Below are 72089 nucleotides of genomic sequence, written 5' to 3'. Positions count from 1 at the left end.
AGGGCCGGTTTGGTTTTTTTTTGTTTATTTACGAAGGCGTTCCCCAATTTAGACCAACTGTACCAACAGAAAGCCAACCAAAAGGATTTTTCCTGCTGTCACTTGCTTTTACATCTATTAATCTCTGCAATCATAGCTCCTCCTTCCCCTGCAGATCCCCCTGTGCTGGCTACAGCGCAGTGTCCAAGGTGCAGCACATAGAGTTCTCTTTTTCCCACCAAAGGCCTCAGTGCTGAGCCTGCCATTGGTGTCAGCTGCCCACCTGAGTGAATCATGAGCTACCACAGCTGGGACAAGCAAGGTCCTCAGTAAAGCTCAAATATCTCACTGAAGCTAGTTTTTCTCCCCATACATTAACCAACCTCAGTATCTCAACAATAGCAGCTAAAAAGACTCATCACTAGAAGGTGTCTCAAGTGGCAGCTGAAACATGAACCAGAGGACATGAAGAGAGTGCCTAAAAGTACAAGCACATACTCTGGCAGTGAACAAGGATGCCAGCTGTGATTACTAAGGAGATCATGGAAGTAATAAGAGAAAATACCCAGCTGAAGTAGTAGCTTGTAAAATCCTAGGCTAGAAATAATGACAAAACAGACAGCCTGCCTCAAGGCTCTGAAGAAAGAATAGCATCTGCCATCCTTGTGTGCCACCTCTCTTCATTCTGTTGGTGAAATTCTGTTTCTTGCTCTTCAAGGTTTGCTTTTCACAGCATAGCCTACTGATAAGAAAAATAGCCTTCTGCTGCCCTCTGGCCTTATGCCTTTTACCAGAAAAGACACAGTGCCTATTAAAGGAAAGCATGTAGTCCTATTTATCTTCTGCTCCTGTCAATCATTTTTCATTGGGGTTTCCAACAAGGATTCCAACACAGCTTCTAGGCAGGACAAAATCTGCAGTATAATCTTTCTCCACTTTCATAATTTGTTCAAAGGTCCTGGTGCCAAAAGACTGCTCTGTGGTACAATGGATAACCTACTTCAAAAAATAATGATGCTATATAAATTACAAAGCAGAAATATATTGATTTTTTAGTGCAATCTACATTATATCTGGCAGCAGGCAAAATGTAAGTCACCTCTGAACAGAGCCCTTTGACAATGTGCTGTTCCTTTTACATAGTGATTATGTGCCACAGAGCATATGAAACAAGAAGTGGAATGGGGTCAAATGGGCATCTCTGCAGAGTATTAAGATAAAGGACTTTATAATTAAAACTGGAAGATCTAGTCATCTTAATGCAGACTAAAGATTAGGATCAGTGCTTTCACAGGAAGATGAATTATACTCTGAGAAATAGGGAATCTATCAGAAGGAAAAGCCTGCTTCATGAAAGCAATTTAGCAAATGCAATTTCAGCTATAACTGTAAAAATGATTCTATGACATGCTAGTAAATGTCAGTGACTTGAAGCTTATTATTTATTCTAGGTTCAACAGAATTGTCTTTATGTTCTGCCTAGACCAACTGAAAACAAGAATCCATTAGCTCTGTTATTTTGTAGTAGGTACACAACCCATTACCAATGGCATTTTTCCTACCACTAGTTCGTAACACCCCCTAAAATGATTAGCTAAGAGGATAATGGTACTGAACTTCTACAGCTGTTATCCATTTCTTCAGTAAAATAAAAGGAGGAAAATGGAAAAGAGTTTGTTTTCCTGCCAACAGAAACATGCAAAGTTATTTTTTTATGCTAACACATAAAGTAGGGATAGTCTCATTAAGATTGCTATGGTATTTTGCATATTTTAGCAAAAATTGTTGGGGAAAATATGCACTTTCTCATATAAAGGAGCACTTGGAATAAATTATTTTAATGTTTCCCATAGCAGAAGTTGCTATCATAACAAAATTTAGATCAGGTGTTTGTTAATGAATTTCTAAAGATAAATAAAAAGTACTTTGAGACCTCACGCTACAGATTTGTTTCTAATGCATTGTAACACATTCACAGTCTACCAACCCTTTTCAGACCGCTAACTTTCTATATTTTCCAGTTGTTTAATTGCAAACCCCTGTCATTTGATATAATAATATACATGAAACACATCTCAGCTTAGATTGCAGCTAGTCATGCATGAGATGAGTGAGATTGCTACTTTTCTCCAGCTACCAGAAAAAACCAAATCTATGTCCTTGCATTGCTGATAATGGGCACTAAAGTATCTACAGATTCAGAGGAATAAAGTGGAGGTGAAGGGATGTTTCTGTTTTTCCCGAACACATAACCAATCATGTTTAGCCAGCTTGGATGTGTATAAACTAAAGACAAGCTAAAGGGCTAAGCTCTTTCTGTGAAGTGATATTCTGAGCATGTAGGAGAAAATCAGAGAGATTTAAAACTTTGAGTCTCAGAAAGTACTAGAAAGGTTATCAGATTAAGTAAATTAAATATGTGGGATTTGGGGATGCTTAGTTTTCTTGTGGAGTACATACTGCCTGATTCTTCTTCTTCAGTATGTACCACTCCACTATTTCCTACCTTGGGTGCTATATGTTTCTTGAGCAGCAACCAAGGGATGCAATTCTTGTTGAGCAGGCTGACAGATGTTACTAATTTGGGGAGTTTTGTTAAATTCTTTAAAGCTCCTATTCCAACAGTGTATGAGGTGATTATACTAGATTTTCAGCTTCCAAGGAAGCTGGAGGAATAAGTCTTGCATCTTTCTCAATCTGATTTGACAGGGACATGGTCTGACATGCCATGGCACAGCAGTAGCAGTCAGGGCTCCTCTTCTCACGAGGGCATCACAAAGCCATTTCACCCTTCAGCATGGCAGGCTCTCTAAAACCTGGCTGCTTCTGAGTAACTAAAGAAAGCACAGCCAGCAGCAGCTAGCATGGTTTAAGAGATGTAAAACTGACAGGCATTATACAGCGACTAGCAACAAAGCTTTTAGTGAGGCATTTTACCAGCCTTAGGCTAGATAACAATTCTGCACACAGCTGCTTGCACACACACCTTACAACTACCATTGCAGGCTTCCTCCCTGCCCTGGCAGCCTTCAAGCAAAGTGTGGAAAGTGGAAAGTGTGCAGGCACTACAGGGCATGATTAGTTGGTCACATATTCTGCAGAAAGCATAGCATAACATGGAGCAATCACTTGCCATAGCAACCTTAACGTTTGGAGAATCAACTGCAGAAATAAACTGATTTTAATTACTGGAGCAAATGTAATTAGCAAGTAAGCTATATCTAAACAATGTAAGAGAAAAGGAAGCTTTTTTAAAAAGGTCTTTGTTTCTTCAACTGAGAGCTTAATGGGCATTATAATTACTTAGTATGTCCCCAAGGCCAGTTCTGCAGCAACTGAAGGAAGGGGCAAAGCCTTGCTAGCTACAGTTTTCTGATCCCAAATGTTGCCCATGTTACATAGTCACCAGAAATAAAACGTGTCTGGTCTAATGCAAGCTTGAACCTGTGAAATGTCCCTATGTGAGTTACTCAGAGTAGGCTCTCTATGTAAGCACCGGAGAAACACAGGCATCTTTAGTGGGAAACGCACCTCATTCTCGGGCAGAGCAGGATTTTTCTGTGTGGAGGAGGCGGAGGGGCCTTGCCGAGGCTGAGGCCGGCGGATCCGCGGCGCGGGGCCGCCCGCTGCCCTCCCTCCCCTCAGCGCACGGGCTGCGCGCGGGGCGGCCCCTGCTGGGCACGCGGCCGAACCACAGCCTCGGGCCTTCCCTCATGGATCCGCGTGCTCTCCGCACCGGGCTCAACTTCCACAAAATTACGCAACTTGTGCCCCCAAGTTGTAATTTAGCCTGCCAAACCTTGCTCCTGAAGGGCAGAGGCAGGATATTTTTTCCCTCCCCAAAAGATACAGGTTTAAATTAGAGTTCTTCATTCCCTCTCTGTGGGGGTGTTTTGTAAGAAGAGAATAAGAGCAGCAGTGGCTTCAAAGGAAGGACAGAACCTCAGTTAGGGCTGTGGGAAGAAGGGCTGAGCCGCCTGCCTTCAGGGAGAGCCTAAGAGTAGACGAAGCCAGGAATTCTCTTTTCAGAGTTCCTTTATACTGAGGGTGCTAACTGCTTTTAAGCACCTGGTTTGGCAAAGCCTGGGCACCAGACTTCAGGTGTCTGGCCTTACTCTTTGGATTTTAATATTCCTTTGTAAAATAAAAACAGTTTTTTAAAAAGCCCTTCTCTGGTTTTCAGGGACACTTGTAATATAAACAGGTGGATCAGAGATCCTTGACATCAGGTCTTGTGGCAATGTTCTGCAAGTATTTTAAAATTTCATCCTACATCCTTGTATCTCAATGATCTCATGCTCTTGGCCTTTGAGAATGTCTCTTGACAGAGAGAAAGAAGAGTATGAAAAGGAAAATGTCAATCCCCCAAAAAAACCCTTTAGCCTCTTACATGAAATACAGAATAATTATTGCAGTCTGGTCTAACCATTAGTGGAAATTGTTAAGCTTCTTATAATAAAAGCTTAAGAGGATGAGAATTATGTAATGCCCAATTCCAAAAGTATTTTGTTCTCTGACATCTCTTGTCATGTTTCTGATAAACGCTGAGCCATTGGACAAATTCTTCAGGGACTACTTTGGTGTAGGCACCATCAAGGTGCCAAAGAACACCTTTTTTTTTTTCTGGCTAATTTACCTTAAAAAAAAATTAATTTTGCTTTCCCTGTGGTTCAGATGGCTATAGAATGCAAGAAAAAAAAAAAAAAGGCATGTTAGAAGAATAAACAAAAGGAAGTTGGACTACTGACAGGGACAATCTAAACTGCGAGGTTGGGAGGAGACACAGCTGGGACAGGTGACCCAAACTGACCAAAGGTATATTCTGTACCAGGACATCAAGCTCTGTACATAAAGTGGGGAGGAGGAGAAAGGGGGGATGTTTGGAGTGATGGCATTTGACATCCCAAGTCACCATTACGTGTGATGGGGCTCTACTCTCCTGGAGATGGTGGAACACCTGCCTGCCCATAGGAAGCAGTGACTTAATTCCTTCTTTTGCTTTGCTTGTGTGCATGTTTTTTGCTTACACTATTAAACTGTCTTTATCTTAACCCAAGAGTTTTCCAGCTTTTGTCCTTACAATTCCTTCCCCCATCCCACTGACTGGGAAATGAGCAAGCAGCTGTGTGGGACTTGGTGGCTGTGTGGAAGGGCAGCAGTCAGGCCTCCTTCCTGCTCACCTCACACCAACAGCCCACAGGAAACCAAGGGAGGATAACATGGCTCTCACACTAGCAAGACTCATATGAATTTACAGGTTACATTTAATGATCATCTAATCCCAACCTCTCCTGCAATGGGCGGGGACACCCTCCACTAGACCAGGCTGCTCAAGGCCTCACCCAGCCTGACCTTGAACACTGCCAGGACTGGGGTATCCACAGCCTCCCTGGGCAACCTGTTCCAGTATCTCACCACCCTCACAGTAAAGACTTTCTTCCTAATACCTAACTTAAATTTCTCCTCTTTCAGTTTGTCCTGTCACTAAAGTTCCTGAAAGCGAGTCCCTCTCTGGCTTCCCTGTAGAACCCCTTTGGATACTGGAAGGTTGCCATGAGGCCTCTATGCAACCTTCTCTTCTCGAGGCTGAACATTCCCAACTGTTACCCTGTCTTCATAAGGAAGGTGCTCCAGTCCTCTTATCAACTTCATGGCCCTCCTCTGGACTTGCTCCAACAGTTCCATGTCTTCCTTTTGCTGGTAGAGCCTGTGACACGGGTAGGGTCTCACAAGAAGAGAGGGGAACAATCAATTCTCTACCCACATTGCTTTTGATGCAGCCCAGGGTATGGCTGGCTTTCTGGGCTGCAGACGCACTCTGCTAGCTCATGTTGAGTTTTTCATCAATCATCACCCCCCAAGTCTTTCTCTGCAGGGCTGTTCTCAATCCAGTCTCCACTCAGCCTGTAAGTGTGTCTGGGATTGCCCTGAATAGGTGCAGGACCTTGCACTTGGCCTTGTTAAACTTCATGAGATTCACATGGGACTTCTCTCAAGCCTATCCAGATCCCTCTGGATGGCATCACTTCGATGGCACCACACAGCTTGGTATCATCAGCAATTTTGATGAGAGCAAACTCCGTCCCACTATCCATGTCACCTATAAAGATGAACAGAGTTGCCCTCAGCGCCAGCCCCTGGAAGGACACCACTAGTCACTGATCTTCACGTGGAGAATGACCCCCTGTCCTCAGCTCTTTGCCTGCGGCCACTGAGAGGCCAATCGCTGCACAAGGCGCTGAAGCCAGGCTCGACTGCAGGGATGAACCTTCCCGCCCCACGCCACACCAAGTCCCACCCCGGCCGCTCGGCTGCAGGGATAAACCTTCCCACCCCACGCCACACCAAGCCCCCGCCCCGGCCGCGCCTCCCGGCGTCCCTGCGGGCGGTGCCATGTGCCGCGGAGGGGGCGCCAGAGCCCCCCCGCGCGGCTCGTTCTTTGGTACGGCCCTCTCCCACCTTCTGGCCGCCTCCTGCCCCCAGCGCGTGCGCGCTCCCCGCCCTCGCGGCCGGCCCCTCCCCGCGCTGTGCGCCTGCGCGGCGGCCCGTACGTCAGCGGCGCGCGCCGGCCGTGGCGGCGCCCCGCGGAGAGAGTCGGCCGCCATGACCTCCGCGCTGGAGAACTACATCAACCGTATCCTCCGCTGCGGGCCCGCCGTGCGCCCGCTCTGCTGCTCGGGCCCGACACTGTTGGCGGTGTTGGTTTCTCTCACGGGAGGTTGGCCTTGCAGGCCGGAGGTTCCGCGGAAAATGGGGTCCCCTATAGCACCCAGTGCTGCCGGGCTGAGCTTTGCCCGTGCGGAGCGGGAGTCGCGGTGGGCCTGCGCCCTTAAAGGGCTGTTAACGTGCGGTTAAATAACAGCTTCGCATCATTTGCTCAGAACCTGCCAGCTGGGGTTCTTGCAACGCTTTTGGTGTTAGTTTTTCTGTGCTTCTTGTAACCCGTGGACGTTTTCAGTTTTATTCACAAACAGTAAGCTAGTAACCCAGAATTAGTCAAGATGATGAATATGTGATCATCGAATGGGGATAGTCAGATCTTCAGGAAGAAGGGATGCAGAATACTAGCCTCGAGATCACCACTGCAGAGCTTTTTAAGGACTTTTAAAGTTTTTTCAAGGCCTTAAAGTGTTTATGAATAGGTTGTTTCCATTTTGAGGCAGTGCAGTTAGTAATGGGAAGAGAGGTGAGCTTAAATCTGTATTCTGTTTTTAAGGCTCTTTTTCACGTTTGTGTATGACTGTCCATGGTTGGGTGAAGAGAGACTTTCAAGGAGATGTTAATGAAAAATACTGCATTGTCACATGTTATTGTCAACCATGCTGCTTTAAAAAAAGTGCTGATAGGCTTTTGGGGCTCTAAATGGCTCATAAAACCTGTATTCCATATGAATGCTTCAAAAAATGTTAATGCTTCTATTCCAGATATGACTAAATGTTTCCTTAATGAAATATCAGGTACTGTTGCAGTAATTACTTCTGATGGAAGAATGATTGTGGTAAGACTTATTTTTTTTTTAATGTTTTATTTTCTTCCATAAAGATTTTCCATCGTGGCAATAAAGAAGCTCTGTTAGGATAGTCTCACATATTCACACAACCAAATTATATAGTATAGAATAATTTCCATAAAGCTTAAAAAGATAATTTTATGAACACTCACTGTTTCTTGCATGTCATGTCAGCTTTTTTCCATTGATAAATTTGTTTCTGCAGATGCTCTGGCCTTTTTGTCAAATGGCTTTTCCTGTGGGAATGCACCAAAAAATGCATTCCTCTTCTGTTCAGTAATTTAGTTTCTATCTAAAATATCCACTTTGTTCTGTATGCTCTTCAGTTTTCCTGCTAAAACCATTTCTTCCCTATGGCTGTAGAAAAACATCAGCTGGAGAAGTGTTGTGGGCTTCTGTTTGTACCTGAAAACCTGAGGATAGGCCAACTTAATACATTAGACTGTATAATATTTTTGGGTTTATTGCTTCTGTGTTCTGGGGCTTTTTTTTTCTTGCATTGCTTCCCCCCATCTTTTATTCTTTTGTGTTTTGAGTGTAACTTAATAGTATGATTGTTGCAGCAGGATTGTATCTTTCTGTCTGTACTTAGCTTTGTGCAGCCTCTGGAAAGAGAGAGCAGAAATCTGTTGGCTTCACCAAATCTGCTTGGCTGAAGTCAGTCTGGTAAACTTTCTGTGTGCTACAAGATACTTCTTATCAATAAAGATTTGAATGGAGTTGGTATATAGGACTCATTGTTAGATGATACAAATGCATATTATGGCTGTTTAAAGGGCTGTTTTTTGTGAGTTTGAGTTTCTTAATTAGTGATGGCAAATTTATGTTAAGAATTTTCCAAACATGTACTTAAGTGCCACAAAATACTGTATTTTTAATTTATTTTTTATATAATTTAGTAAACACAAGGTAATCTCCTTCAAAGAGATACCACTTTAAATTGCTTGTTAGGAATGGCTTCAATATTGTTGACCACAAGAATCCAACTTTTCTGTTCTTTGTTTATTTAATATTTTTTTTTAATTTCTGGAAACGTCCATACAAAAAACCAGTGTAGAAACAGTAAAATTGGTTGTCTAGAGGAACATCATTGATAAAATGAAAATTTATTTTTTTTATAATAAAGCTTAAGCTTATTGTCTTTTAGCATGAACACACAGTAACACATGGGTGCTTTTCTTAATTTGGTTATTGCTTTTAAAATTTCATTCTTTAGCTTTTGTGTTTAAGCAAAAGAGTAAAACCTGAATAGTACATCTTTTCTCCAGTACCTTTATTTTGCCACTCTGGTTACGATATCCTTGACAGCACAGAGGCATTTTTTAAGGGCAATGGCAGTGTGCTTTTTTGTGTTTTTTTTTCAGGGAACACTCAAAGGTTTTGACCAGACCATAAACTTGATTTTGGATGAAAGCCATGAACGAGTATTCAGTTCTTCACAAGGAGTTGAGCAAGTGGTGCTGGGCTTATACATTGTGAGAGGTGATAACGTGTAAGTATGGCATGCTCTTGTTTAAATCCTTCCATACAGACTTTGTGTGTGGATGCACATGTGTCTGTGTATATTTATATATCCATAATCTGTATAAATCATGATAGCTGCACACACCTTGCATCTTTGTGGGTGGCACTGAAAGTATTGTCAAAGCTGAAGGTATTAAAAGGATGTGTGGAAGTGACACTTAGGGACATGGCTTAGTGGTGGACTTGGCAGTGTTAGGTCAATGGTTGGACCTGATCTTTCCTAACACACAGCTGTGATTCTGTATTAAATAGCAAACATCTATACTTCTTTTACAGAAGTGAATGACTTGTAATGTTGAGATTGAAGATGATCTCAGGGCTGAAGCATCTCTCCTGCAAGGACAGGCTGGGAGATGATGAAGGAAAAGACAGAATAATCACTAAAAAATGAGCTAGAACTTGTGTCTGCAAAAAGTCAGCAATCTGGTATACTAAGTTGACTTGCAACAGTTTTGTTTTTTTTTTTTTTTTTACTTTAGAGCAGATGTTCACAGAGAGCACTTTATAATCTGGAAAATCCTTGAAGGTTCTGACTTGACAGTGTAGCAAGTGTTGAAGCCAATGTAGTGATGTGTCAAGTGTATGAGTTGGTATTTGATGTAAAATTCCTTTACAAAATGAGGGTGAAAGCTCAATGAGTGCAGAGGGAAGTAGCTGGTGTGCCAGACCCATGGGAGGGTTACAGGAGAAGTGGAAGAAGGCCTGGTAAGTGGGCCAGCTAGGAAGATTACTTTTGCAGTAGCATTGTGAAACCAATGGGAAAAGTAAGATTATTTTTTTATCACAGCTGGAAAGAGAGTATGCTGCAGTTACCAACACATGAGCCTGGATAGGAATTTTCATCTTCTAATTCTAATGGATACTTCTGTACAGCAAAATGCAAAGGCTTAAATTGATATCTAGGTGCATTTATCTAATATCATTGAGAAAGTGGATCATTCTGAATGCTTTCATCACTTTGGACTTGAAATTTTAAGAAAAACTAATTTGACACATTGTATGCCATTCTACCAGTAGCTTTTCATTCAGATACTGAAAATGTGTATAAATCAGCAGATAATGGTTTACTACTTCACTGCTTGATCATACAATTGAAATGTATGATGAAAGACATCATCATACAGCCACATTACTGAAATATATTGAGAATATGCTTCTGTGATATGGAATTGTTTTTGCAGTCTTAACAAATTCAAACATATTTAATACAAGTAATAATTATGTATTCATGCAACTCTTCAACATGCTGAAATTCAGTGTCCTTATAGGAAGAAGTAAAAAGAATAAACAGTTAAGTAAAGGTAACTTCAAAATAGGGGACTCTCATGAAATAGGGAAGCTGTTGAAAAATAAAAGGAAAGAAAGAGTACATGGTACTAAGTACTTTGAGCATTCCAGTGTGCATCACTAGAGGCTTTCATGGAATAAACAGCATCAATCAGAAGTTGGTATAGTTCAACAGGATGTAAGGCTTGTTAGAAGATAAAATACAGCTTCTGTTTTAGAACTGTGTGATTTGATTTCAACAAATAATAACCTGATTTTTTTTTTTTTAATTGCAGTGCTGTCATTGGTGAAATTGATGAAGAGACAGATTCTGCTCTTGACTTGGGGAATATTCGAGCAGAACCTTTAAACTCAGTTGTGCACTGAAAAGATAAAAATGCACTGGGACTTTGTAAATCTTTGGTTGTACAGACCTATTTAGCAATGTGGACAGTTTTTACAAATTGTGTTTAATTTGTTTAGTCACCAGTTTTTTATTATGAACATGTTGTAGTTTTGCATGTAAATTAAAGTTTCTACATTTTGCTAAAGATACTTTCATTGAATTTCTTTTGAATTTCAGGCTGCATAATTTCACTGGGAAATGCAATCAGTATCAGTGATGGTCCTGGTACTGAGTATATATACCTTGTTCTTAAAATAAGATCTCATTCCTAAAGGTAAACCAAGGTTTTTTTCAAGTTAACCCAGGATTATTTGAAGGTAGATGTGTGCCAGTCAGTTTAACCGTCTCTAAATGTAGTTGTGGCTGTATGTAGAAAACTGTTCTTTGTAATTTTTTTTTGTTTATGTGTGTAGTGCAGAAAGGAAGAACGTTAAAAGCTTTCACAGTCTAATTAATGGCATATGCACATAGTACTTTTTTTTTTGTGGTGTCAGACCTTGAGTCCACTGGAGGTGCAGGAGTTCGTAATGCCTTAATCCTTGCAGACAAATTGGAGAAACAGACTTTTGAGCAGGAACAAAAAACCCAAATGCATGCATTTATTTGAAGCCCATTAAATTCCAGACCAGCTAATGCTCTCTCTTTACCTTTCAGCAGCTGTTGTGTTGCTCAAAATTTGGGTAAGACCTACAGAAAGAGAATTGTGTGTTTGCTAATGTGTAACCATTGCCTCTAGAATGTAGTTTAGAAGACACAGAAGTACTTTTGGTAGGTAAATTACTTATTTTGAAAGAAATTTGGCTTAATAATATTGGATATAAGGATCCCAAGTAACAATGGTCACATACAGACCTCTTATACCAAGCTAAGTGGGACAAGCTCTGTGCAGCATAGTGTGTTTGATGCCATATCAGCATGAAGTCTGTACTCTTGAACAAAGCTCTTGTTATTCCCCAGTGTCCCACAGGTCCAGTATTTTTCCCCTGTATATAAATGTGCTGTCAAAACAAACAAAAAGGAATTTTAATGTGCATATTAGGGGATTTTGTACTAATTTTACTATTAAGTGGGATTTTTTCATTGCAAGTAGGTTATTAAATTAGGTATTTTAGAGCTCAGCAAAAAGTGCAGAGGCAAAGAGTGGAGTCAGGATGCACTAATGCACTACTTATTGTTGGATGTATTAGGAGAGTTATAGTTGAAACACATGGATTGAATACTTGTAGTACTGGAAAAACTATGGAAATATGTTGTCTTATAGCTGAGAAGTTATGTTTGAAGATGAATCATGGAATGCTAATGAATTATGGAGACCATTTACCTCAAACACATTTGCAATGGTGAAGGGATCAAAGCCAGGAGACCTAGTCAGAAGGTATTTATTAAAATCAAATGTAGGACTTGATAATGCTTTAAAAAATGTTAAGATGCAATTAAAGCTTTGTGAACTTTCAGGGACTCTTAAGCTATAGTGGCTTACTAGGTACCTGTAAGTATAGAGAAATCACTCAGTAAAATAGTATTTAATGCATGAAGTTGAATTACATAACCAGTCTGAAAGAGTATTTTCATTGAATCAAGACTGTAGCACAGTAGGCTAAAAAACAGATCACCAATGAGAGTAATTTATGTCATTGTTTTCATAAATGAAAAAAGATGGGAAAAATCAATGCAATTGAAACCACCAAGTGGCCATAGACTGATGGCCTAGTAGTAGTGATTCTGAAGAAGTCACTAGTACTAGTGATTCTGAAGAGAGTGTTGGTCCCCAGAGGAAGAGTGGGGTGGAAGCTCAGCACATGTAAAGCCTGTGTATTGTGTCTTCACACTAGGGGAACTCTGCAGTCAGTGTTGCAAGCACATTGAGGGTAGTAAAAAGGTACAACAGAGCAAATAAAGCAGAGCTGAATTTTTAAGAGCAAAACTCAGATGCTGAAGAGGTATGAAAGAGGACTGGATGGAATGAGAAAAGAGCACCACAGGTTCTCGTTCTGTGTTGAGAAGGGGTATGTTTGCTGTGTGCCAGCTGGCTGGGTTGAAGGTTCTCCTCTTTAACACTATTGGAGAGATGCAGCAAAGCAAATTTCTCCTGGGAGATAAGTAGTATTGTCTGCAAAAAGCCTTTGCTTTATTCTTCCTGGAGAGAAAAGTACTCTCAACAAAGAAAGAGTAACTCTCTTTCTGGAACTGAAGGTGCTCCCTAAGAGTTCTGACTGCTGGTGCCTTATGGCTGTCACCTGGTTCCATGGGGTACATGAAGAGTCCTGCTCAGATCAGGAATACTTTCTTCCTGAAACTGTCTTCCTGCAGTGAGCCTAGATTAAATATTCAGTAAATAACAGGGATATTCAATAAAATCTAGTGAGTCCTTGCAGAGGACTAATAAACATACTATACAAAAATGAGAAGTGCAGAAAAAGGTGATACTAAGGCCAAAAGGAAGTAATGCTGAATTGGAGGTAATTGTCATATGCCATTAAATTTCCTGCATTGTCATAGGTTGGTCACTTCCTCCTTTTGTTTGGTTAATTGAGATCTTGGAGTGAAAGGACAACTCTTGACTAGTGGAAGAATCCTCCAGTGAAATGGATGAGCTGGTTTATGAAGAGATTAGGTAAATTAATTTGGTGTGCATGAAGAAACAGAGAAACCACCTTCTGTGGTCCAAGGGCAATTTCTCTAACTGCAATCCACATCAAAGTGCTTCAAATACTGCATGGCCTACAAGTGGATTATTGGATGTACTGGATTGAACACGGATACTGTTTTGAGGATGTAATCCCACAGTGGACAATTTCTGTACAACTTGACCTTTCCTATCAACTATATAGCCTGTTGTCCTTAGCCCTGGAGGTAGTGTTTATTCTCCAATCCATTTTATAAGTAAACAGCTGAGATACACATCAAACACTCAGTGCTAGAACTGAAGATAAAGTGCAGGTTGATGGTATTTATCTCACGGCCACTACTACTTTGGTAGCAGATGTACCAAATCTGTGTGCCTGAGTAGGTGTTTTGTACCCATGGCACCATAATTCCACCAATTAGTCTCTGCTGCACTCTGCTAAGAATTTTATTCTGCAGATTAATATAGAAATTATCCTTAAATACCAGAGTTGTATTCTCCATGCATTGGTATGAAAGGATTTAATTTATTCCATTGTTAACATGACAAATAGTAAGTCATCTGCTGTTGCTCCTTTAGGAATTAAATTACCATGACCACAACAGCACTTCTCAAGGAGAAGCCTCAGTTGAAGAGACTTGGAAACCGTGAATGTGAGTTATGCCAGTTAGAACACCAAGGTGTGTTTGCTAGTTATATTTGGTCTATGATACATTTGTGGCACCAGTGTACGCTACTCTACTAATTTTTACCAATGGATTCTTATTTCTACTTTACAATTGAGAGAACTGCAGCTTATTGATAAGAATAATGAAAATAATTCAGTGGGCTAAGTGGCACTTGAAGTAGCCAGAAAAACTGTGTCATATCAATCAGTTTGAACTTCTGTGTTGCTTAAATAATAAGGCATTATAACTTCAAGTATCAGGTATTCATGGACAAATAACTATGAAACCCAGATGTGCCAGAAGTTCAAGATTGTTGAGGTGAGGGAGGGAAAGCTTGTACAACACCTAGGTTAAAACTACATGACAGAAGATATGAAAGACCCAGGTATTTGTTCTGAAAATCCTGTTCCTGATGGCCTCTCTCAGAGTGCTATATTTTGTCTTAGGGTCCTTTTCAGGGGCCTTTTTTTTCTGTAATTTTTACAGTAATGGCAGAAATGCTGATATTTCTTACATCAGTAACATTTTCCCTGAAGGAAATAAAAGCTCCACTGACGCAGGTGAAAACCAAAGCTGAAAACGCAACAGCATTCAGACTTTTGCCAAAACCTGCTTACTAGCCATAAAAACAGGACTTATCTACTTGTTAATGCTCCTTCCTGGAGCATTGCAGCACATTCTAGGAGCTCTGGAACTTGCTTGGAACAATGTGCTGCTGCCAGTCAGCCTTACATCAGTAACAGTGCCACCGGATGCCAAAAAATTTCACTCAGTGCTCAACTTCTTTCCAGCTCCTTGCATTTTTAGATGAAAGGCTTTCATTGCTTTAGACAGGACAAGCACATGTGCATGTGCTGCTTTTGTCTGCTAAAACCTCTTTAATGGCTTTCCTGCCATATTGTTTTATACTCTATGTTTATTTTATCTTTAGTGTCAAATCCAGTGATGATTACAGTGCATAGAAATGTGAGTGGAAATTATTCAGTGGAGAAATTGAAGAAGTTGGACCTGAAGTACTCTAATGCATAAAAAATAGAAATAACTAGGATGGAAACCTGTTGAATGTGAACAACATTGGGCTTTACAGCAGTGGTCATTGTAGTGAAATTCTCTTAAACACAGGTACAGTTATTATATCTGTATAAATCATTCATCTTATAAGAAATACTGAGAAATTGTGAGAAAACACTTTCTACTCAGAAGTATTTTAAGGCACTGGAATTTTATATGGAAGCTTCCTATCCTAAAATGGTACTTTTTAATTATGGTTATTGCTTTTTATTTTTGTGCTTAAATTTTTGGTAATTCTCACTTGTGTAATTTTCAGACTTCAACTCTGTTGATGATGCAGATGGAAACCTGTATGCATGTAAATGCTGTCATGTTTCTGCAAATTGGCCAGAGCTGCCAGTGGTGTATGGCTGGGATCTGCAGCATTCACACTGATGAACACATGTGTGATGTAGAGACCTTGGATACAGGGGACAGGCTGTCAAGCTTGTATTCAAAGCAGCATGCATGCAAAAGACCAAGAATAAACATGCAGCGTTAACCCCCCAAGCTATCTCTAAAAGTTTCAAATTCGGTTTGTAGCATTTCCAATTAATAAAACCATTTCTTGCCAAGTGCCACGTAAATACCACCTTATCTGCACCATTTAATGCATACAGACCTAATGTAGTTCTGTTTTGCACTGAGTTACAAGACTGAACAGAAGCCAAGGCAGGAAGTGATTATGGCTAAGGAGCTGATGCTGATTGAAAATGTGTGATGCTGTGGAGGAAACATCAGACAATAGAACCTCAGTCAGTTTGGAAACAGATTTAAAAACCAGCACCTTAGGATGTAAACAGTCAATAGGACTGGGGCCAGCCTTTCTCCTAACAATCAGATCATTAGCAGTAGGAGCGTGCAGAATGATTTCCATGATAAAAGTGCAAAATCCATGAAGGCGTGTGCTCATCAATGCTGAACGGAAGCAGCCTTCTTGCTTTTTGCTGTGTTTCTTCTACAGGTTGTCCTAACTCATCCTGGATACAAGAGTCAGGTGTACGTGAGGTTTAAATCTAGGAAGGGCAAATGGTCAAGGACTTTGAAAAGAAAGGTTTAAGATTATTTTGTGTAACTCTAATAAGGTAGGATCCCTCTGGAATTGTGCTTCTTATTTTCAAGACAGCTTCTGTGAAAAATCATCAGCTTACATTCAATTAAAATTGTCAGGATCCAAGTGGAAACAGTCTCTGATAAGAATGGAGCAGAGCAATTGTTATAATTTAAGTGATGATCATTATGTGGCTGAATGGGACAGCATCCTGATTTGTCTAGAGACTAGTTTAACTTCTTGCATCATTTGTAATAGCCATGAAGTAATTTTGAGTTTTATGCTGCAACTTCTGATTTCACCATTTTACAAAAGTCCAGCCAATGCAGAAAGGAGTAAGAAAAGCAAACATTAATATGTTTGTATGTATCCATTTCATTGATGGATAAGACATGTACAGTGTTTTATAACCACACTGTACCTGTCAATAGTTTTGAGTTTGGTTCTAATTATGCTATTTCTGAGTTTCAATGGCAAAGTGCAGATGGCAGCAAAATGGGCCTTAGCTAAAAGGGAATTACCAGGCTACCCTACTGTTAATGCCACTCTTCAACACACAGGAATGCCTGAGCAATGCCCTCCCTTGTCTTGGGTCTTTAAGCAGCACAGCATTAGTTATGAAAGTACTGAAAGGACTGAAGTTCTCATGCTCTCTGCCATGGGCCACCTGAGCCTCAGTATTAATAAAGTGAGAAACTTCTAAGATGACAAAGCATCTACCACAGGACACGTGTGCCTGGCCTCTGACTGTTAAGATCTGACCAGTTATTAAAATTATTAGAGACAAGCCTCTGTCTGACTAAAGGTGCAAGTGAGACCATATGCCAAAGGCATTAGTTCAGATTTTCATTTATCAGTAAATGTGAGGTAGAGAGAGATAGGAAAAAGACGAGGAGAGGGAGAGAAGAGAGACTGAAAAACAGAATAAACATCAGAAGTATCACCACCCCACAGGTTCCAATGACAGCCTCTTGGTTCTCTTCCCTTGTTGGCAGTTCCAGTCCTGATGATGTGGTGGTTGCAGACTGTACCCATCAAGTGGGGAGGAAAGAGCCCACAAAACACCAGGTCCATGGGGTTTATATTAGCTGAGGCTAAGTGGAAAGGCCCCTGTAATTCCCCTGGATGATGCAGTACTGGATCATGGGACATTCCCTGAGTCATTGACATCTTCTAAGGTATTGCAGCAGTCTTACCCATTATAGCTCAATAAATCATGGCCCACCAGCTGAGATAAATACCTTCATCCTATAGTACTTCAGAGGGGAGTTCTCACAGCCGAGCCATTATGTAAGGGAAGATCTGGCATGGTAAGAAGGACTATCCCACTTTGCAGGATTTGCCTGTTATCAGCCTCTTCCGTTATCTGGAATCCCAGTTTGCAGCCTAGGTGTGCACACCCACCTGCACTGGGGAGGCCACTCTGTGCACCAGTGGCCAAGCACCCAGCTGATTGTTTGAGCCAGTCCAGTCTCCTGCAGCACCTGGGCAGTTACTGCAAATGGTCCAGTGTTTGAGTCACTCATCTGTAGCAGGCCAGTCTCTTACAGGGGACAGGCAAGGTGCATCTGTGAGCACAGGAGAGTTCTATGAGCAGGGAAGGGGTGGAAAGCAGTGTCAAGAAAAAGGAACAATAAAACGAAGCCATGTTCAAGACTGCAAAGTTTATTAAATATCAAGTTCAATTAAATACAGTGTAATAGCTTCACAAAAATGTATTAATATAAAAAGGAAGAGTGTTACAGCAGCATTTAATGCTTTTCTCACTATCTGTTAACTCAAGTCCTTAAAATAGTGGGTAAAATCCTAAAATTCTTTCAGTCTTGATTTATCTCAGTACAATTATTCTTACTTTTCCAGAACTGAGACTTTTGCAGATGGGAAATGACAACACACATCTTAATTAAAAACCAGTAACTCTCTGAAATAAGTAAAACTGCGTATATGGTTGCTATCAATTTTCCACCACATCTGTGCTACAGACACCATATCATTAGCTGCTAGCAGCAACAAAAAGATTGGGTATGCTATCACACAAGTTCTGGAGAGTACTGAGGAGTGTTGATAATATTAATGTTCCTTTTTTACCCCTCCCACTGAAAGTGTTTTCAGGTGTACCGTGTTTAAGCAAGAGCTGCAAAAGTCTGAAGCTGCAGCAATTTTTCATACAGAAATCAACACCAATACCATGAGAGGTACTGAGTTTGAATACCCCTCATGATATTCAAACGTATTGTGACAGTGACTCATCATGAGGCCAGGTTGCCTATGGAGGCTTTGGAGTCTCCATTTTTAAATTAAAAACCCAACACAGATCTGGGAAACTAGCTAAAGGTGATCCTCCTGGAGCAGGAGGGCTAGAAAAAATAGCCTCCAGAGGTCCCTTCCAACCTCACTCATTCTGTGATACAAAATAAAAATACCAAAAAGACCATAAAACAAGTCTTGGCACTACTACACACTCACAGTCATTTTAAACGTACGTTGCATAAAGTGACAACAATGTAAAGTGCCCTTTTCTCCAGCTTGAACACCACTATAAGTTAATTAGCAGAACTTAGTACTGCATCAGGATTGAAGCACTGGGCTCAAAGAACATCAAATGATGTCCTAAGCATTGAAATAACACTGGAGAACTTACAAACATATTGAGTGAAAGAAATAAACAGAACAAAGGGAATGCTTTTGTTAAAACATAGAACACAAATAATGCAACACAATGAAACTACTGTAAGAGGAAACATTTCTGACAGTTTTGTCAAGCTCAAGAATCCAGATCAGTCAATCTCCTGGTCAGAAAAAAACAGATGTGGTTCTTATTGTAAGTGCAAAAGAAACCAGCTATGCAGGAAAAAACCCAACAGATGGGTGCACTGTGCTTGACATCCATTTAATAGAGTTGATATTCAGTCTGCAATGAACAAGTTTTCACATCTGAACTGGGGAGAAAGGAAACCATAGATGTGCTTTCTATAAAAGCAAAGTGTTTAGAGCCTTTCCTCAGCACTTCATTCAAATCATGTAATTTTTGGTTAAAACATCACGGTACTCCTCTATTGCTCTGGAAAGGGGATCCTGGTCCACATGAAGGTTTTTGGAAGATCCAGCACTTTCAGTTTCAAGTTCAGCAGTGGCTGAGGGGAAAAGAGACAAAATTCCTTATGTTACTTCTACAGCAGACATGGAGAAATAAGGCCCTGTAAGTGTTGAGGGCCTGCATAACTCGAGAGTCTGCAAATCTGAACAAGACTTTAAAATTTCCAAGGACACCTAACAAGGGACAAGCTGGGCACAAAGGAAGAAACACATTTTGTGCACATGTGCTTATCAGTCAACAGCATTTCTAAAGCTACTGATGGACATTCCAGAGGCTACACACTGAACATCTTGTGGGACTCCACATGACTCCAGTGGCCCTTAACAGGGCATCTGAATGTAGCCCCTGCAGAGCTCTTCAACCTGAAGTCTTTGCTTTCCTTAAACGTTCAAAGCTGTGCTTGACTGCAACACTACAACTACACAGCTGCAGTCCCTGCAAAGCAAGGACTCTGGAGGACCAGCTATCATGAAGCAAGTGGATTTCCTCTTTGGATGCCTGGCCTCAAGTTACAGGGTGTGTTTTAGGCTCCATGTTGCAAGCATTGAACTCATGTTTGCCTAAACACTACTGAACCATCTCTTCCTAAAGAAATGTTGTCTTTTATCCCTGATCATGTTCTTCTTAATTATTCAAAACAAGACTGCAACACCTAAGCTACAAAGACAAGCCATAAATCATAGCAAAAAAAAAAATCAAGATCTAAGAGCAGAGAATATGTAGGGTATGGTTTAGTACTGAATGCAATCCATGTACAGGGAAGAAAGGGATGGCTGAAGTCTATAAAGATCTATAAAAATCTGGGGGCTTCTTTGATGTTTTTGCTGGAGATTAACTCTAGTGAATAGCACCTACATCCTAAGCTCAGTGTTTCTGAGTGGAGCAGTGGATGAATTTTCTTTTTGCTTGTTTTTTCCTGGGCAAGTGCATAACATTCTATGCAATGTTTTGGAAAGCAGGAATTTTTTGCATTCAAGTCTAAACTGGAGAGCTTGCAGAAAAAAAATCTCTGTGCTTAGCAGGGGAAGTTGAAAATAATGGCTTGAAAGCTGTTAGAAATAGACACCTTTTTCCTTAATAACCCTCTAAATGGAATGACACGTTACCTTCTTTCAGTTCCTTAGTGATTTTTTCATCCAGTTCCTGTCGTACCTAGAATTATACATCAAATGTACAGTTAAGACATAATATGACCCAAATGTAACTGCTAAAACTTCTAAAACATTCTTACACCCTATAGACAACATGATTAAACCTAAAAATATAATCCCAAATAGAGATGATGGCCTGTGATGGCCAAGAAGATGCTGAAGTCCCTGGACCACATGAGCTATGTGGAAAGGCTGAGAGAGCTGTGACTGTTTCTTTCATGGAATAGACAAAGCTGAGGTGACCCTGTCTCTGTGTATTAACTACCAGGGTGTGGAGTAACAGAGATGGAGCCAAACTCTTCTCAGTGGTACCAAAAGTCCAACTGCCTCCAAGCCTCAAGTTTTTTTTCAAGTGTGGAAATAAAGCAAACACATGGATTTCTCTGAAAAGGAAGGAAAAGGCCTTTGAATGAAAATACACCTTTGAGGACTGACAATGTCTCCACTGTCCTCCTGCCCCCTCTGGAAAAGTCATGATGTACCAAGGACTGAACAACAGGCCCTAATGAGACCTCAACAATAGGCCTGGAGGCAAAGTTGACTTTAGATGAACCTTCCAACCAAATGTTATCTATATTTATATCTGCTCATTAACAAAGTATTGTTATATGTGTACATTTACTGGCAGAACATGTATTTACCTTTCCGCTTCTAGAAACTAATCTGGCCTAACCCCCTAAGGGGGTATAGGATCTAAGACTTGATTCCTCCTTGAGCCCTGGCCAGGCTTTGGGAGAAAGCCAACAGGTGAATGAAATTACACACCATGTTAGCTTGTTTGTTTAACCGTTTAAAGGCTGGGCTATTTTCACAGCAAAGATGGGGGAGCCTGGTGGCCTGCAAGGTGGATGCACCACAGGAGTTCCCAGTTACCTTCGTTCTCCAGTCCTTCACTGTGACACCTTTCCCTGACAGCTGAGGTGTCTCAGACTCGGTTTATAGCAAAGTACTGCAGTAACTGGTGATGTATCCTTCTTTATCACTATAGGCATTCTTTTGTAGTAATCATTAGGAGCATTACTTAGCTTGTCCTTTATAATTATTTGCTAATGATTACATGCTTTGCTTAGCTTAGCATATCCTTCCAGAATTCACTGCAGTTTTACATTATAGTAAATTCCACTATTCCTCAAGTCGGTGTCTGTGTCCTGAGCAGGTACTCTCACTGCTTAGCTCTTCAGGCAGTAGCATACTGGGTCACTTGCAGCAGTCACTACCTCAGAATTCTGTTTCAGGAGGTGATGTTGACTTACTACTTACCTATGGGGCTTCTTGAGTACAGAGTAAGTTGGATCCTCCAAGACTCCATGAGATGATACTCAGGGTCTAGGAACTCAACTTCACAGCAGCACTGCTACTGCACACACAACTGCTATTGCTACCCAGAACTTCTTGACTGTCAGAACAGACAAGGGCAGTAAAGAGCCTTCTCCTCTAGTTTAACCAAGTTCCATCAGAAGAGGTGAAATCCATACATACGGTGCCATCTTACAGATGCTGAGCTACCACAGAAGCCATAACTTCACAAAGACATAAAGCACAGAACTACTGGGCAGGAAGTTACTCTTTTACTCAAGAGAAACCAGCAAGTTCAAAGTGTCTCCAGCTTTAGGCCAATGTGAATGCATCAGTAAGTTTCAATCAAACCTAGCAGCATAAATAGACAAAATATTTGCAATAGCACCCAAGGTTAAACAGTACAGGCTACAAACCTTGTCATAAATCTGGCTGCAAAGAAGAGAGAGAAGATTTTTGATTAAGGATCTGAAGAAAGAAAAACAGCCTGAAGTTCAAAGGTCTTCAGTAAGACACAAGAACAAGGCCTACATATACATGAGGCAAGGAAAAATCTCACAACAGAAAGACCACTAAAAATACAAGGAGGCATTTGGAAAATGAAGCCAGAAAAGGAACAAAAGTTGAGAGAGAGCGTGGGGAGCTGACATTCCCTTTCTCACATTTTGTAGGGAAACTGGTTTCATAAATTCACCAATTCACACTGGTTGCAGCTAGCAGAGTTCACTATTCTTTTCTAGACACCCACATTCATTTGCAGCAGCCTTTGGCACAGCTGTTAGGATGGAAGCTTGACAGTTTGTAAGTATAACAAGTGGCCTTGTGTCCCAAAATCTTCTTGCAATACTTGCAGCAAGTAGTCAGACATTCTCTGCCTTGGGCTATGCACTACATTTCCAAATTCTGGTACACAGACCACTAACAGTGGTCATCCTATTTATGACTCAGAGAGGGAAGACCAAGTTTTAAGACTTCCCTGAACACACTGAACATTGAGGTACTTGAGGCTACAGGTGGTGCCATGACAGTCTCAGTTGTTCCCTAATTGATGATTTCAGGAAGACTTATCACAATAGAATGTGCAGCTCAATTTAGTATCAAGGCAGATAAATTCACAGCAGGAAATCTGAGTCCCAGACACCACCCATTGAGATAAATCTGGCATGCTGAGATTTCCATCTTTCTCTTAAAAGAACCTGCTTGAAATGGTAAGAAATAGGTATGTTTTCTGTGGGTATAGCAGTTGCTTGTCTCACCCTTATTCCAGGGAGAAAAACTTCAGAATTTGATACAATATTAGAGCTCAAAGGGAATCCTAAGAAGACAAACTGTGTATAGTGAGAGTAAATTATCCTCAGCTCCTCTGGTGACAACAACCATAGGTTGTGATCAAGAGCAAAAAGAACTTCAGGGGACTAAGTCCTATCAACAAAACTGCACTAGGAAGGAAAAATGTTAGTATAAAAGAAAGCCCCCAAATTAAGAAGAAAATACTGGACATCAGTAATTGAAGACTGGGAAAATGTCATACATAATTGTTCAACAACTTCCTTGAGAGTATTCTCAAAGCTGTGAGACACACATGCTCTGGAAAGAAACTCTATGGGTGCTCTTGAAGTCAGGACACTGAGAGAGAACAGTATCACCATTCTCAGATCTAATGCACACTTGTCTTGGAATCAGCTCAAATATTTTTCACAAGTGGATTTGGAAGCATTTTTCAAAAAACATTGAAAAGGCCTATACAGCAGTTTGAACTATACATGTGTATTTATTAACAGCTGTATAAAACAATGAGCCACAAAATAGCCTGAAGAAATATTTAATTTCTGTAATTAAATTTCCCTACTTAGGGGAAGGCAGAAACCCATGAAGGTGCCTATCTTGATATTGACAAAACTTTTGAGAGAGTTCCAATGTGTTCTGGAAAATGAAAATGGAAAGCACTACCTGAACACTGTTGCTGTAATTGAGTTTGAAGAAGCACTGAGTACTTCCACTTTCTTTCCCTTCACTATCTGTTTTTCTCATTCTTCTCCAAAAAAAGCCACAACTGTTAAGCTTTTCCTTATAACCTAGGGCAGCTTTTTTTGCCTAGAAGAGGAATGATTTCCTCTTTTGCCTTTTTTTAATGTCTTGTTTCCATCTCTCTGTCCTTTCTTTCCCTCTTTTGTTCTGTGCTCCCTACCCCTCCTGGTCTCCTCTTTACTTCCCTTTCACAGTGAGTCCCTGTATTTTCCTTCCTTTCTAGTGCTTGTATGCAGAATAGCCCCTGCAGATGATACAGTATGAACGACTTCATGAGTTCTTCCAGTAATGTCTGCACACCTCTGCCCTCAAAAGAGTGTTCACAGCTACACAGACAAGTTCATCTCTGTAACTGCTACAGCTACACATTTCCAATGCTGCTTTGGTCCCATCTGTTGTCTTGGCTTGTTTTTGTAGAACAAGTACTTTGTGTAGACACATGGTTTAAATGGGTTCTTTCCAATGAGGGGGGGACCATCAAACTGAAATGGACTTAAAAGTGAAGAAATACTTGTCACATTTCCTTGACAGCAGAATACAACAGCTCAACAGAGAAACTCGGCCATGTAAAGTGAGTCTCTCACTGATTACAACTATTGGTGTGGGGTTTTCATGGCATAATGTTCAGCCTTCTGTGAGGGATGTGCTATCACAGGGACTGGTAATTACATGGCATACTTAGACCAGAGGCATTGCAGAGGTTGCAGCATTGCTGTAAAATAAGAAAGCTGTGAAGACTTGCCAAAGAGTAGGTAATTTTACCATTTAATGAAATAGCACATGGCAGAACTACAAGAACAAATGTCTCCTATGCATAGTATGTATTCTGCAATGAAGTGTGAGAGCAAAGTTATGCCATCCCATTCATATCATCTTATTTTTGAAGCATCCTTTTGTTGGTAGTAACATACTAATGCAAGTTCTGTGAAGAAACTGCTGGAGTGAAGATCAAGGAAGAAGAAAAAAGTGTCTCAGAGATGTCTGATTGGATTTGTCACTCAACGTGATGTTAGCCACTTTAAACAGGTTGGCCAAACCATACACTGGAATTTCATTATGAGCTTAGCTGGGAGCTCCCTATGCCACAGTACTCCTTGTCACAGTTTCTCTTGTAAAAGAATGTCAGGGCACAGTTCACTGCTTTGACTTAAATATTTTATGGCCTTTACCCTCTTGAAAATTTTTACAACCCTGATGGCCAGAAGTCTTCAGCCTTACAACATACAGCTGTGCACTGTTCTGAGGATTAGCAGTTGCTTTGGCCTATTAGACAATATGGCATGGAACAATAAATGGATTCTAACTTCAGGCTAAAAGGGAGAACCTTGCATATGGCTACTCTTCAGCACGAGTTGAGTATTTCAAAATGCTTACCTTGGCCACAAAGGCTGCAACCCTGTTTCTCGAGGATAATGTGTTCTCAGCTGGGGTGAGGAAGCTTCCTCCTAGACTGAGACTTCTGCTCAGTCCCAAATTGTTGCCAAGATGTCCCAGTGCAGTTGAATACAGAACTGGAGTTGCAGCCAGACCTCCGCTGACAATGCTGCTTGTGATTAACGATTTGCTTTTATGGCGCTCCCGGAGGAGCTTAGCATTGGCTTCCTCAAGTCTCTCATTAGCTCTGAAACATTTGCAAGCACACAAACAGTTACCTTCAGTAGCAACACTGTCCCAGAGTTACTCTCCAGGTCCTCAACTATTGTTTGACTTCTGAGATGAAGAGCCTCCAAAAGTAGTACATCATTTGACCTGAGCTTGTTTGGAGGGCCTGTTTCTAGGACGTCACACTCGGTGCAAGGAGCAGCGTCACCAACACTTAGGAGTGCTCAGCATGAGGGCTTCAAAGCCTTCTGTGAAAGCCATGTGTTTACAGAGCTTCTTCTGTAACATCACCTCTGTAACAACTCTGGGCTGATCCCCTTCCCAAAAAAGCTCAAAGCTCAGAACCACTGCTTAAACAGAAGCCAAAAAAGGTAATTCCTATATTTCCTTCACAGAACAGAAATCTGTTCTCTGATAGGCCTACTCTTATTCAAACAATAAAGGACATGAAATTCATTTTTTCTGTTGTACAGAGGATGAGATTATAGAGACTGGCAAACAAAGCTGCTAGTTAAAAAATCATCAACTTGAAAAGTCTCCTGTTAATGCCATGATCAGTTGTATTCCTGTTGAAACACTAAGGAGAAATGAAGGCCTGCTAAATGGGAAGGGTCTTAAGGTACTTCTTCCACAAACATGTCATCATAGGCTTTCACCTGCTCTTCTGCACCTCACCTGCTGGCCAGGTGCAGAAGAGAAATTAACAAGAAATATATATGCATGAGGAAAAAGGAGTCTCTTATTACCAGTCCAAAGAAAGCACAGACTTACCTTTCCAGTTTCTTTGCTAAGGATCGTCTAGTTTTCACTTCCTCCAGATACAGCTCCTTGTACTTTTCCACTTCTGCCTGTACACATTCTTTTGGAAAAGTATTTTCTTGTTGAGTATTTTTTATCTTGTCCAATTCACATTCGAGATCTCTAATTCTGTCTTTTAGCTGGTTTCTCAGAGAAGCATGATGACTTGCTCTGATGTGTTCTAGTCTGTCCTGGGAGGCTGCCTGTGCCTGAAAGAGACAGTGCACCTTCAACCACCACAAAGACCAAGAGAACTCTCCCCACCTCTCAATTGCATGTACCCAAGATCATGGGCCCAGCTTGGCTTAGAGAGGCAGCTGTGCCTCTTCATTACCATCAGCAGGAAAGGCAGAACCCTGGAGCTACCACCAGGGTAAATAATTCTTTTCACTCAGGATGAAGCCCAAATCAGCACCACTGTTCAAAGCTACTAATGAAAGGGCATTATCTCTGTAGGACAGGGCATGGAGAATAGGATTCCTCAAAGACCTCAGCAGGATACTTCACCTTCTCCCCATCTCCACATCTGCAACTTCAGTCACTTGTTTTCTGAGCACTCTCCCTTGTACAAGGACAAAACTGGACCTGTAGGTCTGGCTGTGACAGCTGGAAGGTGCAACACCTCTTTAAGCATGAACAGAAAGAAGGAGCAGACCAGTGGACAGAGACAGCCTGCAAAAAGGAGACACTGCAAAAAGGAAACCTACCTTGGGCAAGCTTTTGATTCAGGGACCTGCCTTCAGGGACATTACACACCATAAGAGCACTCCTGCCCAGCCATATGCCCTTCTCCCACTGCCCTTTGGCACCGACACAAGTACAGCACTAACACACAGAATCAGGCACTCAAAACAAAACACTAAAAAATGGTGACCACAACCAAAGTCTACAGAGTGCCTACAGACACATGTCAGAAAGTCACTCACTTGCAAAAATAGGTTGACTTCTTGTAGTTTTTGTCTTATTTCTTGGCTTGCTCGTTCATCAACCTCTCTTTTATACTGCTCTATTTGGCTGTGCTCTACCATGTTAGTCTCTAAGTGATGTTGGAGTTTTGCCACTTCTTCTTTCAGCTGGCATTTGCTCTTCTCCAGTTTTTCACAGTTCCTGTGCAGGGTAGATAGCTCTTCTCGCAAATCCCGATTTTGGGCTTCTAGCTGCATGCTTTTTTTAGACTCCATGTCCAGCTGCTGGGAAAGTTCAGCGACCTATATGTGGGGAAAAAAAAAAAGAAACTCAGAGGCAACTAAAGGCAGTGAATTCAGTTAAAATCACTGAAGGGATTGTCCATGGAGACTATTTATTATCTGCATACTCAGCCCTGACCCTCACCCATGGACATGACAACCTGGTGGGACAGCAAAACTGCCCATCCCTAAGGATCTGCACTCTTGGCTGACCCTGCCTGCTGTCACCAGACCTGTCCTGTTCTTCTTGGTGAGTGGCTGTGGGATGGCTCCTTGGCCAATGAGGTCATGGACCCTGCCAGCCTTGCTGCCACTCTTGGCTTGCCCTTCCTCTGCATGACAGTCTGCCCTTCTGGTGCCATTGCAGATGCTGCTTTGCACTTTAGGATTGCATCTTTACCCATATGGATGACTACATCAGTATTAGTTAATAGTCACCTGCTTCTCTAACAGTAGAAAAACCATTGAAAGAGACCAATCAAATCAAAAATACAGCCAAGGAAAGCAAATCATCAACATGACAAGAAAAACTGGCAAAGCTTCACACAGGGTTGAAAAGTAGTAACACCACAACCAAACAAACCTCAAATTAAGCAGAGCTCACCTTTGTTCTCAATCTATCAACTTCATTGACCATTTCAGAGTATCTACTCTTCATTTCTCCCTTCAAATTAAGCTGTGACTCCATTTCTCTCTCCTCATACACCTTTATTTTCTTCGTAGCTCTACTGAGAAGTCTCTTTAACCTAAATAGCAAATCAGTTCAGGAAACAATGAAACACAGGAATAAGCAACCTTTTCTATATGCTCTCCAGTAAGGCATGCAGAAATAGCTTTCTTCATCTTTAACATACTTGAAAGTACCAGGAATTGATGATAAAAAACCTGGTCTTCCTGTGCCACAAATCACCTGACACATCCAAATTTCAGCTGAAAAGATGAATTGAAGACTTTCTTCCCCACCCCTGGAGAACTGCAGGGCCACCTGGATTGGAAATTCCTCTTGCAGCCGTAAGTATAGGCTCATGCACAGAGGTACCTTGCAGGAATTAACACAAGACTTCAGTTTGCTTGCAGAGTATGTGTACCTATTATGTTTCATTGTGATTTCAGGATTTACCTCATAACCTCGGGTTCCTCCCATGACAATTCCCTGCCAGGTGTGTCAGTCACCTCTCTTTCCCCCCACCCTTGCCCCCTGCCGAGTACTGTCTGGAAATCCTGGCATTCCAGAAGGGCAGGGCGTGGAGTGATTGGCAGAATTCAAAAGATGCCATCTACCCCTGGGGGGACATTGGGCCATCCAGGTGTCCTTTGTCCCTTGAGACCTCCTATCATGTACCTGGTTGGTGGGATCCCTACCCCTTCCCTCCCCCTCTCCCCGGGGTTAAAAGAGCCAGCAACCACACGGTTTGGGAGTTCTGTTGGAGCTGTTGCTGGATTCAGAGGCCTGTGGGCCAGAACAAAGCTCTGGATCGAAACCCTCCATCAGAACCGACTCCTTTCCTTCACCATCGCCTTAAAGCTTCTCTGTCAGAGGTAAACCTGAGCTCCTGCATGCCTGGACTTGTCTCCAGGTGCCCAGCTGCAGCATCCACCCAGCCAAAGGTGTCTCTGGGGTGAAACCACCACAGTTGCCCATATTTGGTCAAGCAGCAAGGGCCAGAGAAGCTCAGGCATGTCCCATCCAGCTATATTGGTAATTATTCCAATATTCTTACATTACAGTTCAATAAAACTGCACTTCTATTCAGGGATATCTCTTCACCATATTGAAAAGCCATACCTCTTAAAGTCTTTCTGCAGTTCCAAGTTTCGTCTCATTTCTTGGTCCAGACGGAGTTCAACTGGGCGTTTTAACTCTATCAGTTTCTTCACTTTCTTTCTTTCACTCTCACACTTTCAAAACAGAAAAGACACACGACATACACAAAATGTAAAAACAACACCTATGTGCAATATGTGTCTCTAGCATTCTCCATGGAGAAGCTGCAGTCCATCTCTGTTAGCCAAGTTACACGTTAGGTTTCACAGCAAACTGGGCCAATATCGAAGAACAAAAATAGAAGCCTCCACTGAAACAAAGGGGGAGAAGATGCTGGACTACTTATAAGAGTTCTCAACTCATAGTAAGGATTATTTAAGTATTCTTATCATGGGAGAATACAAACTAATCTAAAGCTTTTACAGGATCTTTATTGATAAGCAGGCAGAGGAATTTATCTTTGGGAATTTTTTCAATAAACTGTTCCCTTCCACCCCTTCTTTGTGGCTACTTATGTGCTAGCTGCTTTTTACTTCCTTTATTCCTCTACAGGCAAAGAGGGAAAGACTGCCCCATTGCAACTGTCAGTCATTTCTGGTTTCCCAAGCACTAGTTCATCTCCCCAGAATTCCTTCACTATGTTTTTCTGCAAGGATTTTAAGTGTCCACTACCCTGAAAACACGCTGCTGCTACTCCCTGCACTGCACTGGAAAAATGAAATACTTCAATCCTGCCCGGAAAACAAGGGGTCAGAAGATAGCCAGAAGGAATCCAAGAAAGACCTGGGGAACTGAAGCCCTGCTTGATGTGTTCAACTGAGGCAAACCATACTGGGAACTCTCTCAAAGAGAATCACTCCAAAACTTACACAAGATACCCAGATAACTTTCATTTGCTTCCTGGATGATCCACAAATCATGACATATCCAGAGCCTGAATGGCAGGGGTAATAAAAAAATGCTCTTTATCTAAGAACTTGACGAAAAGGTTAATGTGGTACTCTCAGGTACTGGCTTAGGTCTCTGGAGAATTTTCTGGATTTACCTGTTCAAAGAGGTCTGCCTTTTCCCTGTCAAGTTGAGCAACACGCTCTTCGAGGTTAGATCTTGACTTAAACTGCTCTTCCCACATGCTCTGCAAGTCCTTTGATGTCAGAGCCAGCACATTCTGCTTTTGCACCTGTAAAAGCAACAATAGCAGAAGAAGAAACTAAGGTGACTGTAAAGAATACACTGGAACAGAAAGCTGTAACTTAAATGGAAACTCTCTCCATCCCATGTCTATGGTTAATGTTAATATGGGATGTAGAACACAGCTTGTGAAACATTAAACAAGAAGAGAAACTGAAGATAGTAAAAAGAATGAATGCTATAGGGATAGTTAGATGAGGTGAACTTTGGGGAATAACAAACACACACACACACAAAATCACCCTGTAGCTTTCTTCCAAAGGTTCTCCAGGGTTCATTACATATTTTCTAATGCAGTCTTTTCTAGTGCTCAGCACAGAATATACCCTACCCTCATGGCTTCTGTGACAGCTGTATATCTCCTCACAGCAAGAAAACGTTTTGAAATTGACAATGGTATTGATGGTTTTAGCTAAAGGGACAAAGACTTGCCCAACAGATGCATTTGAGTTGAACACAACTTCCTGATTCAGTTCAAGTATAAAGACTGGAAGTTGACTAGAGGCTTTTAGTGGCATTTTTTAAGGAAAAAAAAAGACAATTACAAAAGCAAAAAAGGAAAAAACAAGAGATGCTTACTGGCTACAGAAAGTGACAAAACACTTAACACAAAGTCTCAGGTAAAAAAAAAAATCCTTCGGGTGTATGCCTTTCACAAGTCCTCACAGAGGAGGTAAAACACTGGGGTCTCACGACAAAAACTAACATGGCCTCAAGATAAGCTCTGACAAACTTACAAAGAAAATATGGATCTGTAAAGTCTGCTCTCCTCTCTCAGCTTTCAACCACAGATCCCCATGCTGTCCACAACACCCACTCTATCAGTCATCTGCTATGGCTTAACCCTGGTAGGCAGCTAAGCATTTCACAGCAACTGGCTCACTCCCTGCAGGTGGCATGGGGAAGAGAATTCATCAGATGAATCACACTGATGAACACAACTATCTTGCACACCACAACACATATAAAACACAGCAGTAGGAAAATGAGGAAATTTACAGTCATTTGCCTTGAGGGTGCCTTGCCCTAAAACCAGGATATTTAACAGCTGTGTGCTTACAGAACCCACATGATCTTTTCATCAATTACCTATACACAAAAAATTCAAAGACTAAAATAGTCATTCACAGAAGCCTGTCATGTACCTGCTTGTGGTGGTCCTCTGCAGCTGCCTGTGCTGTCTGCAAGCTCATTATCAAGTCTTCCAGGCGGTTATGAACCTAGAGAAGCATTACAAGAAGCAAGAAGGCACACTATCACTTTCTAGATTGAAGTTACACCTCACTGACAAAAGTATTACACACAACCTCTTAACCTACACTATTCCTACACTATTTACACCCACAACAATGATCAGAATGGCCTTAGTTTGATGCCACTGTAAAATTGTTAGCAATCATCACCTCTGGCATTTGACACAGAGAGTGAGAGAGAAAAGACCATGTGGGATATAAAGAATCTTCATTGAAAACAGGCAGGAGTAGCTTTTCTCATCCCCAGCACACTTGAAAATCATGCCCTATTAGTCAAAGTGGATTTGTCACTGCCCTCCCACTGGCAGTCACAGTATCAGTACATCACAAAGTTTGACTATCACATGTAATGATTTTCAAAATACCTTCAGCTATAATTGATAACTACAGTCGTAACAAGAACCCTAGTTCAGTGGCTACAATACAAAACGACAACAATAATAAAAAAAAATCTCTTAATTCAGGCCACAGATATTAGCACCTTATCAAAGCCAAAATTAACCACTGTGTAGAAGCTGTGGTAAATTCCAAGGCTCAAACTGAGTTTTGCAGATACCACAAGCAGTCCTCTTCACTGTTTCATGAGAACAGACACACAGCAAGTAGCCAAAGAAAAAGCAATTCTGCACAGCAAAAGCTCTGGGACATGTAATTTTTGTTTCAGTCTGATGATGTCAGCCAGATCTCTGGCATAAAGGGCTTGGCATCAATATACCCTGTGGAATTTCTACCAGTAAACTTGATGAATAACTTAAATGGAACACATTGCAATCCCCAAAGCAGCATCTGATGTTACGAAGGGTCTAAAGCAGACAATAGTTACACCAGTGTACTGCTGTCAAATCCTTACCTTTTTGAGTGATATTTTTGACTTGCTATAGCATGGGAAAATTTTCAAAGCTGGATGGCTGGAAAGTACAGCAGGCTACTTTCTGAGCAGCCTCTATTCAGAAAAAGCAGGCACTGAGCTCCCCTTGGCTCTCTGGGAAAACCTCACCATAAAGTTTCCCCACAGAAATAGGTAACTAGGCTCAGGAGACACCAAAAGAGAAATTTATGAGCAGCTTACTGAGGCAGAGGCTTGCAGGTCTCTCTGCAGGGCTTCAATCCTATTGCTTTGTTGCTGGACAGTGGCTTCCAATTTGGTGTTTTCAATTTCAAGGCTTAAAAAAAAATACAGGTCTTATTATAAAAATCTGCTAGAGCACCAATTCCAAAAGAACAGTGCAAAATAATAAAAAACAAGAACATTCTTCATAATTTTCATAAATTGCTGTGACACAACAAGGCTACCTATCTATGCTGTGGTTTCCAGCCAATCCCTGCAAGTGACAGATACCTCGCCCCACTGTGTTCTCTTACTGTTGCACGTGTTCTTCCAGTTGTTTTATAGTAGTGTTAGTTTCAGAAGATGCCAACAGCTGGTCCTGCAGTTTCTGGGCAGAAGCTGTTGCTTCTCTTTCCTTACCATCCAAGGCAGTCTTCAAGTCACGAACACAATGCTCAGACTGAAGATACTTTTCTTCCACCTCCCGCAACTGTAAAATCACATAAAGGGTCCACAGTCATCAGGTGAGCTTTTATACAGGGCAGTCAGCTGCTGCCCAAGGACTCACCTGCTGCAGATATCTGCTCATAACCACTGCCCAAAGAACTGTAATCATCTCAACTTTCAAAGCTTCTACTAGCAAATGAACACAAGCTGTGTTACTTCCTAGTCTTCTACAGCGGCCTCTCCCATCCCTCCACAGATTTCCTAGAGCACAGCTCTAAGCACTGACACTGCTGCCCCGACCCTTTTGGGGACTTAGGATGCTTTTTGTAGTCACTTATTTTCTCCTCTGTGAAAACATGAATTAAGAAGTTCATCTGTCTGTAGTGACTTCACAAGTCCCTCATAAGGATCAGATTTTAAATTATTTTCCTTTCAGAACTCCAAGGCCTCTCTATGCCCACACCTTGGAAAAGGTAGTCCCTAACTCAGAAAGAGCTTACACTTCCCTTGCAGGAAAACCACTTAAGATGGCAAATTATAGCAGGGCCAAAGGGGAAAAATGCGGAATAAGTACAACAGCATTCAAAATTTGACATGTTACCGGGTGACAGGGCAGGGTAGGGGAGTGGGGGCAAGGGGAAAGCAAGAGCATAAAAATGTTGAAACACAGCAGTCCAATATTTCTGAATATTGTAGAAATTCAGAAATCAGACAATCTGCTTGGCTAAACCAAAGGTAACAAGGCATAAATATAGACACAAATTTATTGGGAAAAGCACCTTTGCAAATAAAAAATTTTGTCCAAGTTAGGGCATAATGTCCGCATGTCAATGACTTGGACACCAAGTTTATAAAACAATGCTATTGATTCCCACATCATTAATTTTTTCCTTGGGTTTAAGGATGACATCCAATCCTACTTTTAACAGCCACCATAAGATTTATTCATATAATTACAGACATCGTGTACCTTGGTTTTAGCCTTTTCCAATTCCTTTTGCAAGCGCAGCTTGTCTTCCTCCAGATCACTACGGTAGCGCGCAGTAACTTCGAGTGAAGCTTCTGACATAGATTGCTTTTTAAGGGCATCAGCAAGCTCCTGCTGCAGCTGTCGGATCATGCCCTAATGAAACAATTAAATGAGCATGAACAAAGTTGTAAGAAAATGAAAAATGCCTTTACTTTGAATTATTTCCTTATACAGTTAGACTTGTCTTTGGATTGAACTCAAGTGAAATTGTCTGTCACCAGCAGGCATGTGCACAATCACCTCTCCATCTTTCTCAGCTGAGCACCCCAAATTGTCAGCAGCTGTTCATGAGGATTTTTGTTTCCTAATACATAAAAGATCCAGATATTGTTCTTCTCAAACCATGCATAAGCACACACTGCAATCACGGGAATTTTACTAAGAGAATACAAAGAAATCTGTTGTGATGCAAGAGCCATAATCTGACTGCAGATACTATTTTGTTGACCAAAGGCAGGACTTGACATCACATCATTCTTTGTTCTATTCCTACACTTTACAAATATAATTAAATGAATACCTATATCTACAAGTTCTTTTTACATATACTCTAAGAATATGTTGAATCACATCCTCTTACAGCCGTCTTAATAAGTATGGTTTATAATAACAACTGCCTTTATACTGACATATTAGGTTTGCTAAAACCTGGACAGGTCATACAGTTAGACAGATCTAGTATTGTCAGAGGGAACCTATTGTTTTGGTATGAAGAATACACAGCAATTCACAGCTTAAAATGACTGATAGTATTGCTGGAGTTCTCTCCCCACACACACCTTACAGTCACTGATAAATGAAGAATAAAGCAGTTATCTCACACATGCCTATATTTATCTCACTCAAAGATTCTGGACATGTTAGGAAGAAGGAAGTGTAATTTTAAATCACTTTTCAAATCACTAAAGGCAACAAACCATACACCAGTGTGTCTAAATACTGACTTTTATTAGCTCCTATTTTCTAGAAAGTAAGGGAGATTAAACAAAATGGGTAAAGCAATTTTTAAGTCATTACTCTACCTGAAATTGGCCAGAACACCATCATTACAGAATACCCTACTTACTCCTAGGAACATAGATATTGATGCAGTCTCTAGGCAGACCCCTTAAAGGCCCCAGAATATTCATAAATTAATACCTGGACACTAAAATACTCTTCAATTTTGATAGCAACTTAGGGAGAAGCAATGTTTTTCCTCTGTAGGAACTCAATATAAGTCCATCTCACACAATTCACTCATCTGCATTTTCATTTCTCAATTGTCATATATTAGATCATTCTTCCTTTTACATCACTTACCTCTGCCACCAATGCAATACTAAAAAAAAAAAAATCAAATACCTAAACCAATTCTATAGGGCAAAAAATGGATTAAGGAAAAGAGATGAAAGAAGTTCTAGAGAAGAATCACCTTTCTTGATTAAAGCAGACTTGGATACCTTTTTTCTGCTCTCTGCTCATATCTGAGCAGTAACACCCCATTTAGCAAACCCTCCCAGTTTCAAGAGAAACACAACAAACCAGAACAAATCATCATTATCTGGTCCCATGCATATGGCTTATATCTGATACACTTTAAAAACACAAAATAATTTCAAGAACTGGAAAACTTTAAATTGCTGTAACTCTGTATTTTACCTCTCTCTCTATTTTGTCACTCTCATATTTGAAGACTTGTTCTCTTAAATCAATACATTTGGCATTTAATTCCTTGTTTCTCTCTTCCACTAGGTAAACTTGCTTCTCAGTATCAGCTCTGAGTTTGTTGAAAATATCATTAAACCGATCTTGCACGTCATTAACTACTTTTTCTTTGATGATCCCCTTGTTCTGCAGATCTTCCAGCTGCTGACGGAGCAAAAGGTTTTCACTCTGGAGCTGGGCCAATCGCTCCTGCATGGATTCCTGCTTTATTACAAGTTTGTTTACTTGGTCTTTTTCAAGCTGTCGAGCATGATCATATTCCTTTGCCTGACACTGGCTTTGACTTAATTCTTTTTGTGTCATTTCTAAAAGCAATGTTTTCTCTCTGAGCATTTGTCTTAACTGGTGAAGCTCATTTTCTAGACTATTAGCTTTGCTTTCAGCTTTACTCAGCTGCTGGGACAAGCTCTTGTTGGCTTCTTGCACATCTGAGAGGTCATGATGGAGCTTGTTTTGCAGGCGAAGCCATTCATCACGGTCTCTCTGAAACATTCGCTCAACATCGCTTCTTGATGACTGCTGACGTTCAAGTTCTTGAACAGTAGTGTTCAAGCGGGAACGAAATGATTCAATTTCTGTCTCTAGCCTGTCTTTGCTTTCTTTTGTCTGCTCAAGTTTGGAAGTTAGCATTGCAGATTCTGTCTTTAGTAAGTTCAGCTGTCCGTTGTACTGAAAAACTGTTTGCGTTAAGGCTTCCTCATTCAGCTTAAGTTCTTTTTGGAGATCTTCATTTTTTTCTTTCAAGGTCTCATTTTCCTCTAAATATTTTCCTTTTTCCTCCTGGTGCCTAAGTCTTATTTGATCAAGTTCTAGTCTTAGCACGGCAGTCTCATCTTGCAGTAACTGATTTTTGTACAACAGATCCTTTTCTCTCTCAGTGTCGGATTCCTGAAAGACAGAGAACATGAATAAATATCCAGGTGGGAAATAAATCTACAAAACCAATTCAGCATTAAACTGCATTTTAATGTTTCTAACACTGCAACATGACTGCAAAGATGAGAATGAAATTTCACATAAGACATAAGCTACTCTATGAACCAGTGCATGTGTCCAAAGCAGGCATAGAATGAAGGCGTAACACATCCATAAATAAACAAGCCAAATACGTAATGCCTTTTTTTCTGTAAACCAGCAACTAAATAATAAAATTATTTGAAATATTTCAGGTATAAAGGTTACAAAATAACAGTGCTTTCTTATGTATGCATGCCTTTAAAATATTCCCTTTTAGATTAATTTAGCTGTGTTACTGATCTGGTAAAATCTCTGCTTACCAGGCTAAAATGGGTATTTTCCTTTTTAAATGTCTTCTTGACACTTTTTTTGGCCTTACTGAAAGTTTGCTATACAGCTGAACCATCCCTAGAAAGCAAGAGTCTTGTATAGTGCCTGTTTATTATACAAATTATTTTCCATGTAAACATATTCACCCTATATTTATTGGGCAGTACAGCCAAGAACAAATAATTCTTCCATGAATTTCACATTCTTAGTAAATTCATTAAACTTTTCAAGACTTTTTTTTTTTTTTAGTGTCCATGATTGCTTATTCTCCTTCAATTATTTTAACTAGTATTGAGAGTTTTATTGCTGATCTTCTTTCATAAAACTTTAATATGTGGAGGCGGAACAGAACTTCATACTTCAAGCTTGATCAGGGAATAAATAATTTAAAAAACCCCAAGTAATGGGAACACAGAGTGTCAACTTCCTTCCTGGCCAATCTGGATGTAGGTAGCTAGGTGTTTCAATGCTAGAAACCTCAAAAAGTGGTGATAAAATGTCAAGGAAATAAAAACAAGACAGTGTAAAAAATGGTGTAAATAATGTTTTCTTTTAGCTTTCTACTTGTACATACAGCGCTGATACTGCTTCTCAAAACTTTTAAAGACATAAGGGAAAACAGAAGAGGTGTTTGCACAATAAAATCACACTGTAAATAATCCATCAAGAAGCAGAAAAAAAATTATAAATTTTATTATAACTTTAGAACAAACATAGTGAAATTGAATTAATTAGAAAAAAAATCTCCTTACATCTGAATTTTTTCCTATAGTTCTTCTTGTCTCTTCTTCTAGTTCCTTTTGTCTCCAAAGGTGGTTGTTCAAAATGCCTTCTTGCAGGGCTCTGGCACTCTTTTCCTGAGAGAGCTGTCTCTGTGTTTCATCACGCTCATCTTCAACCTACAATAATACAATTAAATTACTTGCACCTTCAGAAAAATCAAAGCTAGCAATATTGTTCCACTCTCCCTTTTATTCTTTTAAATAGTTTTGCTTTCCAGAGTTACAATAATCCATCTATAATTTTAATTTTCTTCTGAAAATTAAGAAGAAATACAGAATAATTTAGTTATTTTAATTATTATTTTGAAAAATAACTCAAAGTTAGGCTTTGAAATACAAACAAAAGGGAACACACTACTTGGAAATCAGCTGTTTGCAAAATCTGGCAATAGTTACCCAATGCCTCTTCCATGAACACAGTACGACTTCTCTAGGCATACTGGAATACAACACCAATTAAAAGAAGCAGAAAATAAAAAGACAAGTGTTTAAGTCATTGTCTAACATACCTGTTTGAGGAGCTTTCTCAGTGTTACTAACTCAATTTCTAAATTCCTTGATTGTAACTCAAGTTGCTGTTTCTCCTCCATCTCTTTACAATATTGCTCTTCTTTCCTTCTGAGTTTTTCTTTTGTTTTCTCATATAGTGTTTCTAGTCTGAGCCTCTTTTCTTCTTCTTGTTTCAAAGTAAACCTGGGAATTAGCAATATAGTTGAGAAACTAAAGCACTAATACAAAAACTAGATATTCTACACTATGAACTCGCAGAAACAACTCAAAACATAAAAAATGTTAAAAATTTTCAGATTTTGTATTTTTACTCGAATTTTTAATTTTTTAAAAAATTCTATCATCATTCCATTATCTATGGTATCACGTTTACAGTATATGGAAATAAACTATTGACTGTTTTATCATTTGTAAGTTTATCTAGGTAAATATACTGTTACAAGATAACACATTATCAGAACACAAGATTACATACTTAAGGCTTTGGATATCACTTTTCCATTCCACTTCTTGATGAGCCAATATGGATTTCAAATCTTGAGTCTCTTCTGCTATTAATTTTGATTCCTCCTTTTCACTTTCCAGTTTTTTTACTTCTCTCCAGACCGCTGCATACCGATTTTTTTCATGCTCTATTATTTGTTCATATTTAAGAAGTATGTTTTGAATTTTCAGTAAAATAGCAGAACCTATTTTGAGATAGAGAAGACAAAGTTGCACATATGCATAAATACCTTCTAATGTGTAAATTATTTGATTTGGTGCAGGTGATAAAAGTTTTGGCAGTGGGAAGACTGAAGGAAGGCAGTGGGAGTTCTCTATGAGAAAAGGCCAGGGCTGGCCCCATTCCAGACAAGACAATGGACCAAATGCAAGGGCACAACTGAGCCTTTCAGCCATGCTGGTGGCACCTCATAAAAATATATTTAGGAGAAGACAAAACCACCACTCAGGCAAAGGCAAAAAATAGGAACAGCTGCTCTGTACACACATGTCAGCGATGAAGGGGGTGGTGGGGAGGTGTTATCCTAAATATAAATGAACCAAGATACCTAGGAGTGCGCACAAAGAAACCATGTTTCAAAAGAAAAACTTGTAACATCTGAGGAAAAAGTGACTTTAGAACATACCTGTATGATCCACAGTAAGCTGTTCTAAGAGCAACACAGCCTCTTTGTAGGTGGATGTTGGTAACTTGACGTCCTCTGATGTTGTGTCAGATGAGTGAGTTAAATCGAGGTCATCAGTTACATCCATGTGTATGCTGACCTACAAAAAATACAGTATTTTCTGTATACAACTATGTAATATTACAGATGCATGAATGACTGATTCTTTCATTCACAGTCCATATCTGATTGGTCCCATCTGAGTGATTAAAAGCTGATAAAACTATTTATCAAGAAACTAATTTTTCAGTACCTTGTTCTTTTCATTCGCTGTCTTTGCTGCAGGTCTGGAAAACAGAAATGTATTTCAGTTCTAGAATGTTTATCTTGCATTAAGAACAATATCTAAAGTTGTTTTGAAAATGTAATTTCAGTAGGGAATGAAAGTAAAATTTAATACAAGAGTATTTTTAGACGTAGGTGAATACTGGAAAAAATTATCATCCTTATTGGAAGATTATTTTTTTTACTGGATATTAAGCAAAGAGTTGAAATAACTGTTCATTTAAAGTGACAGGAATCATATAGCTACAGACATGGAGATATATAGATACATAGTTATGTGCATTCCCTGTTTAATACTAGAGGTTTCGTTCCCTTCAGTATTTAGACTCTTTCCCTTAAGGTCAAAGAACTGTAATTTTAGATTCTCTAATATACTTAGGCTGACTGGAGTGGAGTTAATTTTCTTCAGAGCAGCCCACACAATACTGTGTGTTACATTTCTGACCAAAACAGCGTTAACAACACACCAGTGTTTTAGCTATTGCTGAACAGTGCTTGTATCCTGTTGACAATTTCTGTTTCTCATTTTGCCCCTCACAGTTAAGTCTAAGTAGGCAAGAAGTCAAGAGGATATACAGATGAAGGAAAAAAAAAAAAAAAGAAAAAAACTCAAACCCTAAGATGCATGTGATGAAATAGCAACTGTGTTCTTGTATAAGTCTCTCTCCTCCCTTTTAAAAAATACATGTTCACATATACACTGACCTTCAGGTAATTTTCCAGCACTTGTGCACATTTGTCTTTATAATGAACTTGGGTAAGATGTTCAAAGCACATAAAGCAAAAAGGTAGTGCTTTGGAACACAATCAAGTCATATTGTCACATGAAGGAAGAAAAACCACTGTGCACATCAGGTTCACAAAAAAACTTACCTTTAGCCTTAGGTCAATTTTTATCATTAATTAAGTTTTAGTCATAATGGTTTTTATATTCAGTACCTTTCTTCCTCTTGAGATGTTTCACTTGAAGTGCTATCATCTGGTACTCGAAAATTATTCCCACTGGAAGAGCTCATCTGCTGATTAGCCTTCTGCTTTGAAGTCTGTCCTTTATTATTCTTTGCAACATCATGATTCAGGGAAAGTTCACTACATTAAACAGGAAAAAAAATACCACTTGAGTAACTTTACAGAAAATATTTCTTTGAAACAGACATAAGATGATGTCAGAAACTCAGATCTGTCAGATCTCAGAAACAACTGAGATTAAAAATATCTCTGATAAAATACAGACTTAACTCCAAGGATTGTGGAGTATTTAAAAGTATTTAAAAAACTTGCCCTAGGAATGAGGGGGGAATGTGGAACCTGAACGAGATCCAGGCAGTATCTTATATTCACATTACATGAAGTATTAAGAGCAGAGATTCCTTTGAAGGACAGACAGGCAGAGATTCCTTTGAAGGACAGACAGAAAAACCCTCCTGCTTATGATTTCATAAAAATATCAATGCCTCCTTCAAACTTTTAATATTCATTTGGTAATATCTTTTCCCTCTTCCTAAAAAAAAGTGTTTTTCTTAAATGTTTGTGAAGCAGTGGTCTGCTCAGTATTGCTTTCAGTATCAAAGAAACTGCTTCAACTAGTACAATATTAGAAAACCTGAAAGATACTTAAGAATTCCTACAGATATGAATTAGAGATCATGTCTTTAGTTTCTACTTTCATTGGCATTTTAATAATTTCTGACCTTTCCTCAGGTGAAAAATTCTTGTGGACTTTTTCTTCTGTAGTGTTTTCATCCTCCATTTTCAAAGAGTCATTCTTCTTTAGTGAAAGCTTTTCTTTCATTTGCTGATTAGTAATGTTGGCTGGTGGTGTATTTAATTTATCAACATTTTCCTCTTTTGCCACTGTCTGTGTATTGAAACTTCTTTCTGTGTTTTTTTCCTTCTCAACCTACAAAAATTAAGTTAAGTTTCAAGTATTAATCAGTCTTTCCATAAAAGAGAAACACAATATCCAAGACTGAGTAACTCAGCATTTACCTCTGAAGAAGTGCAAAATGAAAAAAAATATAGACAAGTATTTTCACAAAAATTACATTACAAAATGTATTGTTATTGAAAGTCCTTCAAATTCACTCATGATCCTATGATGTAACAGAAGCATGGTCCTTAGAAAGAAAACAACAATGTATCTTAAACCATGAACAACAAAAATGCAAAAGCATTACTGACGGATTAAAGAGTTAGAAGGACTGCACAATGTTTGTTATAAAAACAGAAATAAAAAAATCAAATGGAAGTGTGCTTGGTTACTGCTTCCTCCATGGAGGGTAGGCAGGGTAGCAGGGCAAAAGATGCCAAACCCACAAGTAGAAACATCTCCACTCACAGCAAACAGGAATTTAAGTGAAGGGCAATGAAGACACACCATGCAGAAATCACAGCAAATGAGAAGTTCAGTCAAGACCCTGTTCAGAAGCTATTTTCATTCTTTGTTTCAGAAACAAAACTGATTTAATTGTGTGCAATTCTTTTAATGTCAATGAAGTGATAACTTCTTACACTGGAACTGAGTGCCACATAGTGTTAAAGTGCAACAATAGCACATTCTGCGTTTTCTGAAAAAGGGGAAAAGGCAACTCTCCACTGCTGTCTTGATTCTTAAGTATTTTATTTTCATTCAAACAACTAATTTGCACAAAGCTTCTTCATTTAATGATGAATAGCTGAAGTGAACAGGACCATTGATATGGAGAAAGACTAAAGAATAAGGAGTAGCAGGTGAACTACCTCTTTTTGCAGCTGTACCTTCTCCTTCTCCAAAGCCAGGAATACTGCTTGCAGCATTCCTACCTTACTCTTAAATCTTTCCATATCTCTTTTTAGCTCTTCATCAAGATTCCTTTCCAGCACGTCACAGGATTCCTGAGCACTAATGAAAAGACTTTCAGTTTCCCCTATATTACTGTTGATACAGCAGTTCTTGGGAACATCATCATTAAATCCAGAGTACTTTTTAAGTTTCATTTCTGTTACAGAATGTACACTTTCATCCCTTGCACAAACAGGTCTTATTTGAGGAAGTGCATTAGAAATGTCACCCAAAATACTTGATTCTAAGCTATGTCTCAGGCAGTAAGCAGGACCTTCCTCTGCACTTTTACTATTTCCATTATCATTCTCTTCTGTTTCCATAGTAGGCATTTTCTTTTTCTCTCCTTTAGCTAGAGACACCTTTCTGTTATCTACATTGTTAATGCCAACTGCTTCATCTGTATTCCAGGTATCTTCTACATATGTCTTTAAGCTATTTTGATCAGGAAGAACACCATGACTTGGAAATACAATTTCCATTTTGGGTATTTTTCCACCTAGTGTAGGTTTAATATCCCCAAATTCACCTTGGCTTTCTAAATTATTACTTGATTCTGTCACAGGAGATGAAAAAATGTGAGAACTCCTCAATTCTTCACCAATGCCATCTTCTGGTATTTCTTCCACAAGTGAAGCAGTTTCCCCAGCTTCATTTTCACCAAACAACTGCTTCAGCTCTGCTGTAATGTTTTTGAAATTTGTTTTCAATTCCCTTTTCTCATTTTCAACCCACATTCTTTCATATCTTTCTTCCCAAGGTTTTAGATTTAAGTCCTTGTCAGCACTGTGCGATTCCTCATTTTTTGTTAGGGCTTCCTGATGTGAAACTTCTGCTTTGTCAGTCTGATTTTCATGTGCTGTGTTTTCTATAAAGTTGGTAGTTTCTAAAACATATTTATCCTTAAGTTAACAGGTACAGACAAAAAGATTACCAAGAAAAAGGAAGTTAATCTAGGTAATTTCCATTGCAAACTTATCCTATCGTGTAACAGAAATAACAGCATCAAGATATTCTGAAAACAAATTTTGTAACATAAATCAAGGGATACTAAATTAAAGGTTCATTGACTCACCTTTTTCTTAAAAATAAAGGACTTACTAGCTACTAGGACTTATTAGAGACCACAACTTTTCTAGGAATGGAGTTGTCTAGACGAGGGTTACTTTCACCTTCAGACCTGCTTGCTTTTTGTAACCAGTGGCCTTTGTTAGAAAGCAATTTATTTTTTCATGTTTTATTGCTTTAATACCATTTTTCTTTGGAACTGCCCATATTTCTCACCTTCCTTCCTCCATACTGTCTGGCATTTTACAATCCCCTGCCAGCTAAGCTATGCAGTCTTAATGAACATGACAACCTTTTTATTGTCCACAACATGGACAACTGGGCCTATTTCTTCACCCAAGGTACAGGAATGTTAAATTTCATTCCAAGATCCAAAGAAAAGCATTTATGAGGGAAACCTGTCCATTCCTTCCCTCATCCCAAAAGTCAGGAACCCAAACTTAGGTGAAAACCATACCATGGCTCACTCAATGCCCCTCAGTCTCCCCCTGTCCCTGACCCCACACCCTGCTCCTCACAGGCTCCTTCCCCATTGCTTCCTAGTGCCTTCCATACAGGCCTGCAGCCTCAGTCCCAAGGGGCTAAAACCATTCACCTCCTCTCTCTCATTAGCCAAGCCCTTCTCTCTGCCAAATTCCTGCTTTCAGGACAGGGAAGGAGCACCTCAGCCAGCTCCCATCTGTCTCAGCCTCACCCTCCCCCAAGTTCACTGCCCACCCACTGCCACTTCCAGTGGGCCGAAGTTCCATGCTCTGCGTGTCAATATTAAGCATGGTCCTTTGTCACCATACCTGGGTGTGGGGTAGAAGTGATTTGCTCCACTGTAGCTTCAGGTGCTACAGAAGACTCCAGACCCCTCTATCCAGCCCTGTCCCTCTCCTGTTGTAGGCCCAACACAAACAGGATGTCTGCCTTAATCCTGTCTAAAACACTCTCTGAAAAAAACCTTTTTGAACACTTACTAACATGGTCAAAAAAGCACATATTTTGCAGAGACAGGGAAAGCACTGAGGTCACAAAATTTAACTTTTTTTTGTTTCTTCTTCTGTTACTAAGTGGAAAGCCAGGCATACTTAATCAAATAGATCAGCATACTTATAGACAAATTTCCTTCTTTACTTGAATGTGCATGTTGCATAGGGAAACAAAAGAATTTGACTGCACTGTTTCTCAGCACTGTGCAAAAGGAAGAACACTGAACAAAGTCTAAGCAAACCAGCGGGAAACAAATTAGTATAACAGCAAGTATCCAATATAACACTAAGGATTGTTCCCCATCGTAAGAAGACTGTATTCCATTTTACTTCAGGCTGTTATACAACCTTTATCTACAGAATTCTCCAGAATTACTCATTGACTGGTAAGTTTCCTTCACTTTACACATATATAACATATAATTCTTTGCTTTACAGTGTATAATACAATTTACTGTTTCAGGCTCCTAATTCAAAACCTTTGGTGTTACATACCCACACTCCATAGTTTTCAATGGCATCCTTATCTTCTTTTTCAGCTGCTGATGACATATGAAAAATAGGTCCTGAGTACTCACCTACAATGAGAAAACTATATTTTGATAACCAGCATGACCTAATACTACTTACATTTAGAGTGCATCTTGAATCATATTTGTGAGAAAAATCTTAACACAAAATAATGCATTGCCTCTAATTTGTGACCTCTTAGAGACAAAAATTACCCTAAAACAGATTGAAGATGTATCTGTGTACATTGCTTTCTTACAGGGCATTTAAAGGAAATTTGCTGAAAATTGCTGCAAGTGGTGACAAATTAACCAATCCTGTTTCTTAAAGGTGCATTAACTTGATCTTTCTCTTTGAAACACTGTAAGCTATACAGTAAATAGTTACATGGTTCCAGCAGCTGTAATTTCCCTATATGTATATGTGCAGTACACAAAAAATCATGAAAAAAAAATCACAGCTTTGAAATATTTTAAGGCCTCAGCTTTACTTTGTCCATGAATGAAATGTGTTTCTAGACATGGATCTGGACTGAGTATTTCAAACTGCTACCTTATCTGTTGCAGAATGGAAAACTGAGACAGACTTGTGTAATGCTGAGAAACAATCCATGATCTCAACACTTTGCTTATACTGTTGAAAACGGATTCCACTCTTCCCCCTCTCAGAATTTCTATATAATATGGGCAGGTCACAAACTTCTCAGAGGTATTCACCCAGTCTGGCAGCCTACCCTGAATCTCTGTTACACCAGAGAACTGCACTCCAGATAATCCCAGACACAATCTAGAAGCAGCACCTCACTGTCATTGTTCTTGTGGAAGATACATTGTACACTTTCAAGTGACAAGCTTCCAGAAAGAAATTAATCTTAGCAACTCAAGTGGGGAATCTAAAAACAAGAGATAGAGGCTTTTCACCCTTATCACTCTGCACCTCCTCTCTTGCTCCATAATGCCATGGATTCTACACAATAGCATTTCTATATACAAAGTTTCACTGCTAAAGAGGGACACAATATCCTTCCTACAAAAAAATGAGCCAGACTGAGAAAAAACATAGGTATCCTCATAAAAATACAAAAGGGCACAACCTCACTTCTTGGCATTTTCTGCCTTAGGTGAATACTTTTGCAAGCCTTCATTCCTTGAAGGGTTCTTAACATTTGATACAAGAGTCACAACTTAATGTCTGAACTCCTCAGTCAATCAAAGGTCTCCAGAGGTCCATTCTGACCCAAGTTACAGTGTGAAGTAACAACCTTTTCCTCCCACCTCACTGCTGGGTAAAATTTGAGATTTTTTTGTAGATTTCATTGTTGGGTATTTCAGTACAAGGCATTACACAACAGTCATTAGTGGATTAACAGCACTTATTTCACAGGGTTGCTATGATGATCTCTTGATAACTGATGCATTTCAGATAGTCTGATAAATACTAAAGACAATAATAACAGCAATAATTAGGGATTATCTAATGATAACATTCTACAAGGAACACAGGCATTTTTCCCTTTTCCTTGTTTTTCAGCAAGAGGTGCTTTAGACTTCACTCATGCTTATTAGATATCCCAATACCAAGCTGTTTGCTGGTATAGATGAAGGCTCCAGCCAGCAGTACAACCAGACAGATGTGCTGGTGGTCAAGGAACATCTGTAGGTAGCACAACAGAATTACTGCAGAGGGTATCCTAAGTTATCATTATCAAGACTGCTGTAATCAAAAGCAACTCTAACTCGCATTTAGTCTTGCCCATCAGAGAAGTTTTCAACAGCAGCTATGTTGAGTTTGAAGTCTCAGTCTTCAAGTAAGATTTTAGGATCTTTGGAGCCCATAAGATCTGTTTCACATAGTGTTTAACCAATCTTGAAATTTCTGTGTAACTGGCAGAGAACAAGGGAAAAGGCAGGAAAGACACAAGGCATCAATGCTCCTCCACCTTCAGGACTGCCTGAAAAGGGGAGATGACAACATGTATGCTGGAGGAAGCCTACATCATGGAAGGGTAGACTGTAGGAGGGAGCAAACATGTACAGGTGCATATTTCAGTAGTCCTTCTGCTTCCAGAACACCTTGTTAGAACGATTAATTTAAAATTAAGAGAAGATTTGCGATTACAATGTGTCTGTCCATGAAAGAACATGACAAAGGGACGGTCATGAATACCTTCAATATCCTCAACATCTTCTAAATCAAATTCCTGCAATAGATCTGCAAAAGATGAAACAGATGCCTTATTAAATACTCCTAAAAGATTAAGAAGCCAAATCCAGAACTACTTAAGGCAAATATTACCTGATTTCTGCTGCCTGTTTTCAGGAGAAGTTTTGTTCATTTCCAAAGAAGAAGTGGGAGTCTTCAGCTATGAAAGAGAATTCAATGTTAAAACATCAAATTCAAAGCAACTACTAACTATTTAATGAGCAGAATAAGTAGTCAGTCTAACATGAACAAATACTTACCTTTGAATTGTTGGGTTTCTCCAAAAAGCCTGGAAGTGAAAAATATTTTGGGAAATGTTATTTTTTTAAATTGTGGGTACATTTTACTCCATTCAACATCAGTAGTTTCTACAACTAAGTATTAGTCACAAGCATTATTTCATCAAGAGTACAATACTGAACATTCCATTTACCTCATCATGCAGCATGTGTCTTAGTATACAAGAAAAGAACAATGCATACTTCCCATCATACACCTTGGATTTAAAAAATGATTATCACATAACTAGGACAATATAGGTGAAGCAGTAAGGTCATGCTTGTTAACAGAACAAGATTAAAATATTTAGTTCTTTTGAGGAGCTGAATCCTGCTTTCTAAAAGGATTATTTCAAAAGCCAAAGCTGCTCTGTTGCAATAAATGATCATCAAACAGTACTACGACTGTGATTATTCTACAAGTGCTTAATACTGAGGAGCATTTTCTTTTCCATTGATGGGACTAAGAAAGCATGGGTGCAGACAGAGAAACCTCATACATATCTAACAAGGTAAAATCAAGGCAGTTTTCATCAGATTGTTGTGGTTTAGCTTGCAGATGAACAACAGAAACAAATGTTGTCTGGTTTTAATCTACATTTATAGTATAGTTCCAAATATTTATTAAAATTTTGTTCAATATTAAATAATTTCCACACCCACACAATCCCACCTATACTTCTCAAATCCTCCGCTTAAGTCATGTTATGGTTTGAGTCCTCTCACTAAAGAAGTATATGAAAGGATACTTAGAATTATTAAGAATGGCTCCATGGCAAGAATTTTTTATTTAAATAAAATTGTTTATACTTTATATTTTAAAAAATCCAAACCAGCATTAAAAAACAAACAGTATTCAATTTCAGTAAACCTGGTGGTTCAGCAGTGTGGAAAGACCTTAGAAAGATTACCGTAACCACCTTTCACCATCTTTTCACACTGATCCTAAACCTGTCTTAGTAGAATTCTTGTCTAAGCAGAATTCCGTGACAAATAGTTAACAACTACATTTGAAACTCCTGAAAACTTGTAAAGTTTTGCTCAAGACACTCAAGAGACAGTGTCATGAACTCCAGGCAGAAATCCTCAGCAAAAATCCCTGTACTTGTAGTCCTACTTTAGCTCCTAGGCAAAGCAAAACATAAAGTTATCAAAATGCTATCAAAGGTTAAGCCAGGGGCAACAAAAATGCTAAGCCAGATCACAGCTGTCTTCTGCTGCATTATCATCTAAGAATGGTCAGTCCTAGTAGACATACACTGTCATCACTATGAAACAAGAACCTAAATCAAAAAAACTAGATACTCACTGGAAGAACACAAATAATGCAAAGAATTTCCTTTACAAACTGGCCAGCAAGTGCTGTGATTAGTTAACAAACAATTGAAACTTCATAGGTATGGTTTGCACTCACACCGTGACAGCATTTCTAGGACAGACACTGATAAAAGTTTACTTTAAGCTTATAAATGCTTACAGACAAACATTAGCCCACCAGGAAGTTACCATTGTCACTTTCCTCTGAAACAAACTGGGAGCATGTTCCATGTCTCTCTGCAGCTGGGAGCAGCACACCACATGGTATCTTATTTGGCATTTCAGAATCCGCCTGTGTAACCTAAAACACATGAATGAAAATTAGTACAAATGCATTTTCAACTCATTTCTATATAAAAAGTTCCCGCTAAACCAATTAATGTAGCACGGTATCTAAGTGTATTCTAGATACAAAAATGGTTTTTAAGGCCCTTGGCAACAATCCATCAAAACACAGTATATTGGAAAATCACAGCAATTGTGTTAGTTTTCAGATCTTAAGCAAAAACTTCATGCCACTATTCTGCCACCCTGACAAACCTTGACAGACTGGATAACCACAAACAAGAATTTACATGGTAACTCAAGATATAGGTTGTGAACCAACAGCTACATGTCTGCAGTGGTCCAGCATTAGTACTGAAATTGTATATGACATTCAAGCTGGTACTGACATTCCCTGCAGTAGAGAATGAACACAGTGCTGCTCCCAATTGCAAGAGCCATTTGGACTGAACAAATATTAGCAAGGCAGAGCTTAAAATTACCTTGAAACTAACAATGTTTGAGCCTTGTATTTTTAAGAAGGGGATGGGAAGAGTTCTTTTTTCTCAAAAGAAGAGCCAGAGGGACTTAGCTACAGACCTTGCTGATTGCCATGGACAGAAAAAATGAAAAAGGCAAACAGGGCCAGCATGTGCAGTGCACCTCTGTTGAACATGATTGTCAAGAGGGCCAGAGTAACCTACAAAAGGTGGAGAGGATCTGTTCAGAAGCAGCAAGCCATCTAGCTTGTAGAGCCCAAGGGCAACAGCTAACCAGGTCAGCAGACTGGGGCTGTATGGTGAAAATGCAACAACCCTGACAGCCTCTGTGAAAAGGTCAGAGTATTTTAAGCAGCAAGGAATTTCACTGTTTCAGGACTATACCAGAAACCAAACTCAGCCACTTGCTGTGACCCAAGCCATTAGCTCACCCTAACTTCATCCCAATCCTAACTGAGCAGCTGGGCTAGAGCAGAATTATACAGCAAAAGGAAGGAAAGAGGAAATAAGCCTTATCAACAGTAGTGTCCAAATGAAAAGGAAGCTCTCAAGTGATTCTGGATCTTTCTTCTACTTCCTGCAGTGGAAACCCTTGTGTCCTTCACAAAGAGTACCTCGGAATCCCAGGGAGATTCAGCATCTTCCTCTTGCTCTGCTCCCACTGTTGGAAGGCCACCTACAAATAAGGTAAGAAGTGAGGCGCTTGAGTGTTTGTACAGCCAAAGGTGCAGGTTCCATTGACGAGGACAAACTAAGAAGCAAGTTTTATTCAAGTGCTTCTTCCCACCCAGACACATCATGTTATCTCCTTTACACTTCCAGTTTCTTTTCCTTCCTTTCTATCAGAAGATAGCTATGCCCAACAGCTAACAAAGCTACAGGCAATATCCAACATACTTGGGTAACATTCAGGAAGATACTTCAGTATCCTGCAGTTCTGCTGTATACAGAGTTAAGGTCTCCAGCCTACAGCTCCAAAATTTGGCATTTGCTATCACTTTCCATTGTACAGGGGGTACCACAGAAACACTATCCAAAACCTCCTCACACTAACATGCACAAAGTCACCAAGAAACAATCCTCCCTTTGTTGTGCTACTAGGAAAGATCTTCCCTGACAAAGTTGATACCCGGCCCCTTCCCAGAAGCTAGACACCTAAGCATTGTCATTTAAAAATAGAGGCTCACACCTCAAACACTTAAACCAAACACACAAAAGCCATTTCTGTCTTGGGGAGGGTGGAATTAAAATTCAAACCTCTTCCCTACAATTTTAAGAGTCAGTCTCAGGGGGTTACTAGCCAGATTTTACTACCGTATTTCTATTTTAAGCTACTCCATTAGGAAAAATTGATTCCGGATTCAATTGTGTGGACACATACACATAAAGAAGGGGCAAGGACCTGGATGCCTGTGAGGGCACCCACTCCAGAAGAGGCAACTGCTGGTTCCAATCTGAACTCTGACTACTTACACTATGCCAGATACATACTTACAGTAAAACACATATAGGTGGATGAGCAGGTATAGGCACAACACTACAGCAGGTTCTGCCAGTGCCCCCTGTGCAGCATCTGAGCAGCAGCTACACATGCTCTAGTAACATCTCTGGAGACAGACAATGGAAATGGTGCTTTGTCTTCCTACTGTCAGACCTCAGGTAAGTACCAAAGTGCTCTACTCTGACTAGGCTGGTAATGTTTTCAAGCACACACATGTGGTGCTGGAGAGACCTGCTACATTTTAAAACTGGACAAGGTGAGGCACTGAACAGTTTTCTCTCAGCTTGACTCAAATCCTTCCCTGGCTTCAGCCAAGAGCAATTACAGCCATTCAATGTGACAGTACTCGTGATAAAAGGGAATACTGCTGTCACTCAAGACCCTCTAGTCCTCCTTCTCTTTGTTATCTGTGCATTTTGTTCACATCACTTCAGGAAGAACATAGCAACAAATCAAGAATGGCATCTGCTTTGTATTGCATTGCTTCATACCCAGTGCTACAATTTCAGTTCTTTAAGAATGAATGAAAAGCAACACAATCTGCTTTCCTTCTCTGCCAATGCCCACTGGGACTCACAGGAAAGAGAAAATTTTGCTATCATAGGAGACAATCACCATTTTAGCTCATTTCAATGCATTAATATTTGTAGAGGAAGAACTTGGGTCAGGATTTACAAAGTCATTTCTCTCACCAGAGTTGTCCTTTGAAGCTTTGTGGACTTTGTGCCTATCATTACAAACAGAATTTTTCACATCCTCAGCAACTGTAATTTGTAGCTTTTTGCCAGCACCCTCCTTCTCTTCATGTTCAGATGATTCTTCCTAAAAGAGACCAATGAAAACAGCTGAAAAGAACAGTAACACACATTATCTTTGCTGTTCCTCCATAAGCAATTCCTCATGTTAGTCTAACTCCAGCTTCATTTAAGTTCCAACATTCCAGAGCATATTTCTTTTTTTCCTCTACTTTGCCTCATGGAAAATCATTTGTTTCCTGCTCTTGATCTTATACAAAATTCTTTGTTTCCTCACTTTCAGCTATCAAAACATGAATTTCCCTAAATGGTAGTAAAACTTCACAGATAAAAGCTGTAACATAGAACTTAGAAAAATCTAACTGATTCCAGAGTCTGCTGCCTATTCTTTTTCCATACTATAATATATTACCATACCATAGCAAAGAAACTGTTTTGACTCCAAGTAAGACACTAACATCAAAAATGGATGATCAAAAGATGGATATATGTGAAAAATAAGCATTAAGAGAAATCTGGTTTAGTATGTGTTTCTTACTTATCTGACCCTTAGAAAATACCCTTGTGATTGAATCATCCTTATATACTTACTTCACTGCTTGAATGAAATGCTGCTCTCAAATTTTCTTCTTGCTTATTTAAGTGCAAAATTTCACCTTCTTTTTTCAGTGGTTTATAGACTTGATCATCTACTCCTTCATATTCCTCTTCTTCAGTATCTTCACCATCCACATGTTCAAGTATGACAGACGTTGGTCTTTCCCTTTCAGGTCCCAGGGGTTTTTCTGCTAACCAAGAATTATTGTCACTTTCAAAGCCATCACTGAAGTTTGGCCTTTTCTCCCTAACAGCACAACTATCTAAGAGAGGCTGAGGTATCTCTTTTTTCCAGTCTGTCCCTTCAGAGTTTGGAAAGCAGGAGTCAGCACTTCTGTGAAATTTCTCCTCAATCATGCTTTTTCTGTTCCAGCTTTCTTGCATATCTTGCAGATTATTTAGATTTTGAAAGACAGCTTGTTTTGGTACTGACTTGCAAGATATTTCATTATTCATGATCTTTGGAGACACTGATGTTGTATTTTCCTGAAACCTTTCACAAGACCCAGCTATGAAAGACACAGGAGTAACAACAGATTCCTCCAACTTTTCATCACGTTCTTTACTTATTTCATCATCATCACAGACATTTCCTGTTCCACATCGAGCATCCCCTTCATACTTGGCTTTACTGAAATACTCTAATTTCTGATTAATTTCCCCTTTAGGTTCTGTTTTCTCCTCTTCCAGTATTTCATTAGACTGAGTTCCTTCATCCTTCAACTCTTCCTCCTCCTTTTCATCTTCAGTAAAATCTTCATCATCGTCTTCCTCCTCCTCCTCCTCCTCTTCCTCCTCATAATCTTCATCACCATCTTCATTGTCATTTTCATCCTCTTCTTCTTCCTCCTCCTCCTCCAATTCTTCATCCAGGTTGCTTGCAGCTGAGACATCTTGATTAAACAATTCTTCACTGTCCCCTTTGTTCACATTTGCACCTGATGGGATTCTTTGTTTGAGACTTTTCTTTGGTGACTTAGGACTTTCAATTCTAGAACCACCACCATCATCTTAAAGTACAAAAAAAAAAAAAAAAAATGCATGTGAACAGAAAGAATAGGTAAACAGTAATAGGGATGTTCTCAGATTAATGTACAAGAGAGGAACCATTTGGGAATGTCTAGAAAGAGAGAGGTTGGGCAGGATGGAGGATGAACTTGATGAAGGAAAGGGGCTTAAGAGGTGATCAATATCTTCATTTTAAGGACTTATTTTATTCTGAATTGTAAACAGTGCCATGTTTACAAAATGCTACTTTTCTCATTTACTATTAAAAAAAAAAAAACAAACTGACAAAAAAACCTACTTACCAAGTCTACCTTATATATCAATATATCATCCAACCTTTTGCAAATTAACTTACTGTTTTTCCTGAACTGCTGTGATGCATTCATTAACAGCGTTAGGTTTGGCTTCTGCAGCTTCTGTAAATAAAGATTTAAGATTTTTTTTAACAATAACAACAATCAATCCTTTGTTCACATCAAATCTTGAACAGTAAATATAATCACTGTCCTTATGATAATGCTGGCTCCATCCTATACTTCTAACTACACAAACACTCCTCTCATATCCAATTCAGTAAGTATGTGCAGGCACCCTTCTGCAAATTGTTTCCAAAAATGTTTACGTGCATAACTATTCTAAAAATCTGTTTCTAATACGAGCAATACTTAAGTAAAATTCAATTAGATTTAAAAGTGCATTTTCAGGATGCTTACTTGCAAATGTACACAAGGTAACTGTTAATATCCCCATACTTAATGCATAACTTTAGTCCCTGCAAGTACACTTAAAAAATACCCCTAAATCTCAAAAACATGGCAGAAAAATATATCATTTCTATTTAAATCAGTACAAGAAAATAAAATCAAGTTAAAACTAAACATGCTTGCATCTCCAGCATTACAGAGTGGGTTGAGCTACCACACTCAGGTTCTACATTACAGCACAATGCCAATGCAACAGATGATGCTCCAGACATCACTCAGAAGTTCATAATTCTACAGATCATTAGTAAAAACAGCAGACATAAGAGCTTGTAACTAACAAAAAGAGTACTACCCAAGCATTAAAAAAATGAGGAAAAACATGCAGTGTGAGATCACATGCAAGTACTGAATGTCATCTTATAGAAGAAAATAGATGACCCATTTGAGTAACTCATCTGCTCACTGAGTACTCTTGAGGAACCTGCTGAGGAAAGGAGAACTGGGTGATGAGGATTTTTACAGATCTTGATATATAAATGTCCTTTATCACTTAGGAATCTATCCCCAAATTTACAGAAAACAATAACAATGATTGGACAAGAACAGGATAGGTTATAATAATAAATCACAAATTTTTGAAGTCTGCAAATCTGACTCACATGAACAAGAAAAAATATAAAACTATGTGGTTATCTTGTCACCTACTGCTTTTTGGCTTCAAATTACAAATCTACTGCATACTCTGTCACAGCTATAGGTCCTTTAGGAAAAACAGCAGAAGGACGGCTGGCAGGCCAGAGATTGTGTTAAAGAGAAAATAATATTGGCTGGAGCTGCAGTTTCTTTCAGTTCCAAAGAATTTGCCTTCAAACCCCTTATTTTTACAGGATATTTTTCCTGTAAATGCACCATACCTTGGGGGTAAAATCAAGTTCCTCTTCCTCAGAGGTATGCCAACTGTCATCGCTCCCCTCTTTCTCAGAGCTTCTTTAAAAGCAAAGCAAAATGAGTACCGTGTCTCTCAAGTCATTCCTCAGGTAAGTGTTATTATTTTTAAAGTCTCACCTTATTGAGTCTCCTTGGGAGAAGTCATCTATTGCTGTTCAAACATTAATCAACATGTTGAAATTAAATTTAGCATGCTAAAAATTAACCATTTAAAAATTAAATATTTTACATGGACAACTCTGCACATCATAATAGAACGATGCTTTGGGTAGTAAATTCAGTACAAGGTGGCATAAATGACTGCATTTCCAAAACAAAATTGCATCTTCAAACAACACTGAATTTTAAAAAAATAAAAAAGGAAATAAAAAGACCAGAGCTATATCTCTTTTGGAGTCTTATACCTAAAAGTTTAAAAAGCACAGAAACACTCCTAAACTTAAAAAAAAAAAAAAGTATAACATTAATATCCTACATTAGTAAACAATTAACAAAATGGTGGTGGTTTAGCAAGACATTAAGACTTCCAAAGTACTCATCTTACCCACAAGTACACATCACATGCAGAGATTTATTATTTTATGCAGCATTATGTATAACATTATGCTAACATTACACTATCCAATGCTCTACCCAGACACAGATTGTTTTGCAAAGGTAATGAAAATCAAAAAGCATAATCAAGCTCTAAAGCTCAAGTAGAAGAATCACCAACACTTCTGTACACTGCATCAAAAAGGGAATTCAGCAGACACACACAATTGGCAAACCCAGGGCATTCTATAGGACACTCCAAGCTTTTATCAGTGTTACAAACATGACTTGCACGTAGGATAATTGGATAAATCAGGTCAGAAGGAACCTCAGGAAGTCTCTTAGCCAGCCTTCTCAAAGCAGGCTCAGTTATGAGGTCAGAGAAGGCTGTTCAGGGCTTTATCCAGTCTGGTCTTAAACACTTCCAAGGAGGGAGACTGTACAGCCTCTCTGTTTTACTGTTCCCACATCCAATTTGAAACTATTTTGTTGCCATTTATGCCTCTTATATCTCTGCCTCCTGTCAATGTACCACTGGGAAGCACCTGGCTTTGTCTTCTCACATATACTGGAAGCTGCTGTAGGTCCCCTGCAAATTCACTTCTCTAGGCTGAAAAATTCCAGTTTCTGCAACCTCTCCTCAAAGGCCAAATACTCCTGTCCCTGATGAATCTGATGGCTTTCCACTGAGCTTGCTCAATTTTGAAAGACAAATCTCTCTTGAACTGGAGGCTCAAATTACACCCAGAGCACTGGACATAATCCAGAGAGTGCCAAGTAGAGGTGGATAATCACCTTCCTCAATCTCTTGGCTATGCTGCTCTTAATACAACTCAGGACACTGTTGTCAGGGCACCCTGCTGCTGGCTCATTCTCAGCTCACTCTGCCAAGACACATCAGGCTTCCTCAGCAAGGCATCTCTCCTGCCAGGCAGTGCCACCATGCTTTTAGCAAGGGGTTGTTCTTTTCCATGTGCAGATTTTGCATTTGCCCAGGCTGAATTTTGCTAGAAAGGCCTGAGAGTTCATTTACACAGTATGTCAGAGTAAATGCCTCTCAATGACAGCATTGCCCTGAAGTGCATCCACTGATCCTCCCAACTCAGGGCTATTTGCAAACTTGTTGAGAGTGCACTCCAGCATGTCACTGATCCACTAAAGAAACCTCACCTCCAGGAATCCAGCTTCAAGAGTCCTAGAACCTTCTCAACTATCAACAGCTCATATCATATAAAAGGGCTCTTCAATTCCCAAAACAGAAGGGGAAAACAAACACGATTTCCACAACTTCCAATAGTACCTATTTCGGTGTTCCTCAATTCTCGATAACTAATTCTTGTCAACTATCATAACAACCAATCCAAGGTCTTTGGCTGAATCATTAAAGGGAAAGGAAAACAAAGGCATATCATATGCCTGAAGACATCTCCTCCACTAGCAGTAAACACAAAAGAGCATGGGAATTTTGTCTGTTTTGAAGACAGGGTATGTGTAGAAATGTTCATGAGTACATCTCCAGACCTGCACTGGGCCTTTGGACAATGAAATACAGTGTGCGTGTCATGTAGAGAAAGCCTAGAAGCTGAAACAAGGACAAGCTAACAGTTAAAAATACCAACACAGTCTCTAATTTTTACTGTTTCCTTTTGTAAACACACAATATTTAAATAATATTAATTAATTGTACATACCACAGTTCCTGTTAACTCAATCAAGAACCAGCAGTCTAACCTACCTGCTAATTTCCCAAGCTGAGTAAAAATGCCTCCACCAGTGTGGAGCAGTCAGTTATCATGCCTGATGGGTGACCTCAGTTATATTTTCAATTAGTACTCAAGTAATCAAATGAGCTGAGTAAGTTTTCTGAAATTTTGCTTCCAATGAATAGATTAGTTCAGTTGGGTAGAGCATGGTGCTAATAATATCAAGTTTGTGGGTTCAATCCCCGTATGGGCCAGTCACTTAAGAGCTGGACTTGGTGATCTTTGTGGGTCCCTTCTAACTCCAAATATTCTGTCATTCTGTAAACAGTGACTTTAAGCAGTGACCAAGAACAAGTCACATTGTTCTTTAGAAGGCAAGAGAGAAAGTTCATGAGCCACCTCTCAGACAGAACTCTGATTACAGTAGAAATGGGATCTAGAAAAGCAGTCTCTGGGGATTGCTTGCTTCCACTTTAATTCAAGCCCATTTCCATTTCAGAGTAAAAGAAGGGCTTATTGAAAAACATATTTACTATTATGAATGACACAAAGCAAACACTAAATTCAATAATAAAGAACAAGGCAAAACATGCAATCAAACAAAAACCACGCAAAGCCTGCTCTCAAATGTAGTTCATAAAACCAGAACCATCAAAATAGGAGCCTCCAGGATAATAAACATCACAGATGTGTTGATATCTGTACACTGTACAACATGTTTCATATTTTAAATGCTACTGTACAAAATACCTTTCCTTGATTTTCCTGTTCTTGATGTCTGGTTAGGAGATTGTTGCATTTCTATATCCATTTAGGAAAAGGCATGGAAAGGACAGATGGAACAATGACATCAGAATAAACTGGAATTTCCAGAAACTTGGAAAACATAAGCAGTACATCAAAACAGCTACAGCAATGGGAGAACACACTGTAACTATCAGCCTATTCTACAGTTAGAAGTGCTGGAAACAACCCAACCAGAGTCTAAAGAACTCTGCTCTCAAGGGACAGTGTAAAACAGTAACTTAATGTACTTGCTCCCTGTAAAACATCTATATTTCAGTATTTTGAAACACTGAAACATCTTATCAGAAATATACTCTCCTGACAATTTTGTATTTCCCTCAACTTGACTACTTTTCTAGCAGAGATGCTAATTAAATTCCTTCAGGGTTGTAGAGTGCCTTACACATACAGCACACAAAAGTCCTTATTCTAAGCATCTCAAAAATCCTTATGTGTCAAGAACCAAACTTTGGAGACTCCAGAAGTTTGAAGGAAATCTTGGCTCCCTGTACTCAGACCAGCATGCAACTTTGAGACATTATGTTATTTACACAAACTCATCTTAAGTTACAGTTTTAGCATGTTTGTTATCCCTTGCTAAAAAAGGAACCCAGTAACTTATTGCCTTAAACCAGCTCATCTTAAAAGTTGTGTCAGTTGGTGCCTGATACAAACATAGGCCACTTCTACCTCAGTTTGAAGAGTCCTGCTTACATTCATTTGACCATGCTGAACCACTCAGACATGACAAGAGAGCAGCATGTTCCCCCCAGGGCTATAGAGCAGGCCACAACCGGACTGAAACGGGCGCATTGACTGGTGTATCACACAGATGTGTTTATGTGTGTACACGTCTGTGTGTTGTGGAACACAAGTTCAGAATATAAATCACTGTGCATCTGCTCTACTCATCCCACCTAGTAAAATGCAAGAATTCATTCTGTTATTGCAGCTAACTGACACCAAATTCCTTCATGATGCAACATTTGTCTCAGAACAGAAGGGTGTCCTGCTTCTGTCGACTTTACCACAGGGAAGGAATGTACTTGTATCAAAACAAGATACATTTAAAGAGTTAAGAAAGGACTGCATGAATGGTTTCTCATGTCTTCTACATTTCTCAGCTTTCTGAAGGGATAATACAGGACAGCTATTACTGAACTTGGGAGACAGAAATCACTGAATTCTTTTTAAAGAGCTCTATGATGGAAATCCAACAGTTTCCATAGGGACCCAGGAACATGAAAGGAACAACACATCACACAGTATTCATATAAACAAAAGCCAACTTTTGAAGTAGGCTGAATTGCTCATTAGAGGAGAGTATTTTGAAAAATATTCAACAAGTGCAAAATCAGCAAAAAGAACAAATACAACACTGAAGATCCCAGAAAAATTGTATAGAAGAGCAACAGAAACAAAAATAATTCCGAAATAGGTTTCTCTGTTCTCCTGAAATCATTCCAACTTCTCCTCTAACAGAGGCTTCAAAGTCTGTTACTGCAGCATATTAGAAGGATTCTCCTGCTACAGGACCTGTACTTTTTGTGTGCAAGTTAGAGACTGCAGAATTAATGCAGGTAAATATTCTCTTTATGTTACTAATCCCTAAGAGACAGTAACAGTGTGCACTGTTTGGGCAAAAGCAACATTTTCCTGGTTAAACCACCTGTATCAAAATCTTTAAAGAAGAAAAAATCCCTGCAATCTATCAAGAAACTTTCCCAATCTCTGACTAGGTCAAATCAAGTGTTCCTAAGTCAAAGCAACAAAGCCTGACTCTAAATTAAATTCCTGTATCTAGGAAAGGTCAGTGAGGAAAAATATCCCATATTTTGCTCATTTTTAAATATTTAAAAATGAAGCAAGGAACTGTATTTAAAGGAATAATGAATTGTGTTTGAGCAGTGTCTTCTGCCCATTTGCCACATAGTACCAAAGTAACACCCTTAAAAATTTGGAAAGAGTAAAATCTCCCACTTGTAGGGCTTGAAATGTAAAGTACAAGACACACTATTTCATTTATACTAAGGTATTAATTTTCTAAGATTCCTCTAGGACTCTGAGCTCATAACCATAGGCTGAATTTTTAAAACTCACTGAAGGAGTTAATTTTTTGATCACAAGGCAATTTAATTTTTCTGGATCACAGGTAATAATTATTTTCTAAAAAAATTCATAAAAATTACTGAAAGTGGAAGAAAAGCATTCTTATTATTTTTATTGTAAATCAAACTATGCTCTAGCCAATGCAGCATTCACAGACACTCCAATGTTATTGCAAACAAAGTTACTTTTCCAATATAATATTTGCTAAGTATGTCTCCACAGCACCTACATGGAAACAGTTATAACTGATTTTGAGAAATAGGACATGCAAAAAGGACCTTAGTGCAGATGGAACTATTAACATTAAAATGAAGACACAAACTTCATGAAAATCAACAAGACACATACCTTTCTGCTCATTTCTCTGTTGCTTCCCAAGTACAGAAAGAGGAACAACTACTCAGGTAGAACCCACTGCTTTTGTAATTGGATTTTCACAATCTGAGTTTCCATCTCTAGGTAAAAGTACATGCTTGAAAAGTAAACACTTTTGCCTAGTTCCTTCCCTATCCTCCTAGCTCTCTCAAGGAAAACCCAAATAGGTGGACAGTCTGACAGACAGAGAGTAACCCTAAGAAGCGAACACAGAATGCAAATCAAATGCTTTCACAGCCTAACAAGCAGCACTTCCAACTATCATCAAATAAGCACATTGACAAAGCTAGTGCTACTCCATCTGATGCCTCCACTAAAGCAAATGGTGAACACAGTAAGCACTAAGAACACAAACCCACTAAGAAAAAGCCACACTGATTCTCCTCGTGAGCTACTCTGTGGTGAAGGGTCTTACCTCCTCTGTCCACAGCAGGTGCACCCAAGGTGAAGCCAGCAGCTGCTGCCCTGTGTGGAGTGCCAAGTGCTGTGATGCCTCGTGCACCACCACCTGTAGAAGCTTCTCCTGTGTTCTCCCAGTCTGCATATTCTGCCAGTTGTTTGCTAAGACTGTACAGAAAAAGAGAGAAAATGCATTAGGTAAAAAATAATCCCAAACCTGCATATACCATTTAATAGAAGAGTTAACAGCCACTTCTTATCCAACCTATTCTTATCCCATCCATAGCCATTTAGATTTAAATACTCATGCATTTACTGCATGACTATTACATACTTCAATATTCACTACAGTCACATTCACTCTACAGTCACATTCAAACCTACGAAGGTATTAACTCCTGCTTGGTACCTGTCAAGTTTCACCTCTGGATAACTGTAGGAGACAGACATATTTTAGAGTTTATATTGAGCAAATGTGAGCTTAGCAATAAAACTTGAAATCTAACAGAGAACTCTGGGTAAAAATTTTCCTCAACTTCCAAGTTCACACTAGACACTGGAATGATACATAGAAGACAGGAGGACATTTCCACAAGTTGTGCTGGGGAAGGTTAAACTGGGTATTAGGAAAAATTACTTCAGGGAAAGGGTTGTCAGGCATTAGAACAGACTGACCAGTGAAGCTGTTGAGTCACCAGCCCTGGAGGTATTTGAAAGATGTTGTAGATTGGCACTTAGGGACATGATTTAGTGGGGGGCTTGGCAGTGTTGATTCTTAGAGGCCTTTTCCAATTTAAATAATTCTATGAAGACATCACTGAGAGCACCTTCAACACAAGTCTCAGCACACTACTAAACTTTTGTGCTGTTATCAAAAATTATCAAAAACCACACTGATAACTGACAACTTACTCTAATGATACAGTTTAAAATTTACCTAGAATATCCATGAATAACAGCATAATCCTCAGCTGTCCATCCATTAGTGTCTTTATGGGAAACATCAGCACCATACCGAAGAAGAACTTTTATCACATTAAGCTCTCCACCAGAAGCAGCAGTCATAAGTGGGGTTCTGAAGGATCCAAGAAATATGATATGAAATAGATTGCTTTACAGTCACCATAAATATTTTTGTTTCTGTTCGCCCTCAAAAAAGTTTACTTTAAAATAACAAACAAAAGAACAATAATTTTTCATTAAGATAAACAATAAAATCAGAGAGGGTCTCAAAACAATTAAATGTTTAATCTTGAAACAAAGCTTTCACACAGACAACACTTAGAAACTCTACTACTATGCAGGAGATGGCTTTTCAATTTGAGGGAAGGCCACTGAGCTAGTGGCAGGCTTCCTGCCAGAAAGGCATCACAGACAATCCTCAATATGGAAAGTATCGAACGAGATACAACAGCAAGCACCGAGGTACGACCATCTTTCACAAGTCACACAGAAGTAACTGCTTCTGTGTGGCTCCTTGTTCTGTAATTTTTCAAACCTCACTCTCATGCCTCTCTCAAGTCAAGCTGAAGAATATTAAAGAGACCCGTGTAAAGTTTTGACAGCCCCTCACCTTTCACATTGATCTCGAGCATGCACATCAGCTCCTTTTTTAAGGAGAAACTCCATTATTTCTTCATGATGTTCGGAGACAGCAAGAATAAGAGGGGTACATCCCTCCTGAAAGGGCAGATAAAGTTAAAAATCAAAGTTTAAAAAAAATCCAAAAAACCAACCAAACAAAACTTTAAGAAAAATATGAATGCACCTTTTGGAAAGCACTTCATTAGCAAATATAAAATTTACCTTATTTTGGGCATCAATATTGGCATTATGCTGAAGTAACAGCCCTGCTACAGTAGTATTACCAGACAGGACAGCCAGGTGAAGGGCAGTGTTGCCATCAGCATCTGCCAGATTTGGGTCAGCACCATGTTCTAGCAGAATAGCCACACATTTTTCTTGCTGGCATTGTACTGCCTGGAAACAAAACACAAAAAACTTCCAGCATTTTCAGTTTCACTTTGTAGCAATTCCTCCATCTTCCCAATACTGGGAATTAAGAGCACCTTCAAAGATAGCTAACATATGCCCATTCCACAACAATCACAATATGCGTGATTTTACAAAGGTCCACATAAAGAATACTGAAAAATACATCATTTAGTTCAAAATCAGTAAGTCTTACTTGCAAGAACGTACCATAGTCCACGTACCTTCATCAGTGGTGATCTGTTATCATTGTCAAAAAGATTTAGCTTACACTTGTTTTCTACTAGAAATGTAACTACATCCACATGGCCATTTGCACAAGCAAGATGCAGAGCTGTCCTAAAAATTAAATAAATTGAATTAGCACAGACAGGGATAATTTCAGGGTTTTTTGATAAACAGATATGACCACAAGTTTGAGTTTACAAATCTCAAGCTTAAGAACACACTTCATTAGCTGCACAGTAGCTGCACACCAGCTGGGACTTGCTAGCAAAAACCCTCCACAGCATCTGCTAGTAGGGGGACATTTCCTTCACTGCAGAACAGAGTCTGCAGAGATTCCTGTGCCCAGGCATTGGGTATTGTCCTCTGTAGGGTGGCACTACACATGTGGCACAGCAACAGAGACCAAAGCCAGGGAATCTGAGCTGGCAAATCAACCTCCAAGTTTTTCTTTGATCATTCATGGGCCAGAAGTGTATTGGAGATGTTAGAGATGGGTTGAATTGAAGTAATATCACAGGTTCCCCTCACTTTGAGAACTTTTCCTTTTTCTCTAGCTTTTTTACTACTGAAGCAAAACCAAGAACACATTTGCACCAAAGTGCCTCCAACAACATGTAGCAAACCAGAGAGCAGAACACTCTGATCCTGACTACAGGAAAGTAATTTTTGACTTTCCTGTAATGTTTAACTATCATAGTCATAAAAAGCCTACTACAGATTAAGTCCTTTCCAAGGAGGCAATACTGTGTTTCCACAATATATAACCAGCACAGGAAAACCGAACTTTCTTCTTCAATTTAAAGCCTTGCCAGAAGGAAAAGCAGTCCTTCAAACCACAACATCTTAGGTCTGATGTCAATTAACCAATCTGTTTGCACACAAAGACACAACCACCGAGGAAGTCCTTGCACGTGTTTCCTCCTACAAATCTAGTAGGTGTTTTTAGGGCAATAAAACTAGATGAGCTTTATTGCTGCCAGAAGTCCAGCCTAGGAAGCTGAGCTACTCTGCTAAAACCAGACCCTCTTCAGAACATCACAAAGGATGTGACTCTGAGCCTTTTCAGAAAAAGTGATTCCCTTTTGCTTATGATAGATCACTAGGAACTATGCTGCAGCCCAGGGCTTCTCCTGAAGGTAGAACTGTTAAGTGCTTGCTGTGCTTGACTCAAACCCCCCACAAAACCTGCCTGAAAGCAACAGCTTCTCCTGCAAGTCACTGACCAGATATTCCAGTCCAAGGTACCGATCAGCTGTACCAAAGCCTCAGAGCAAAAAACTAACTGCCACCTAAAACCACACTGTGGCTTAGGCTGTCGCATCACACTCAAAAAAAGCAACTATGCGTGCAGCATCAATAAACAACACGCTTTCCACCTTTCTTTAAGTTGCTCCCAGCTGAGGCAGCACATCCTTCGAGCTCAGCTACTGAACCTGCAGGCTGAGCCCTCAGAGGTGCACAGAGAGGGATGCGATTACACTCAGACTTCAAACCCTGGCTAGAGAATGGCCACAAGGCTCCTCTTGCAATCCCCCTTTGCCAGGCTAAGAGCTCGCTTCCACCCCCGCGCCCCTGGGCAAGGACATAGGAGTCCGGGAATGAGGGCACTGAGGAAGCCGGGTCACAAACGGTAAGGCGACAGTTGGCCGAATTCAAGGGGTTTTTGGCAGCCCAAGGCTGATTCCCACAGCCAGCCAAGGGCTGCGGCGCCCGTACTCCCACTCCTCCCAGCGCCGCTGCCGCTCCGCTCCTGCGCCGGGGAGCTCGCGGGGCTCCTGCAGCTGCCCCTGGGGCTCCCGAGACCGCCCCGCGGCTCCCGCCCTTACCGCTCCGCCTTGTCCCGCCCGTCGATGCCGTATTTCTTCAGTCCCTGCCGCACCTGGGCCAGGTCGCCGCTGGCGGCCGCGCGGTGTAGCTTGCCCAGGTCCTTCTGCCGAAGCTCGTAGGCACCGCCGGGGGAGGGAAGGGAGGCGCTGCCGGCCGGCGGCTGCCCCTTCCTCTTCCTCCCGAACCCGAAGATCCTCTTCATCCTGCAGCAGGAACGCAGGCACAGTCCCGTCTAAGGAGAGCGACGGCAGGAAGCACCGGCGGGCTGTACCGTGCCTCAAGCAGGGACAGGGGAGGGGAGCTCCCGGCACCGAGCTCGACTCGATGCGGCTCCTGCGGAGCAAACCCGGGGCGCGGCGGGACCCTCGGGCAGAGCCCGAGCCCGCGCCCACCGCCCCCAGCAGCCCCGTCCCACCGCACCGCGAGCTCCGCGCAGGCGCGGGCGGCCCGGCGCAGGCGCAGCCGCGGGAGGCGGGGAGTTAGGAGGGGAATAGTGCTCGGATGGAATTAATGTCCCCGGGCACTCAGTGCTGTGTGGGTGTCGCTATCAGGCTTGGGTGAATGGGTGACAAGGACAGACAGCAAGGATTAATACAAGAGGAAAGGGGATGGAGCCGAGCTTCAGACATCATCTACTTCCGTGGCTGAGCAGGTGCTGAGGAATATGTCTGGTCCAGGTAGCTGGGATCGCAAGCTGCCGACTGAGATGCAGGTTAAGCTTTGGGTGGGAGCCCAAGACAAGAGGCCGTGAGCTGCCAACCTTCGGGATATAGCCAAGAGCGCGAAGATGTGTGATGCTAGTCAGGTGAACAGACTCTGGGAGACACAGCAGGAGCCTGGAATTGCCGACTTTTTGGGTAGCAAAGGAGATGAAGAGCGCCAGCCAAGTCGTTGAACATGGAGAGTGGGACAAGAGCCGAAGACTCACTCGGGCGGAAGAGCGGGACTGGCTCCGGGGGCGACTGTGAGGCTGTAGAAGCCCAGAGGTTCTTTATGGAGGTGCTCTTCTCAGAGGCACCAGCTCGAGCTGTTTCTGTGTTACTGCACAGGAATAAATTGCTTTATGGAACGAGATATCTGAGACTCTGCTATTGGAAAGCGGGGTCAAACGGTAAGGAAAGCTGGTGTGACCGTGTGAGAGTCGGGGTGCGGGGAGATGCGTCCGGCGAGCCGCCCTCACCGCGCTGGACCCGTGGGGGCTGCGCTTCCAGCAGTGGAAGCTGTGACACCTTCGGGGTGTGAGACTGTCAGAGCTTTGTGAATGGTCAGACTGGGAAGCTTCCCTAACATCCATGACGGACTCAGAAAGTTACTTTCTGATAACTGGGGCTCAGTTGGCACCGACACAGAGGAATACAAACGTGCATGCAGACGGCCTATATGAAACTGTAGTAGAGAAAGCAAAATATTGGGTAAGTTTGGAATAATTATTAATATTGTACTGCTACAGTGATGCTACTGGGTAGTTCAGATACCATACAATTTGGGGGTGATGCCATGGTACAGTATACCCTAGGGTATTTGGCTAATGGAACACCTTGCCAAAATAATTCTTCCTATCTATAGAAACTACTTTTTGCATATGAATTTCTGAAAAAACCGATGGCAAACAAAACCTAATTCAAACAGAGAAATGCATTTCACTATGATAAGCAGGAAAAATATTTATTGCAACTGGACAGGAATATAGTACCACTTTGTAGGGAGGTGATTCAGCCCTTAGAAATATTTTCTTTTCCTTCATCACTAAGAATGGTGTATATATTAAAATCTTTATTTTCCTTTCCAGAATGCATCTTCACAGCTTTATCAAATGTTTGCCTTTGGCAATATTCTCTTCTGCTGCGGTGACTGATGTACAGACACTTTCATTAGTTGACTCTCAGTGTATTAGCAGTGTTCTGTTTTTTCAGACCTGACTCTAGAAAGAGGAGCCAAAATAATAATAACAATAATTTTAAAAAGATGTAAAAATACTCTTTTGCTGAAACTGCAGCTAAGTAGATTCAGGCTGCAAAACCTAAATTTCTATGAGTATTAGGAAATAACTACTAGTAACCATTTTGAGAGTGTCTCTATAGTTAGTCTGACCATTTAATGGAAAAATGGAGAGCAAAATGCATTTTCTAACTGGATATATTTGTTTTCTTCCAGCCATCTTAGAAGAAAGGCAAGTTTTTATTTACAAGATGGTAACATGGGATAAACATGAGTCATCTCTCTGCTCTTCAGGAGGAAGTGTTTTATCTCAACTTTTCAAGTGGACACATGCTCAGCCACAGATAGTTTTGTTTTTACAGGTTACTCCCCAGCTAAGACAAGGAAACCCTAATTCTATGTCAAATATTTCAGAATGGTATCAATAAAAAACCCAGTGATTACAATGTCAGTTTCAGTTGGTGACTTTGATAGCTGAATGGGCTAAAATTTAGTTTCATGCTTTTGAAGATAAGGGGATGCAGATGGGATCATAAACTTATATGGGTACAACTGGAGCTGTTCATTCCTTACTAGCCAAGAAAGATGCAAAAGAAATAGCTAGTCTCTGTCACTAAAGCAACTGTCAGCTGTTTTATCAATACTACTTCTTTAATTGTGTTGGCTCAGGGTGCTGTTGAAGATACCAAAGTGTATGTTTTTAGTTTTGATCTATTTCTATTTTAAATTTAATTTTTATAGTTCCTTTTTGGATTTAGGTTTGGGGTTTTTTTTTTAATTTTGGTATTTCCTATTCTGTTCAGTGTTCTATATGCTTATCTGTAGTTTTCTCAGTATCATCTAATAGCAGCTGTTTCTTTTCCTGACTGCATGAAATGTTTCATTCCTGTTCTGAATTCTTGTTTCATTACAAGACTTGTGTATCACAGGGAGATTTCCAAATAGGGCTTAAGTGTGACTTAAGTGTTGCATAAGCACTGGTATTTGGATTAGTCTGCTATGGGTACACTTTTCCTTCAACATGATTCACTGTAGCTGGATAATTTAGCTCACAATCTTTGTACAGCTGAGGTATAAAATGAAGTCTGAAATTCCCCTGTGCCAGTATGGCTAATTCCCCTATTAGACCACCTGGTGTATTTTGTCTACCAGGAAGGAAAAGTGTCAGTAAAGACTTGGGCTGATAACAATATGCTGCTAAGAATCTGGTATAGTACACCTGCTTTGCAACTGCTGTATTTATAGAAGAAGTGGTACAGCTTAGAAAAGCTGCCTGGGAGGATTGCATGTCTCAGTAATGCCGACTCTGAGGCTTTGAAGGGGACAGGATAGTTAGAACACATCCTGCAGACAATGACTTCAGCAGCTTTTGCTCTAAGAGCAGAGCTGCAGCTGTGGGGGTGCTTCTGGTGTGCCACCTCTGAATTCCAGAGTCATTGGACAGTTGTGAGTCCAGTGGGGGCAGTTTGCTCCCAGTCCAGCCTGACACACCATATCCGATGCACATGGTAGGATTAACAGCTAGCTTTCCATTCAGGATGTAGAAAGGATTTCTTTTGGCTTCCTCTTAAGTGATGAGCAAGAAAATTTATTTTCTTTTCAATACAGTAGAGGAGTTACTATATGAGATTGGTGCTAACACCACTAAGGTTATGGGTTCAATCCTTTTATGGGCCATTCACTTAAAAGTTGTACTTGATGATCCATCCTTGTAGGTCCCTTCCAACCCAGAATCTTCTGTGATACTATGATTCAGAAGAGGCTTATTAGAGTATTCAGAACCACACAAATTCACTGGCTCACGCTTTTTGGGCTACCAGTATACAGTTATCATGGAATGAACTCTGTGTTATTGTGGAGTCAGGTAGGTCGCAATTGGATTTGTTAGGTTTGGTTCATTTTAGTTGAGAGAAATGCAAAGTAAGACCTTTGTCTTCTTTCTTTTTATTAAACTACTTGGAAATTATAAAACACAAGAAAGGGAGAAATGTCTGCTGACAGTAGGACTGAAATGCATTGAGAACTTATTCCAATTCCTAAATGCTGTGGCTTAACCTCAGACCCAAACTGAGGTACCACACAGCTGCATGATCACTATCCCCTGTATACACACCACCATCCCCCCAACCCAGTGGGATGGGGAAGATAATTAGAAAAAGTAACATAAAACCCCTGACTTGTGGGTTCAGATAAGAACAGTTTAATAATGGATACAAACAAAAAGGTAAGAATTGTAATTTCTAAAAAAGGAAAAATTAAACCCATAAGAAACAAGCAAGACCTGGGAATGGTTTTTCTTCTTGACTTCCAGGTCTCAAACATGTCTCTAAGCATGAAAATAACACTGGAAACATTCCAAACACATTAAGGGAAAGGATGAGAAAAAATGAAGGGAAACTTTGGTTTAACTTTTGTTAAATAAAAAAAGAACATGAATAATGCAACACAATGAAACTACTGTAAGAGGAAACATTTCTGACAGTTTTTTCAAGCTTAAGGATCCAGATCAGTCAATCTCCTGGTCAGAAAAAACAGATGTGGTTCTTATCGTGAGTACAAAAGAAACCAGCTATGCAGGAAAAAACCCAACAGATGGGTGCACTGTGCTTGACATCCATTTAATAGAGTTGATATTCAGTCTGCAACGAACAAGTTTTAGCAACTTAACTAGGGAGAAGGGAAACCATAGATGCTCTATAAAAGCAAAAAGTCTTCAGAGCCTTTCTACAGCATTTCATTTAATTAGGTAATTTTTGGTTAAAACATCACGGTACTCCTCTATTGCTCTGCAAAGGGGATTCTGGTCCACATGAAGGTTTTTGGAAGATCCAGCAAATCCAGTTTCAAGTTCAGCAGTGGCTGGGGGGAAATGACAAGATTCCTTATGTTACTTCTACAGCAGACATGGAGAAATAAGGCACTATAAGAAGATTTTACATTACTTGATAGTCTGCAAATCTGAACAAGACTTTAAAATTTCCCAGGACACCTAATAAGGGAAGAGCTAGGCACAAAGGAAGAAACACATTTTGTGCACATGTGCTTATCAGTCAACAGCATTTCTAAAGCTACTGATGGACATTCCAGAGGCTACACACTGAACATCTTGTGGGACTCCACATGACTCCAGTGGCCCTTAACAGGGCTTCTGAATGTAGCCCCTGCAGAGCTCTTCAACCTGAAGTCTTTGCTTTCCGTAAACGTTCAAAGCTGTGCTTGATTGCAACACTACAACTACACAGCTGCAGTCCCTGCAAAGCAAGGACTCTGGAGGACCAGCTATCATGAAGCAAGTGGATTTCCTCTTTGGATGCCTGGCCTCAAGTTACAGGGTGTGTTTTAGGCTCCATGTTGCAAGCATTGAACTCATGTTTGCCTAAACACTACTGAACCATCTCTTCCTAAAGAAATGTGGTCTTTTATCCCTGATCATGTTCTTCTACTTTTTCAAAACAAGACTGCAACACCTAAGCTACAAAGACAAGCCATGAATCATAGCAAAAAAAAAAAAATCAAGACCTAAGAGCAGAGAATATGTAGGGTATGGTTTAGTACTGAATGCAATCCATGTACAGGGAAGAAAGGGATGGCTGAAGTCTATAAAGATCTATAAAAATCTGGGGGCTTCTTTGATGTTTTTGCTGGAGATTAACTCTAGTGAAGAGCAGCTTCATCCTAAACTGAGTATTTCTGAGTGGAGCAGTGGATGAATTTTCTTTTTGCTTGTTTTTTCCTGGGCAAGTGCATAACATTCTATGCAGTATTTTGGGAAGCAGGAGTTTTTCACATTCAAGTCTAAACTGGAAAGCTTGCAGAAAAAAATCTCTGTGCTTAGCAGGGGAAGTTGAAAATAATGGCTTGAAATATGTCAAGACATAGAAATAGACACCTTTTTCCTTAATAACCCTCTAAATGGAATGACACGTTACCTTCTTTCAGTTCCTTAGTGATTTTTTCATCCAGTTCCTGTCGTACCTAGAATTATGCATCAAATGTACAGTTAAGACATAATATACATAATATGACCCAAATGTAACTGTTAAAACTTCTAAAATATTCTTACACCCCACGGACAATATGATAAAACCTAAAAATATCATCCCAAATAGAGATGATGGCCTGTGATGGCCAAGAAGATGCTGAAGGCCACATGAGCTATGTGGAAAGGCTGAGAGAGCTGTGACTGTTTCTTTCCTGAAGTAGACAAAGCTCAGGTGACCTTGTCTGTGTGTATTAACTACCAGGGTGTGGAGTAACAGAGATGGAGCCAAACTCTTCTCAGTGGTACCAAAAATCCAACTGCCTACAAGCTGCACGTTTTTTTCAAGCATGGACAGTAAAATCGTGGGGCAGAGGGATCCCTCCAGAACATGAAATTAGACATGGGTAGTGGAAGGAAGCAGGAAATCTCAGGCCTAGACCAAAAGATGACCTAAACAGGACTAATCCTAAGCAAAGCCATAGTAGTTGAGCTGTTGGAAGAAAGCACTTTCCCCAGTTTATGAAACCTTCACAATGACCAGAAGGTCCACAGGACCCTCTGCTACATGTGCGGATTAATTGGGAGAAGAAAAAGGTCTTCTTTGCCTCTTATTTATTTTAGTAACCAGCAAGTTCAAAGTGTCTCCAGCTTTAGGCCAATGTGAATGCATCAGTAAGTTTGAATCAAACCTAGCAGCATAAATAGACAAAACATTTGCAATAGCACCCAAGGTTAAACTGTTCAGGCTACAAACCTTGTCATATATCTGGCTGCAAAGAAGAGAGAGATTTTTGATTAACAGTCTGAAGAAGAAAGAAAAACAACCGTAAGTCCAAAGGTCTTCAGTGAGACACATGGCCTACATGTACATGAGGCAAGGAAAAAAGCTCACAATAGAAAAACCACTAAAATACAAGAAAGCCGGAAAATAAAACCAGAAAAGAACAAAAGTTGAGAGAGTGTGTAGGGAGCTGACATTCCCTTTCTATCATTTTGTAGGGAAACTGGTTTCATAAATTCACCAATTCACACTGGTTGCAGCTAGCAGAGTTCACT

General features: G+C 40.0%; 2 protein-coding genes across 7 annotated transcripts; one reads left to right on the top strand and one right to left on the bottom strand.

The window, feature by feature from the left end:
- Nucleotides 1-6513: 6513 nt before the first annotated feature.
- On the top strand, nt 6514-10830 carry LSM8 (LSM8 homolog, U6 small nuclear RNA associated). Its single transcript, XM_036401431.2, has 4 exons — nt 6514-6613; nt 7437-7477; nt 8854-8981; nt 10576-10830. The coding sequence occupies exons 1-4, from the start codon at nt 6583-6585 to the stop codon at nt 10664-10666; spliced, it is 291 nt and encodes a 96-aa protein (XP_036257324.1). The 5' UTR covers nt 6514-6582; the 3' UTR covers nt 10667-10830.
- Nucleotides 10831-17725: 6895 nt separating this feature from the next.
- On the bottom strand, nt 17726-65492 carry LOC118697731 (ankyrin repeat domain-containing protein 26-like). Of its 6 annotated transcripts, none has more exons than XM_036400577.2 (39): nt 65113-65492; nt 63283-63397; nt 62873-63046; nt 62640-62746; nt 62004-62141; nt 61083-61234; nt 58148-58198; nt 55278-55311; nt 55127-55199; nt 53864-53924; nt 52495-53510; nt 51841-51970; nt 50262-50323; nt 49073-49184; nt 47549-47577; nt 47382-47448; nt 47253-47297; nt 45072-45154; nt 42453-43436; nt 41405-41613; nt 40653-40802; nt 39682-39715; nt 39390-39528; nt 38735-38948; nt 38259-38442; nt 37720-37866; nt 35615-36568; nt 33914-34066; nt 32811-32986; nt 32518-32611; nt 31341-31415; nt 30050-30184; nt 29026-29138; nt 27844-27985; nt 26979-27260; nt 26026-26261; nt 25027-25273; nt 20284-20329; nt 17726-19214 (listed from the first exon to the last, which is right to left on the bottom strand). In XM_036400577.2, exons 1-39 carry the CDS (start codon nt 65313-65315, stop codon nt 19093-19095), a joined length of 7488 nt encoding a protein of 2495 aa, XP_036256470.1. In that variant the 5' UTR covers nt 65316-65492; the 3' UTR covers nt 17726-19092. The 6 variants fall into 6 exon arrangements, with proteins under 6 accessions (XP_036256470.1, XP_036256471.1, XP_036256472.1 ...); XM_036400578.2 differs by having other exon boundaries at nt 55127-55196; XM_036400579.2 differs by lacking the exon at nt 58148-58198.
- Between the last annotated feature and the right edge of the window lie 6597 nt (nt 65493-72089).

Source organism: Molothrus ater, chromosome 5 (genome assembly GCF_012460135.2).
Source record: "Molothrus ater isolate BHLD 08-10-18 breed brown headed cowbird chromosome 5, BPBGC_Mater_1.1, whole genome shotgun sequence".
Taxonomy (NCBI): Eukaryota; Metazoa; Chordata; class Aves; order Passeriformes; family Icteridae; genus Molothrus; species Molothrus ater.
The sequence above is the reverse complement of the archived record's forward strand: the minus strand, read 5'-3'. Positions and strand labels throughout refer to the sequence as shown.

Bases quoted from the DNA above. Each gene is read 5' to 3' on its own strand.
- LSM8 (XM_036401431.2), top strand. From the start codon at position 6,583: ATGACCTCCGCGCTGGAGAACTACATCAACC. The intron at 6,614-7,436 runs GTATCCTCCGCT...ATGAAATATCAG, and splicing joins GCTGGAGAACTACATCAACC to GTACTGTTGCAGTAATTACT. The intron at 8,982-10,575 runs GTAAGTATGGCA...TTTTAATTGCAG, and splicing joins ATTGTGAGAGGTGATAACGT to TGCTGTCATTGGTGAAATTG.
- LOC118697731 (XM_036400577.2), bottom strand. From the start codon at position 65,315: ATGAAGAGGATCTTCGGGTTCGGGAGGAAGAGGAAGGGGCAGCCGCCG. The intron at 50,324-51,840 runs GTGAGAGAAATG...CCTTATTTGTAG, and splicing joins AGCTTCAAAGGACAACTCTG to GTGGCCTTCCAACAGTGGGA. The intron at 25,274-26,025 runs GTAAGTCTGTGC...CAAATGTTTCAG, and splicing joins TTAGCAAAGAAACTGGAAAG to AGCTAATGAGAGACTTGAGG.